The following is a 72,089-nucleotide window of genomic DNA, read 5'->3' as shown; positions in this document are numbered from 1 at the left end:
AATTGTGTTGCTGAAGTGTGGACATATAGGGTAAATACGCAAAATAAATCAAATAGATAGGGAACGTACATAACAATTCATGTTAATCTAGATATGTTAGGCACTGAGTTCAATTTCTAGATATGTTAGGCACTGAGTACATAACAAGTCATATAAGCAAGAGTATTTCGTTTAGGTCATGTTTTATGTGAACTATTTGAAGATATATGTTCATATTTTTTTTTTCTTAATATGGTTCTTATTTGTTATCGTATATATTTTTTTTGTAGACATGGATTCTAGTTGGATAGATTTACCAAAAGGCCATCCCGCTTATTATAATGGTTGCATGAAATTCTTAGAGCTTGCTAAAGAGACTCTTGTTGAAGGAAAAACTCGATGCCCATGTAATAATTGCAAGTTAAACAAATGGTTTAAGTTGGAAAAAGTAGGAGGCCATATTTTATTGTACGGTTTTTATAAGAACTACAAAAATTGGATTTTTCATTGTAGTCATCAAGTGGGTAACAACTTAGGGCTCCATAGTGATCAAGCAAAGGGAGTTAGGTCGAGATGATATTGATGGGTTACTAAATGCAGCTTTTGGGGTTGGTAGTCCACAATCCACTAACGAACCCCCGTTATTAAATGAGTTAGATTCTGATGACGAAGATATAAATGAGATGCATGAAGAGGTAAATTTTCAATTCGAGGTAGATAATGAATATGTATCAATTAACACCGACGCAGAAGAGACAAAGTACAATAGACTCAAGGAAGCTTCTAAAGAGAGTCTATATGAGGGGTGTACTACTTTTTCAAAGCTATCGTTTCTATTGCACTTATTTCACCTTAAGTGTATGTTCCACTGGTCTACTGAGTCTTTTAATAAATTGCTTGAACTTCTATTAGACGCATTTCCTTATATTATGGAGTTCCCATCGTCCTATTACGAAAGCATGAAGATAATTAAAGATTTGGGTTTAGGTTATGAGAAAATCCATGCATGTCCAAATGATTGCATGTTATATTGGGGGATTTTGCAGACAAAAGTGAGTGTCATATTTGCCACACACCAAGATGGCAAAATGTGAAAGGCAAGCAAGGTGATACAAGTGAGAAAGGTAAAGAAACATGTATGAAGGGGGTGCCAGCTAAAGTAATGCGGTATTTTCCTCTCATCCCTAGACTAAAGAGGCTTTACATGTCATCTAATACTGCAAGAGACATGAGATGGCATTTTGACCGCAAGGACGATAAAATTATCACCCACCCGGCAGATGGAGAGGCTTGGAAAAAATTTGATGATAGATATGAGGAATTTGCTAAAGATCCTCGTAGTGTTAGATTGGGTCTAGCAAGTGATGGTTTTAATCCATATCGTCTTATGAACACTAATTACAGTACATGGCCAGTGATTCTGATTCCTTATAATTTGCCTCCTTGGCTTTGTATGAAGTCATCATCATTTATTTTGTCCTTGATTATTCCTGGAAAATATGGTCCCGGTATCGATATTGATGTTTATTTGCAACCACTAATGCATGAGTTAAAATTGTTGTGGGAAGGTGTAGATGCCTTTGATGTTTATAGTGGAAAAAACTTTAAACTACGAGCATCCTTACATTCCACTATAAATGACTTTCCTGCATATGCTATGTTGTCGGGTTGGAGTACAAAAGGTTATAAAGCTTGCCCTACTTGTGCCAATTCTACTTGTTCATATTATTTTGGTGGTAAAATTGTCTACCCCGGTTCTCGAAAATGGTTACCGATTGATCATCCTTACCGTTCTCAAGCTAATTTATTTGATGGGAAAGAGGAATATGGCCTTGCTCCGGTTCATGCTAGTGGGACAGAAATTTTGAAGCAGCAAGAAGAAGTTAATTATGTTTATGGGAAATCAAAAACGGTTCCTAAAAAAAGAGGGAGAGAAGAAGTTGAGGATGATGAAATTGATAATGATAATGATAAGGTTCTTTGGAAAAAGAAAAGTATATTATTTGACTTGGAATACTGGGAACATAATCTTCTTAGACACAATTTAGATGTTATGCACATTGAGAAGAATGTGTGTGATAATCTCTTAGGAACTCTTTTAGAAACCGACAAGAGTAGAGATGATAAGAAAGCTAGGGAGGCTCTGAAACAAATAAATATAAAATCTCATCTTTGGCTTCAAACGCATCCTAATCGTGTTAAAGAGTATATGCCTCCAGCTTCATACAACATGGATAAAGAAGAAAAAGAACGTTTTTTAAGAGTCTTGAAAAAGCTCAGAGTTCCTGATGGTTATGGATCAAATTTGCAAAGATGTGTGAACATGAAGGAGCGTAAACTTATTAATATGAAAAGCCACGACAATCATATCCTCATGCAAGAAATCCTTCCTGTTGCTTTAAGAGCATCAAATGCCACAAAAGTTATTGATTTGCTTGAGGAGTTGTCGTACTTTTTTAAGAAGATTTGTTCAACCACCATTGATAAAGGAGAGTTAGATACCATTCAGTCAAAGCTTGTCCTGACCCTTTGTAAGATGGAGAAAGAGTTCCTCCCAACATTTTTCACAATTATGGTTCATCTACTAATTCATTTAGTGGATGAGGTTAAACTCGGTGGACCTGTTCATTACAGGTGGATGTATCCTATTGAAAGGTCATTATTTCTAATTTCATATTTTCTTTTAATTTGTTAATTTTTTTATATAAAAATCCATCGTCAAATCTTCTCTTATCTCTTTCATACTCACGATCTTCATATATATTAAGGTACTTGGCCTTTTTGAAATCTCATGTTAGCAATAAAGCACAACCTGAAGGGTCTATAGCCGAAGGGTTCCTTTTATGGGAGACAATTACATTTTGCTCGAGATATTTAGAAAGTGTTGAGACCATGTTCAACAAACCGAAAAGAAATGATGACGGGGTTCCACACATCAATAACTATCTATACAACTCAGGATGTCGCGTAATTGGAAAGAGAGAAAATGTTCGTCTTGATGACAAAAGTTTAAAGCAAGCACATCGCTATGTTTTACTTCATTCAGATGAGATGAAACAAGTGTTTGAGTAAGTACCATTATTGGTTATCTAGTGAAAGTATTAATTATAACTTTAACAATATATTTTTTTTCAAATTCTTAAGTGATTTCCTCCAAGTAAAGCGGCAAGAGCATCGAGTGGGCGAAATTGCGGCGAATGAATATAATGAAAATCAATGGAGACTTAACGAATTCTCCGATTGGTTGCAAAACCAGGTTATATGCTTTAAAATTTCGGGTTGCCTTAATTATTTTATATATCAATCAAAGTTTAACTAAATATTTTACCTGGAATTATAGATCCATAACCTAGATGATAACACAGTAGAAGGAAAGCTGAGAAAAGCGTTGGCCGGTGGTTTAAGCAATCGCGGTAAAAGGATGAAAAGCGTTATCATTAATGGATATAAATTTGATACCGTGGATCGTGAACGATTTCGGAAGACACAAAATTCTGGAGTGATGGTTGAAGCCGAGGCCAAGAGTATTATGGAAAACTGAAAGAAATTTTCGAACTTGATTACTATGGTTCATTTAGGGTTGTAATGTTTCGTTGTGACTGGGTTGACATTCGTAGGGGTTTTAAAACATACCCAAGTGGCAGAGTTACTGTCAACTTCTCGAAGTTGATGCACACTGGTCGAAATTTGCATGATGATCCATTTGTTTTCTCTTCTCAAGCAAAACAAGTTTTTTATGTCGAGGATGAGATACAAAAAGGATGGTTGCACGTAATTAAGACTAAGCCCAGGGACTTGTTTGATATACCCGAGGATGACGAGATTCTAAATAGAAGGGTTTTGGGTTTTTAGAATTTTATCATTGTTCATTTGTGGATTTATGTTTTGATTTTGGATTCGAGTTATTAACTTTTATTTAATGGTACTACTTTGTCTATTCCACATTTATCTTTCTTATTATTCCTCTATTTGCATTTCCCTCTTGATTTCACTCTATATCTACTTAAAAATTATGTAAATGAATGTGATATGTTGTGGATTATTTTGATTGGGTGAAAGCTTTAAACTGTTCTTCGGATAAGTTGGTCGATGGAAATAGAAGTTTTCATATGATACTTTATATAATGAGTTTGTTTGAGTTTTTGACGTTGGCACCTTTGATCTTTTAAAGAACCTCTTCTTTTTCCTAGTAAAGCATATGTACATCAGTATAAACAAGTAATAATGCTTTAAATAGCAGTTTGAGATTGTTGTACTGTACAACTCTCTATCTCTTATACATGGCCTCAGATCTGAGTTTCTTAATGTAGGCCAATTGATCTGTTGGCCTTCAGTTTATTAGCTGGATTAAGGAGAGACCCTCTTCCCCTTGAGCATAGGTTTTAATTGATCTTTAAGTTACCATTATTATATGATATATTCCCATACTGTTGACCGAATTGTTTGGCTTCTATTATCGCTTTATTTTCGTTTCCCAGTTGGTGGTAGTTCATTACTTCAGACTTTAGAGACCATTGTGTTGATTATGCATTATAAAGATACTTTGTGGTGTTGGATTGGATATTTACATATGTCTTGTTCTCTGGATATCAAATTTCCCCAATCTAATCAGTTTCTTTTTCTTCCAACATTTCAGACACTGGTAAGGTTGATTTGGTAATGAATGTGGTTGAGCGTGTGAGTGGAGGTTTCTCGGCTGGTGGTGGAATTTCGAGTGGGTAAGAAAAGATGATGTGATAATGTTATATACAGTCTCCAAAATGATGGTTTTAAAGCTATGTATATGTTTATTCTGAGGCACTATGGTTGCATATGCATTTACAGGATAACAAGTGGCCCTTTGTCAGGTCTAATTGGAAGGTACTATTCTGTTGCTTAGAATTTTTATTCTTTTAATTGATAAAATACATATTTCCTCACATTTAGGCTTACATGCTATAATGATCCTAGAGTACTTCCTAATACTTTTTAATCTTATTCGATACTCTAAGAAAAGAAATTACGTATGCCCTGTACATAACCGAAAAAGTGCATAATTCATATGATAGAGAAAATAATTTGCTCTACTGTTTAAACTATTTAGAATTTCCAGTCTACTTTGGGGGATCCGAAACACTTTACACACCTTATTAGATGTAGTAATGTACCAATGTGTCTGTGTAGATGTCTACAACGTTATTTAAGTCTCTAAATATAGCATCGACACTATTCTTTTCACATGTGAAAATCACATTTCAAGTTTCATTAAGTTCACGTAAAGCCTTTGTGAAACTATTAAAGGTTCACCTAAAGCTGAAAGTGCAATTATTACTAACAAACTTGTAGTCGAATTAGTTTTCTGACATGGTGCTGGAGAAACAAAAACTGGATCTGCTGTGCTAAAATCTTTGGATTCCCTGTAGCTAATAGCTAATAATTTCAAGCTTCAAATTCAATGCATCATACAGGCCGATGCTAGCCTTATCTTTTCCTATCGTCATAATCTGAAGCTATAATCACATTTCCTGACTATGATATGCTTGTCGATAAGTCGAACAGATGGGTCAGATAGGATTCAGATCCAGTAAACTTCAAGTTCAGGTTATTACTCTTTGGGTGAATTGTTTTAGGTTGTCAAATTCATGCGCATGACCCAGATATTTCGCATTCAGATCAACCGGACCTGGTATTGCATCTTATTACATGCAGGAGAGTATACAGAAATAAGATGAAGACTTATATTAATCAGCAAAGCTACTCCTGACCTAACTAAATTACAAATTACAGTATTTGGACAGTAGAATCTGTCCCATACAGATGATATAATTCTATATTCAGAATGTTCATAATATATTAGAATATTCAATGGACATCTATTAGACCGTTTTGAGGGTTCATAACAGAAAGAATTCTCAAACTCTTTTCTTTTCTTTTTATTCGCTAACGCCTGTGTGTTTCATCACAGTCAAAATGACTAATATTATTTAATCAATAATGTAGATGTAAATTGTAATTTTGCTTCATTTTAAATATTATAGTAGTTTTCAGAAGGGCTTGATCATTATCGTTTTTTGTCTTGACAGTGATATATTATGACTTATCGAGGGAAGAGAACGAGGGACGTACATGCAGATGACCAGCCCAGTTCATTGTCTTCACAGTCACCAGGTGCTGCTGCTGCACACAACTCTCCTTCGACCGAAAATGCATCACAATCAAACAAAAAACAAATCCTTCAATCACAGCCATATGAGGTTCCTTCTAACGTTGAATTTGGACCATTTTGCCGCCAAGTCCACCACAACAAATCCTTCAATCACACCAAGTGCAACAACTAGCAAACCATTAGCTATATGGAAAAACCCTCCTTGTATCACATCAAAACCGCTCAAAATCCCTCCTGCTTCTTCTACTCATACCCCACCACTCAAGCCTTCTACTATCACATCCAAACCGCTCAAAATCCCTCCTCCTTCTTCTACTCATACCCCACCACTCAAGCCTTCTACTATCACATCCAAACCGCTCAAAATCCCTCCTCCTTCTTCTACTCATACCCCACCACTCAAGCCTTCTACTATCACATCCAAACCGCTCAAAATCCCTCCTCCTTCTTCTACTCATACCCACCACTCAAGCCTTCTACTATCACATCCAAACCGCTCAAAATCCCTCATCCTTCTTCTAGTCATATCCCACCACTCAACCCTTCTACTAATACATCCAAACCGCTCAAAATCCCTCCTCCTTCTTCTACTCATACCCCACCACTCAAGCCTTCTACTATCACATCAAAAACCGCTCAAAATCCCTCATCCTTCTTCTGGTCATATCCCACCACTCAACCCTTCTACTAATAAATCAAAACCGCTCAAAATCCCTCATCCTTCTTCTGGTCATATCCCACCACTCAACCCTTCTACCAATACATCAAAATCGCTCAAAATCCCACATCCTTCTTCTGGTCATATTCGAGCATCTCTCAACCCATCTACTAGTACCCCGCTCAAAATCCCTTCTAATTCCTTTGATCCTATCCCACCTAGTAGGTCGCCTTCTAGTCATAACTCCCCTACTATCTCACCTCTTAACCCATCAGAATCCCGTAAGCCAACAAAGCAAAAAGAGGGTGAAGAATCATTAATGAAGTCGAGACATCAAAATTCTGTACGGTCAACATCATATCCAGATTGGCCTTCAAATGTTCAATTTGATACGAAGGAAGAGGTTATGACAAAGGGTAATGTCTTTCCTTGATGGTCTACTAGGATTTTGACTTATATTGGTATCTATTATATCTATTTATGCTATTCTAATATGTTTTTATGCAACGTCATCCCATTATTTATCTCTATGCAGATGCTGAAGGTAACATCACATTGGTGAGTGGTCCTATTCCGACAATCAGTGTGTGGAGTAACAACGGCGTTAAATACTGTGTTGAATTCAACGAGTTTTACCAACCTCTTAGGAAAGGTGGAGATATCTTGGTCAGATTCATTGGTAGCATTGCAAAGGTAGAGACCTACTGTCCAGTTGGAGAAGTGAATTGGCATAACGTCGATAAGAAGCTGAAAGCTATGTTGGTAGAGGAGGTCAAAGTAAGTATATATTTGATTCTTCTTCTTACTCATTTTCGCGCATTTATGTGTGTTAGGTTGGGATTTGGCTGGATTTTATCATGTTTGTGTCATTGTGTGTTTGAGTATGATGGAATTCGTTGGTGTTTTTCTAATTCGTTGGTTTAGCTTATAGTAGCACCGTTGGTACCAATCACAGCATCTGCGTATAACAATGGGACCTGCACCAACTCATGTTATATTTGCACCAACTGTTAATTTTTGAATGAAAAAAATACATATAAGAGACAAGTTATATTTGCACCAACTGTTAATTTTTGAATGAAAGAATAACAGTGAGAAATTGTTGGAGGGATGAAATACGACCAGCATGTTATATCCTCGACTACTCTCTGTGTAAAACTCACATGGGCCCTCTTTTATTTCTCTCCATCTCTCTTTTCTCCTTGGCTCCTGTGCCTCCCCCCATGTTGCAAGTAAAATTAAACAGAGGGGAAGTAACTAACTGCAAAATGTTCCTCTTATCTGTGCTGCTCACAAAACCTCTTGGAAGAATGAAATGCTGACATTTCGCATTAGATGGACGAGCAACTTGACATTCACATCTTCACTATGAGGTCATTCGCATCAATTTCAGTCTATCTTAAACTTCAGCTGCACTAATTTCCATGTCCATGTAAGAACCAATGACCAGGATGAACACTTAGAGTACCAAATTTTGAAAGCAAATGAGTTAGCTCCAGGACAACATTATTCTTACAAACTACCTCCTCTGAACCAAGAATTACTACTAATGCTGACAAAACTTTGGGACTTTAAAGGGTACAAGCAACTGTAATCAATCATCATGCAGAACCTTTTTCTGTTTTTGGGATGATAAATCATAGAATATCTCATAAACTGAGAAATAGATCCATTTCAAAGCATAAGCTAGCTTAACAATACTATACAGATGTACGAGTTCGTCAAGGTACTATATGATTCTAGGTACCTATCTAACGCAGCAACTAGCTACAAGAATTGTTCTCTATCTTAAAGTTCTCTTTCACCCCTCCGATATGCAGATAATAACAGAACATGTTAAAGCAGCATGATCCTCATACCACATCCAACACATACATTCAGCATGGTTGCATAAACTTAAATGATTTAAATTCTAGAACCAGATTGCATTATGTAATAGTCTCTCTTGATTTTCACAAAGATATTTCTCTAACCAACTCCCTGAATTTCCGCACCCACTAGAGTGACAGTAACTAACCACCTGCCAGCTCACTCTACATTTCAGTATTCTTCCTCCTAGACCTCCTGGTGTAGGTGAACCTGATAGGTGGCCTGGCACGTGATGTAGCATTACCCCCTTCCCACACAGCAAGCTTCTCATTGATTCTTCTAGCCAGAGAGCCCTGTCGGTATGGTTGAAGCTTTAAGTACACATAATCTCCAACCTGAAACTCCAATTTGCGACGGTGTGTGTTCTCCTGAATCTAGACGTCCTAAAACCTATGAAAAAACAGATCCAAGCTAGGATATTCTGGTGTTTAGTTGCTCAGTTTATAAGCACAAACTCAGCACCTAGTTTACATCCAATTGAGTACAGTATGTCTTATTGTTGCAACAGAATAAAGACCTAAAAGCAAATTAAAACATGACAAATCAAGTAGTAGCATATAAAACAAAATAGAATTATATGATTAATGCCATCTGTTCTTCTTATACTTGCTACTATACTGTTTTAATATTTAATTGTTCTGACTTATCAATCATAAGCTCTTGCAAATCTTGAAATAACATACTTTGTGCGACTTGTATGATATATTAAGTTCGGGTATCCTGACAATGCCTTCATAATAGTTCTGTTGCTGCCTTCAGAATAACAGTATTTTTTAATTCTCTTTCTTTGGATATGCTTGTAAACGCCTAGGCTCACCCACGATACTATTTTCTTAAAGGAACGCTTTGTAATTCCTGATGGTCCTGAATACGAGAAACAAATCCTCAAGCGTGCTAACAGAAGTTGGAGGCATTTTAAACACGAGCTCAAGTCACATTACTACAAACCAGATGACAAGACTCTCGATGAGATGTGTAATTTGCAGCCACCATACGGAATTACTAGTAATCAATGGATAAAGTTGGTTAAGCACTGGCATTCAGAGCTAGGGAAAGTAAGTTACTTAATAATATTAATTTCTATGGAGTCATTAGTTTACAAATAGCATCATTCAAAAAAGCTGACAAGTGATGACATAATTAATTTTATCTTATGGTAATTGGTTTGATCATTTTTGTATGCTGTATGTACCATATCATTCCAATCAAGTCTATAAATAGCCAAAACGGTATAGCTTGTTTCATACTCAGCAGAACACACAATCTTCTATTCTTCTATAGATTATGACTAACTGTATGAATGATTGAATGTACACATGCATGCATATTACATACACTGAACTAGTGAAGCTAATGATTGACATTTGATAAATCTTTGTTCTGTATTTTTGATAAATATTTTTTTTCTTTAATATGAGTGCAGAAATTGTCAGAAGCTGGGAAAGATGCACGAGCTTCCCTAAATCAACTTCACAGATGTGGCTCCAAGAGCTTCGCAAACAAGCAAGCTGATTATGTATGATTCATGAATATTAACATAAATATATATATATATATATCTAGGAAAAATCTTTTTGGAATATATATATGTAACTAATCTTGTAGAAATTTTCTATGATTGTTTTTACATTTAAAAAATTATTAGGAGGATGAGCATGGAGAAAAAATGAGTTTATTAACTCTTTGGAAAAAAGCTCATATTGGAAAGGATGGAAGCTTTCTACCAGACACACTCACAGAAGAATTTATGGTATAAGTACAGATTAAAATAAAATAATAAGCGTGCTTCCGTTTATTGTAAACTAATACTTCTTATATTTTATATCTTAATATTTGTGTAGGATGATGCATATGCCAAGTTTGAATCATTGAAGCAAGCAAACCCTTCCAAGTCTGACTTAGAACTTGAAGATGAAGCTTTTGAGCACACCATGTATGATGGAGAGATTCCCAAACGTCCCGTAGGTTATGGACTTGGAGTTCGAAAGGGGGACATTTACGGGGTGCATGGTGTCCTGAAGAAGCAAGGGTGTGGAAGAGTTCGAAAGACGGCCGTGTTCATGGAGAATGATAAAGAAGAATTGTCCACTCTGAAGAAGGAAAATAGATTGTTGAACACCCAAGTCCAAGAGAACAAAGAAGAAGTGTCTGTTCTCAAGAAGGAAAATAGCTTGTTGAAAGCCAAAGTTCAAGAGAACAACTCTCTGCTCAAAACTCTTGTTGGACAATTTTCTCAACTAGTAGGTAAAGTTCGTAAAGGAGAGGCTTCAATGCACCTTTTAGATTGTGCACAAGCAGTCTTGGAAGTGACAAACCAAAAGGTACCTTCCTACTTTCAAACTTTATCTAAATTCCCCTTCCTTATGAATGAGCTAATGTACCAAGCAAGAAAGTTTCTGCCCAGAGTACAGCCCTAGTACTATAACCTTTATCTTTTTTATCAGATACATTATTTTCTTCTTTGACATCAACATTGATAAGTTGCTTGAGTTTTACATGATCATTCTTCTGATCTGAACCTTTCGAGGCGGTTGCACGCAGCATTTACTTTACTCTTGTTTATACTGAAGAGGATTGAGAATTATTGGCTGCAAATCTGTGAACACGCACCCATCTATCTGTTTTAATTTTATCTTTAGTTTGTAGTATTACATGACAGTATATTGAAACAAATATGTGGCTATCTAAGTGAGTTTTTTATTTTTCTGTTTTTGAAATGGATTTGAGTTAATTCCGTTTGCAGTCTCTCATTTCTCCTGCCACCAATTGGGATAATACACAAACTGGGAGTCAACAGCTTGGTTTTTTTTAGGGTGTCTAATGTTTATAATGATGGCCAGGGATGCTGACAGCTTAATGAAGTTTAGGACATGTGAATGGCCTTACTGATATGCTGGATGTCACTTGATCTAAACATGTTACTGTTTTTCCTAAGGGATGAAACAGTAGTTTGATGTTATTCTAGGAGGGTAATGTTTATGAAGTTGGAGAATTTTGATATGGAAATTGATTTTGCTAGCGCCTGTAGATGGAGACAGCTTATCTCATGAGACTTGAGTTCTTTTGTTGTCTTTGTTTCTTCTTTATTCTTCTCTAGAGCTATGCACTCTTATGTGATTCTTCTTTATTTAGTAATTAGAAAGTTTAAGACATGGAATGAGTAGAAATTCATATATAGTGATGCCTGAACATTAAATGAAACGAGAGTGGAGTGGTAAGAAACACGAATGATGGTGCTGGACTTTCCATGTGATGCTTTTAAGGTCATCTCATGGCGCTCTGCACACTTTGCCATAATCATCTCTCTACCTGGTCACTTTTCACAACCTTCATCTTTTTTATCAGCCAGATACATTATTTTCTTCTTTAATTTGACATCAATCATTACTATCGTACTGATTATATTGTCTTTTTTTTCTCCTTTTGAAGGTACTCGAAAATAATGAAGGTGCAAAAGATCAAGAACGGATGGCTTCAAAGTAGCTACTATCGTATCGTCATCTATTTTACTAGCGCGCTAGATCTTATTAGTTAGCTTATTTTCAAGGTTACTTCACTTTGGATATTTTTATTAATTAGCTAGACTTAACTACGACATACAATTTGCAATTATGTTTGTAGGGATTTTAGTTATCTTAGTATATTTACATTTATAATATATTGATCAAAGTATTTTTTTTTTACCTTATATATATATATATATATATATATCTTCAAGTTTATAATGTTTGTTATAATTTATTCTAGAGTAAATATACGTACATATATATGTGTGTGATAATATATATATATCTATATATATATATTTATATTATATATATATATATATATATATATATATATATATATATAATTCGGAAAAATAGCAAAAGGGACTACAAAAACGAAAATACATTTTATAGTCATCATGAAATTTTGCCAAATAATTAAATATTAAAATTTAAATCCAACTTCTCTTTTAACGACGCCAAAAAGCGTCCAGATTTAGAGGCAGCAAGGTGCTGCGAGTCAAGGGAACGGTGACGCTTTTACGCGACGAGACAATTGGGGACTATGTTAGGCGTCGAGAATGGCGACGCTTTTACGTGTCGTAAAATACCTACTCAATTGACGCGACGCTTTTAGAAAGCGTCGCAAGCAAATTTAGCGACGCTTTTTGGCGTCGCCAAATGGGTTAAAAAGCGTCGCGATAACACTCCTTTTGTAGTAGTGAATCTTGATTATTTTTGAAAGATAATCTCCAAAATATGATCGTGTTCATAATAAAGGAGATCCTTTTCCTAAACAATACTAGTTATTTTGTAGTTCACAAATAAATAACTAGTTTGGATATTATTATCTTTCAAACATAAGTATTTTTTAGGAAAGGGATCTCCTTCATTATGAACACGATCATAGTCTAGAGATTATCTTTCAAAAATAACATTAACTAAGTAACACACAAAGACAATAAAAATTGCACTTAATTAATAAATTAAGATGTCCACCATTCCAATCTTTGATTATTTCTAAATCATATCATATTTAAAAACATAGGGAATGTGTATTTGCTTACACAAGTGCATTATTCCACCCATAACATTTATTTATAAGAGCGTTCGAATTTTGGTTAAGCAAAGCACCATAAATCTTACAAGGGCCAGATTCTTGAATAGTCCACCAACAAAATTGGTCGCAATCATTTAAATCTCTTTTCGGCTTAAAAATATCAAACCAATGCAATTGAGCAGAATTTGGCCAATTAAACCCACAAAAGAAAAGTGTTGTACTCCATAAGTTGATATCAAATTCGAACTCGTACACTCCACCGTTGATAATATGCTGGACTTGAAGATCTTTATCTTTGGATTTGCAATGAAGTGTGAGCGGTAAATTTCCACTTAACTTATTAGTAATTCTCACTGTGGTGGTTGAATAACACGGAGATATTATCAACAGTAAAATTGCAAGGAAGAGCATGAGATGGCTTTCATGGCTATGCATGGTTTGGTTCATATTGTGGTTGGTAATAATCGCAAGATGATGAAAGCAATTTTTGAGATCTGGATAGGTTATGAGGTGAAGATTTCATTTGACAATAAAACTTTATTTATAACCTTGATCACTGTGAGCACATTTATTATCCTATAAGGAAAAATATCACCACACAATGTAATAACTGTGTACAAATGAATTTAGTCTTTATTTTTGAAAGATAATCTCCAAATTATAATCGTGTTCACAATGAAGGAGATCCCTTTCCTAAAATATAGTTATTTTGTACTCCCTTCGTCCCAAAATATAGTTCTCATTTCTCTTTTTTCAGGGTAATTTATGCAAGTAGAATCTAAGAGGGATGTTAAAAATTTTGTTTATTTAAATAAATGTTGTATGGGAAAAGATAATTTTAGCAGAGAGAATGAGAATAATTGGTAAAAGAGCAAATAACTATATGGTTGAATAAACAAAGGAAAAAATAAAATTTAAGAAGCAAATAAATGATGGGACACGGTTTTTCTAGACAAATTACGGAAAAATGTATAACTAAATATAAAAATCGGAACTATATTATGGGACACCCAAAATGGATATGGGAACTATGTTTTGGGACAGAGGGAGTACTTTCTCCGTTTTTATTTAGATGCTACACTTTTAATTTTGATAGTATTTACTATTCATTATGTGATCTTGTTCAATTTATTATTCCTTAAGTATAAGAGAAAATGTAGTCAAGTTGGATCTTATTTGACTTGCTTTGATACAAGTATTCAAAATATCTTTCTTTTTTTTTGCAATTTTTAGTTAATTTTTGAAAGGAATGTAATTGTTTAATTATGCATAATCGAAGATAGTAAGATTCAAAGTAATGCATTGGATACAAGTAATATTTAAGTTTCAAGTTGAGGTGGTGGAGCAGTGGCATCGCTTTTCACCTCATATCTTTCATTAGGGGTGAAAGTTATTCGGATAAAATTCATAAAGTCCCATCCAATTTAGTAATTTGGATCGGATTCGAACTATGTTCAGATTGGATTCAGATTGAATTTTTTTGAAAAATTGGATTTTGGGATCGGATTTGATTCGGAGTAATTGGATCCAAAAATTCAATATAACCAAATAGTAATATGCCTCGTATTATGTATCTGGATTGGATTTAAGTGGTTAACTGAATTTTTTTATAAAAAAAGTCTAGTCCATACCTCAATAGGCGTAGCACTTCAACCTTTCCCCTAAAACCCTACCAGCACTTAATTCTTCATTTCCTAAATCTACTTGGTTGCTCTTGTGCTTAATTTATTTCATCGAAAAATTAAGTTTTAAAAATCAGATTTTCGGATCGGATCCTAGAGTATAAAAATTCGGATTGAAATGAATCGGATTCAAACTCTAATAGGTTTGGCTTCGGATTGAAAAATTAAAAACCAAATTTTGTTTGGATCATTAAATTAGACCCTAATTCAAACTGTACACCGAATTTTCACCCCTTATTCCTCATGTCTAAGGATCAAATTTCATGAAATTCATTTGAAGATTTTCCCTTCCGCTTAAATAAGACCCCTTCCTCTTACCTTAAAAATAATTAATATTTAAGTCTAGTGGGGTTGCAAAATTCATTTTAGAAGCATTAGACCGTTTCCAACGGAGGCTCATGGAGAGTTAAAAAAGTTTCTTTATAGGGGTTATCAAAATTGAGAATGATTCTTTTTTTTCTACGGGGATAATGGTTCTTAACTTACTTACATTTGATAACTTGTTTTCTGGTCGATAAAGCAGTCTTTTTTAGTAAAATTAGTACGGTAGTACCCATACGGCCATACCCCCATGTACGGTGTACCCTCGAAAATGGTATGTATCGAACCCCAAGACAAGATTTTTACCACTTGAATTTGCCAAGCTTGGTTCACATTTGAGAACTTGACTAATAGGTCGGTTATAGCCTACTTTGACCATTCTATAAAATTAAATGTTTTCATGTTAATTGTTCGGTTATAACTCACGTTGACAGTCTATTAAATTAAATTGTTTTCATGTTAATTATTCGATTATAGCTTATGTTGACCATTCCATAAAATTAAGTTATTTTCATATTTATTGCTATTGGATCAATTCAATTTATGATTTGTAATAGATTCTTTTGTATTTAAATATATTGTAATTTGGAAAAATGAAAATGACTTAGGTATGTTGTCCCAACTTATTAGCACTTATTTTGAAGCTATAGCTCACATTGACATTCAATGAAATTAAATTTGTTTTCATGTTAATTGTTCGGTTATAGCTTATGTTGACCATTCTATAAAATTAAAATTATTTTCATATTAATTGTTATTGGTGTTATTTATGACCTCAGTTATCATAAAATTAAATTGCAAGATGAAATTAAATTGTTTTAAATGGAACACCAATCGTTGCCCATAATGGTCTTTTGTGCTACGAGTCCGTATCCGTTGCACATTTATGCGGACTGTTAGGCAACGAGTTTCTTAAGTCGTTGCCCATACTTGACTGACTTTTGGCAACTACTTATTTTTCGTAGCCAATATTACTGAACTTTGTGCAACAATTACTGTTTTTTGTCGCCCATTATATCTTGTAGTCTTACATGACATGATGTCTTAGGCAACACCAGTTTCGTCGCCCAAAATACTTTAGGCTACGAATTGTTGTACATATTTTTCAATCGAACGCTAAATAAAAATGACCATGTACGAACTCTATTTTGTTGCCCAAATTGGTATGGACTACGAATTATTGTTATCGTGTAATCTATAAGCTTTTTCCCTGTTCATATAAATTAGATGAGCCTATTAAAAACAAAAGTATGAGATAATAGAAGATGTATTCGTGGAATAACAAATTGTATATAATCGAAGTACAACAAAATAATCTTCAAATTTGACATTCAATGTAACTTATAATTCAAAGTAAATCTTAAAAAAAACTAATTAGCAATACCCATAATCTATGAAGAAATTCACATAATCTAAGCCTTATCATAGCTCCCCTCTGCTAATTCCGGAAAATAGTCACGGCCTATTGTTACTGATAAAATAAAAAATGTTATAATAAGTCATGAACCATTGTTCCTGATAAAATAAAACAATTATGATACATCTGTAAAAGGAAAATGTAGAATACCATAATGAGCTGAAGTATATACTCTAAAGCATGATAATTTTTTTTTTCAAATTACTTGCTTCTTCAGTGCTAAATCATGATGCAATGATATTAGACCAAACCCAAAATGGCAAGACTTGAGAGTGTTTCTACTGTACAAGATATATAGCAATAACACCCAGCTATATTGAGTGAGTGACAGGGGGTGATCAAGACAGATAGGAATACATTTAGGAAGAGCAACCAGAAAAGAATGCAGATTTCCCTATCTTTTCATTATTTTATGGCCCCTCTCTATAATGATTCACTAAAGAATTCAATGAAGAATACACATATTTAACCAATTATACAAAGAATGTGTCAATTGTCCTCATGTTTGTAATTCCTGACAGGCTTCCCCTGAAAACTTGTTTTCACTTCTAATCCTCATCGAAGGTCATCAATGCCAGTGTAAAAACTAATCTAGATATTTTGTCTTTAATTAGCTTGAAACTAAATAAGAAGATGATTTAAACAATGAAAATTTTCGACATTAATAATACCAAGTATAATAATGAATAAGCTAAAAAACTTATACCTCATGTCTTCAAACATTTTCAGCATATCTTCTCTCATTTTCTTTTCACATTCAATAGCTTCTTTGTTCAATTTAGAAAATTAAGCTCTAAGCTCTTCATTGGATGCCTTGCACTCTTCATTAGATGCTTTAAGCTCTTCATTAGATGCTTTTAGCTGTTCATTTGATGCTCTAAATTCCTCGTTTGATGCAGCAAGAGTGTCAACTTGGGCAGATAATCGTTCATTGTTCTCTCCAGTTCTACCTTTTTTTGGTGGTCGAGCTCCAGGACCAAGTCCTCTCACATACCCAGATTTACATTTTAAAGCTTTAATGTAAGCATCTTTCACATTGAGATTATCCTCACCATGCTCCTGAATTTGAGTTTCATGAAGTTTTTTCAGTTCTTCATAATGTTTTTCAGCAATCGGTTCCCAACAAGTAGTCCCATCCTTATTTTTATGCCTAGCACATGAAATTTACCAAAGAAATGTAAACTAGAAGCATATCAAAACTCTATAAACTATAAACCATGCTTTGATCACAAATACATCACTTTGATATATTGAGTTAAAAGTAATGCATAAAAACAATGTTATACTTATCAAATCATGTTTACCTTAATCCTTAATTCATGTAACTGATATAATATATAACTTTGAGTTACTGAATGGCATACTTACCTAATCATGTTTACCTTAATCCTTAATTCATGTAACTGATAAGTGGATGTAGGCAGTGGGTACCCATTTTTTATAATTTGCACTTGATTATTTTCCTTTTACAGATCTATTATAGCCATATGTAATTTTTTTGTTTCCTAGTAGTGCTCTGGTTCATGAGATCTTAGACTAAAACTCTGTTCTTCAACATTATGTAAACACATATATAACTAAGATTCCTCTCCAGTGACCTTTTAACTGCAAGATCATGTGAGGAGGGATACTTGGTTGATGTTATATAATTCTAATCTATCCTAGATTTGCATGGCATGTCCAGGTCTTTCAGTCCAGTGACTAGGTATTATTACCATGAAAGGGTGACAGTAGGTGGGGAGAATATACAGAGCCTAAATGTACTTTGGAAACCTATCTATCTATCTTAAGATAAAGTCCAAGTATTGAGACCACCTCATACTAAAGTCTCAAGTGAGACCACTTCATCCTAACATACTATGTATCTGTTGTAAGAGAGAGTCTCATGCCATACTTTTCCCTACCATAGATGTCTAAGGTCAAGTTGTCTGTCACAACTTACAACTCACAAGAAAATTGTCCTATATCTAAAATTAAATTTCAATCCTTTCTAATATAAAGTCCCCATGTTATCATTAACCCAAGGCTAGTTCAAGATGTATATTATCGATAACCTGACTTCTAAGACTCAAAAACCATGTCCAGAAAATCGCAAGCCACCAGCATATGTAATCTAACTCCCAGCAAAAACTCAAAGTTTATCCCAACTTCAAAATATGTACCTTTCCCATGTATGACCACAAAAATAAGTGCAATAATTTCACATCCAGTAACCTCAAAACAATTCAATAAAAGTTTATAATGAGTAATATTTTAGTAAATGTATCTGTGTATAATATTTCTTTAACCATGAGTTATCTTTATCTAAACATCACACATCAATAATTGTGACAAATTATGACAAAATGTGACAGAATTGATATATATAAGAGGAAAAGTATCATGAACCAAAAGGAAACTTAAGTACGCATAAAATCTACACGTTAAAATACCTTCAGCAATTTCAGAACTGGAATAAAGTCATTATATATAGATATAGACTCTGCACGAGGTGCAAGCCACAGAAGAGCCTCGATCAGTCAGTTAAACCTTTTTATGGATAGGAGGTAAAAGGAAAAATGTTTGAAACAAAAGGTTGTCACCTGCTCAACAAGGAGGGACTTACTTTTTGGTCTATTCAAATAATCTAACATAGAGAGGTTCTTGCTCCACTTGAACGGCTTCGGATGATCCTTCAAGATCTTGTGTCGGAACAACGGGTGGCTCATTCATCTACCTATAATATAACAAATGATTATATATATATCAAAAAGAACATATGGTACATAATATAATAAAGAAAGCGAAAATTAAAGACAACAAAAATTACCGACCATGTCATACATTATTCTTGATGTGGATCTTGAACCATTGGCTGATGTTTCAGTCAACTTTAGCTTGTTCTCCGTATTAATTTTGATAATACGCTACAAGTGCATGTGGAAGTAATCAATTGGTGAAAAGTTTCAGTAAATGAGAAACAATCTTAGTAAATATTTAACCTCTTGTTTTTCAGTACTCCAATGATTGTCAATCAACCAATCCCATTGGTCTTCATCAATAGTTAAGGATCTGTTGCGTCTTGCTTGTGACTTTGTGTAGCCTCTATAAAATTTTTCCTTCAGCCTAAATCTCCAATGTCGATATAACGATGAACATTGAAAGCTCAATGCATCAACAATACCCTCTCCACCAACCTTTTCAGGTAAATTATACTTTCCCTGACACCATAAATGATATACGAATTAAATTCCAGCAAGCATCATTCTATGTTACAAGAGGAATCTTGTTAGAAGTGTAAATAATTCATCAATGACTTACCAAGATCTTGTCATATAACCTTTGCTTCTTATCTGGGTCCATTTTAGCCCAATTCCTATCAAATAATTTCATTCATTACAAAGCTTAGAGATGTGTTTTACGCATAAAGAACACTATAAATAACAAAATAGAGTAATTAAACATAGACATACTTAGTATTTAGGGGACAAAACTCCTTTACCCACTTGCTACAATCACATAAAAATTCATCTGCCTTTTCACCGATCACATGTCGAACCTCATCCATGAAACTGACTGTGACTTTTTCTTCTGAATTTCTTGGCCTTTTAGAGTAATATTTCATTCCCCTAGTAGGCCCACGCCTCTTACGATCAGGATATTTTTGTCGAAGCTCATCTTGATCAAGTCTTCGTTGCTCACGGTAAGTAAGCTTTGGTGGTTCATCATTAGGTTGAGTTTGTTCCGATGATGTCGGGACAATTGCCATTTTCCTATAAATAAAAATAAGTCAGCGATAGCTAATATGTAAGCCCAGGAATATCATTAGCGATAGCTAATATCATTAGCGATAGTATCATTTTATCTTTGCTAATATGTAAGCCAGGTCACACCCCTAAAGCTCTACTGAAGAGGATATGGTCAATATTGCATACAACATATCAGAACAGGAGCAATAAAAGGAAGAAAACAGAACCGGCAGAGCTGTAAAGTGCATCTGAAAGGAAAAGAGGATGGAATATAAACGCAAGTCCTTATATGTTAAGGAATTCATAGCTGAATTTGAGAACTTAGCTACATTAAGCAATTTGCAAGAAGGTTAGAGGCTTAGAGCTTAAAATTGCACATTTTTATTCTGGTTTGAATACTGAACGGAAAAGGTGGAGGGGTGGAGCTGCTGCCATACTGTTTTTTTGATGAGGTATGTCTCCAAGTGATATTTGGAGTTTGTTTAAATTGAAAGGGATAGTTGCATAGCCAGCAGCACAAGCAATACGTCCCCAGTTCGGATCTCGACCATACACAGCAGCCTTAAAGCATAAATATAACAACCAAGGTAAGGTGAAGCTTGATGGAACAAAAACATATACTTCTTCCGTTTCTTAATACTTGCAATTGTTTGACTTTTGCACTATTCATCTATTAACTTTGACTATAACTTTTTCATAGTATATATAAGATAAAAATGCTATTAACTAAGATGATGTTGGATTAGTCTCAATGTGCATTTTCAAATACAAATTTTTTATAATTTTTACTAATTGACAATTACAGCTATTAATGGTTAAAGATGTGCATTGGCAAGTGTAAAAGCCACATGGTAAGCACCTGTCCAGTCCCTCATGAGGACTATGGTTAAACTAGAACAAAGTAGAAACAGTGAGAAAGATGTTTCTCTTACAGCTTTCAGCACTTGCAAAATGAACATGTTCAAATTAACAGAGAAAAGCGGAGTCTTAAACAAGCTGATAATGAGGATCCCACTTTATCTCATTCAGATTTCTAGAAAGGAAATTATTCGCAAGTATGTCCTCTGAAAATTTAAGTAAGCTCGATTTAAGGATGGCAACTTGGCAAGGTATACAATTGGATGTGGTCAGCTGTTCCCAAGCATTTATAACTCTTTGTACCAAGTCTTCGTTCTGTTCTAAAGATGAACAATGATAATTCTAAGGTTAAGGCCTTTAAAGTTCAGCTACATTCTACATCCAGTCACCAAAATGAGGATTGATAAAGTCATAAGTTCCATGAGAAACTGAAAAGAAGGTAACTGCTTAGATAACGACTCTTAAAGAAGATAAGGATGGACAGCTCTCTTGTATCAGGTACAGAAACACTAATTGCAGTAACTACAATTTGGAGCTCCTTGTGGATCAAAATCACTAGTATCAAAACTGCTGATGGGACTTCTGTAAAGGGGTGGGGGCTTTCCTAGGATAAACTGATAATGACCCTTCACTCTGTACAGTAGTAATAACAAATTATACTTTTCTTCTGGGACATCCAAACGATCAGCTTCTGCTGAATCAACCAAGGACTCAAAGAATGTTCTGTTTCAGTACGAGTCTTCTAAAGAGATTCAGGTACAGAATGATAGCAAAGCAACAGCCACTCTCGAAATTGAGACAAACTTCTCAAGAGATGCCAGGGCAATTCGAGAGAGAGCTCTCAAGAAAGGTAGTAAAAACACTGAAAGAACTAGGGACTTGTCATAGTATCAAACTATCTTTACCTAACCGAGAGGTAGTAATGAGACAGTGAAGGAAAATTGTAGAAAATAACATACTATGAATACGCATACCTACAAACATTTATCTAGGACATTTCGTAGTATATAACTATAGACAAACTCAAAATTGTCACCTGAATTTATTCTCTTATACCAATAATGTAAAAATAATTCACTATCATCAAAATAGTAAATTGGTAATAATAAAGTACACTTAAAGGTTACTTTAAAAATTTAAAAGTAAAGGTGAAAACATAATTTTTAGAGTGTATCTCAATACAATATACCATTACTCAATTGCTAGTAGATGAATTAGTAGAACTATCACTTTGAGACCCCTCGTCTTCAAAAGAATTGTAAAAATCATGCAAGATAGGTTCATCTTCCGTGTCCGAAAAATCATCCTCACTTTTTTCGATCTCTTCATCATCTTCATCCTCCTCATGTTCATTATCCACTTCATTCAACAAATCTTCTTCGACATGAGCCTCAACCAAGGTATGTTCAACATCATTTCTCACTATTGGAATATCCTCATCTTGAACATCTTCGTAGTTGGTTACAGATTGTGACACATGTTCCCATAATGATTCAATTTCTTAGGTTTCTTCGTCATTAGGGAAATCAAAGAAGTCCCTTGGATTTGCCTTAATAACAAATCTCCATTGTGGTTCATTATGACATGGTACATAGAAGACTTGCTCAATTTGAGAGGCTAATGCAAATGACTCATTGGTTTTTAACCTCTGAGTTACATTAATAAGCACTGCTCCTAAATTACCCTTTTTAATCCCTTTTCCTTCGTCGAACACATTAAACCACTTACACTTAAACAGAACGATAATGGGACTAGTTCGATTCTTAAGAGCATCATACTCTAGCACAATAACCTTCTCTAAAACCCCATAGAAATCCTTTTGCCCACTTTCCTCGTCCCCTTTCACAACTACGCCACTATTTTGTGTTTTTCGATTTCTTTGCCGCTTTTTGGTGTGAAATCTAAACCCATTAATGACGTATCCATCAAAAGTGACAACACCTTTCATCGGTCCTCGTGCTAAACACAACATTTCTTCAGTAACTCTGGGATCCTCTTCTTTCCATAGATTTGTAATCTACATATCATTATTAGTTAACCACGGAAACAAAATAAAGATACAAAAAATAAACTAATGTGTTCACTTACTCTATCTTCAAACCACTTGCAAAGGTCAATCCTTTGAGAAATTGGTGCATGCTCATATTCACTAGACATAAGAATGTAAGCAACTAATTAGTTCTATTAATGGAAAAAAAAATCATTATGCATGACAAATATCACACTTACGTCAAGAAAGGTTTTGCTTCATCACAATTAAACATGATGTAAAGTTGAGCTTCTCATCTCTCCTTAGCAGTCATTTCTGTTAGACTTGCCTTCCCTAAAGGCTTGCCTATTTTAGAGAAGACAGACAAGTTACAGGATTGAGGATGGTCAATGTCATCATTTCGATCTGGACGATTGTGTAACGTCTCAATCTTAGACATATATCTCGAGCAAAATGTCAGACATTCCATTTCAATGTACCCGTTAGCAATTGAAGCTTCTGGGTGAGCTTTGTTCCGCACAAATGATTTGAACGTTCGCATTGCCCTAAAAGAGATATATTAGTAAAACACACTACATGTATACAATCCTATGATAACCATAACTACTAACAACTGACCTTTCAAAGCGATACATCCAACGATAATGTATAGGACCTGCCATTCTAGCTTCAGTCCCAAGTGAATCGGGAGATGTATCATTACATCAAAGAAGGCAGGAATGAATACACGCTCCAGCTTACATAAGGTGATTGCTATATTCATTTCCATCTTCTCTAGTTCTGCTACCTTTAAGGTTTTAGAACACAGTTGCTTGAAAAAAAGACTGAGCTCTTGTAAAGGCGTTAGAACATTTTCATCTAAAACACCTTGGAAGGCAGGTGCTAGTAAGTCTTGCATGAAAACGTGAAAATCATGAGTTTTCATTCCCATTACCTTCCCATCTTGCAAGGAGACACACCTTGAAATATTTGATGAATAAGCATCTGGAAAAGCTAATTTGGATAGAAATGTGACTATTTTTCTCCTTTCAGTCAAAGTCAAGTTGTAAGGTGCTGGTGGGACTTGCCATTTATCATTCCCAATGACTTTGGACGTAGCTTATCATGCATTTTCATGTCTATTAAGTCTAGTCGGGCATTTAAAGAGTCCTTATTCTTTCCCGGTAAATCAAGCATTGTGCCTAATATACTTTCACACACATTCTTTTCCACATGCATCACATCCAAGTTGTGTCGAACCAAGAGATGTCTCCAATAAGGTAATTGGAAAAAGACACTACGTTTTTTCCATTGATGCACAATATATCTTTCACCTCTCTTGCGTTTTCCCTTAGAAGCTTTTCCAAACTCCACATTTGAGTATCCATTTAATTGCTCCAAAACATCAAACCCCATTAGAGGAACTGGAGGAGGACCCCTTTGTACCTTACCACCAAAGGAGCTCCTATTAAGCCTCCATTTGTGATCGATTGGTAGCCACCTTCGATGTTCTGTATAGCAATATTTGTGTCCACGCTTCAAATAATGAGATTTTGTGTCTAAATGACAATTAGGGCATGCAAGGGCCCCTTTGGTACTCCAACCAGACAAATTAGCATAAGCTGGAAAGTCATTAATGGTCCATAACAACATCGCTCGCATATTAAAAGTCTCTTTCGCATAGGCATCAAACGTTTTTACCCCAAACTCCCACAGTTCATTAAGTTCATCTACTAGAGGTTGCAAAAATACATCTATATCATCTCCTGGAGATTTAGGGCCAGGAATTAATAAAGATAATATCATATTATCACTCTTCATACACATCCAAGGGGGTAGATTGTACGACACCAACATCACTGGCCAAATACTATATCTACTACTCATGTTAGCTCCAGGATTAAACCCATCACTAGCTAAACCCAATCGTACATTACGTGCATCTTTAGCAAAGTCTGGAAATGTTTTGTCCAAAGACTTCCATGCTTCTGAATCTGCGGGTGTCTCATTATCCATCATCCTTCTTATCATCTTTATGCCATCGCATATGTCTTGCTAACTTGGAAGATATAAACATCCTTTGTAGTCGTGGAATTAAGGGGAAATGACGCAAGATCAGTTGAGGAACTCGAGTTGTCTTTTGGACATCCTCGCCATCTGAATACTCATCACCACCTTGCACGACTTTCTCCTTCCATCTAGGAGCTACACATTTAGGACATTTTTCTTCATTCGCAAATTCTTTTCGAAACAAAATACAATGGTTAACACAAGCATCAATCTTTACATAATCTAACCCAGTGCTTTTGTGTATTTTTTTGCTTCATAAGCATTTGCAGGAAAATTCTTGTCATAGTTAAAAGCCCTATGCAAGGTCTTCAATAACATTGAAAAAGATTTATCACTCCATTTATTGCTAACTTTATTGTGTAGCAATGAGATAATAAACTCTAATCTTTTGAATGTGGTACACCCCGGATACAACTCGGCCTCCATGTCTTCTACTAATGTCATTAACTCCTTAGGATATTCATGATTGTCTGACTTTCAATTGTTTCCATTATCATCGAGCACAGAAGAAGTAGTTGAATTCCATGCATTTGTTGCTTCAAAAATTAATGGAGCCATGTCGTCAAAGGGCTATTTCATTTTCCTCGTTGTCTGAAACCACCTCTATGTTTCGCCTTCAAGCTCAACTGATTCCCTGTGACTCACCCATGGATTGTAACCATTATCGATACCATGTACTAGTAAGTGAATTTGCATTGTTTTTCGATTTTGGGCAAAAAGCAATCTACATTTCACACAGGGACATTTCAGTGATGTTTCATCACTTTTTTCTTTGAAAGCAAACTCTAGAAACTCATCGACCCCTGCTTTATACTCCGGTTTTGCCTATCCTTTATCCCACTATGATTTCATCCAACTTCGATTGGTATTCATTCTTTCAATCAAGTAAGAAAAAATCCTTAAGAAAGAAAAACAAAAGATATCTCTCATTCAGTTAGAAAAAAAATTATCTCCAAACTTACTAGCTTAGTAATTGAATGCAAAAAAAAAATGTTTTGGCACTATCGAGCAATAGTGTCAATTTAAAAGATTAGTTTTGGCAGTAGGGGGTGGTGGCAAGTGGGGGAGTGTGGGGTGGTGGCAGCAAGGGGTGGTGTCTGCAGAGGGGTAGTGCAGCAAGGGGGGTGTTTGCAGGGGGTGGTTGCAGCAAGGAGGGGTCTGCAAGGGGGTGGTCGCAGTAGGGGGAGTCTCTGTAGGGGGTAGTGGCAGTAGGGAGAGTGTCTGCAGGTGGGTGGTGGCAGCAAGGGGGGTGTCTACAGAGGGGTAGTGCAGACAACTAAATTAAAAAAAATCACAACAAGGACAACGACATCTATGAAGGATGAGCACTTCAAAAAGTAAAACATTCAATTCGAAAACTAATAATTTTCTAGGTGTATCTTCATCTAGCTATTGCAGAATTTGAGATAATAATCATTCTTATTTATCTTCCTTTACTTACAGAGCCTACATGTCAAGCTATTTCATCAAAAATCTAGCTATCAAACTAGTTAATTCACATTACTTCTCAGTTCTCACATAACATCATCCATACAAGTATTGTTACATTCACTGTCTGGTATCTTCTCGAAACCAAATCTGATCTAATATATATAAGAAGCAGCAAAAATAAAGCATGATATAATTAATACTTTTTGAATTGATCAGATGATTCTCTTCAATATTTATAGCCATAAAAATCTGACCAACAGTAATAAAAGTAGAATTTCAACTTGTTAGTGGTAAAGAGAAAGAGAAAAAAGAGTATTGTGATAGAAATAAAGTTTGATTTGAACTTAAATTTGGACAATAACACTTAAAAAGAAAATCTTCATCAACCCAATAACAAGTATGAAATTCATTACGGGACCTAGCAGGGAGTATAATCTAATAAAATAGTTCACTTTCAAAAGTACAAGATTTTGTCTAAGGCAGAAAAGTTGCCTTTATGGGCTTCACAAGGTTGTGTAATGCACTAGCCCTCAAACACTCTAATAGTCTACAGAAATAGTAATGGTGAAGCACTAAATCCTAGCACCCAAAAAAATGATATCAACGAGTCTATATACTATAATATCCCCCTTTATAACTATTGTGAATAGCCATCCCTGTACATGATTATTAATAAAATTCAAAATTGGTAACAATACAGTAAATCAAACAGCAAATTTGAAACAGAAAAATACGATGATGAAGAAGAGAGAAAGAGAAAGAAAGTAGAAGACTTACAAATTTCGTACCAATATTGAGAAACAAATAATCTAAGTAATTCAATAAACATTGACAAATTCATAAAAATAATTCAAGGTAAAGAACTGTTTTGCTTGACAAGAAGAGGAGTTGATTCGTGACTTAGGATAAAACAACAAAAGATACCAACCTTGCCGCAGAAATCACTGCTAGCCTCACCGTTGATCTCCGGCAGCCACCCACATCACCACCTGCGAAATTTTAAAAGGTTAGTGCAGAGCATAAGAGGGTAACAACTAACCATAAACCGAAATTTCGATCATAATTAAAGAATTCATCAAAGAAGATGATGAGAAACGTCAATTTGATTCAATAAAAAAATTAATTGGCCATCACAATTGAAGTCGTCACCTGAGAGACGTCCAATATCTCGTCGGAAATCACAAATCACCGGAAAATCTGAAGAAGATGCCACCGCTGAACCACCGTGAACCGAAGAGAGTGTGAGTTGAGAGTTGTGAGCAGTTAAGTCTCTGGGGTGAGGGGAAGGAACGTGTTTTTGTGGGAAAATTTTGGAGCCAGTTTATTTTTTAGCGTTTTTCTATTTGGTTTGGGCAACGAATTTTTAATTTGAATTGGGCCATCACTAAACAAGGGCAACGTAATATGTAATTTTGTCGCCTTATTAAGGTAATGGGCAACGCAAATTTATTTCGTCGCCCTAATATGTATTTTGGCAACAAAAAACATTTTTGTCGCACAATAGTGCTCCCTAGGGCAACAAATTCAACTCGTCGCCCTTGTTGTCAACTATGGGCCACGATATTCAGTTTTGTTGCTCTTGAGTTTCAAATTCGTCGCCCAAAACCTATTTTCTTGTAGTGTACAAAACTACGAAAACGAAACTAAAGAAGCAAAATAACTTCAAAGAAAAAAAAATCATGCAAACTCGAAAGAAAGATCGTCAAGAGGATCAAACTGCTGAAAATGCAAAACCTAAATAAGTAAAAAAAGCTTCAATTACACTGTTAGATATCTCGAAGTTCATTTGCATGCGATTATTATCGAATTACAGTTATGAAATCTGTTGAGAAATGCTATTATTTTTTAAAATTTCTATTTAATGGTTGTACACACCATAAGCAACAACTGACCAAAAAAAAGAAATAAAATAAAATGAGTATGAAAGTATATTATACAATTAATAAAGACTCATTTGACTGTACAAAATGAATACCATACTACAAATATGAATACACAAAATACATACTCCTTTGACTATATAAAATGAGTATGCATAAATGCAATTGTAAATCCATCAAATGCATACTCATTTTACTGTACAAAATGAGTATTCTACACTGCAAATATGAATACACAAAATGTATACTCATTTGACTGTACAAAACGAGTATGCAGAAATGCAATTGTAAATCCATCAAAAATTCAATCGTATTGGTTGGTGATAGAGGGCGGGAAATTTCTCTCTCTAGCTTTTCTCTCATCTTTGAGCTGCCATGGCTAGGAAAACTAGAGCAAGAGTAAATTCAAAATCCTCTCAATCCGGTGATAAGGTGATGGAATTGAAGGTGCCTTCATCTTCACAGGCGAAGAAAACACGTACGATGGATGAAATCTTGGGGGTTCAGGCGTTGGATTTTGAGAGTTCGGATGATGATGAGGTTGCGAATCTGGGCCAAAATTTGTCTCCAAAATCATCGTTACGAGAATTGCAACAACAATCTGAGGTTCGACTGAACTTTTCGGAATGGATGACGGTGATCAAATCAAAGCATAAGGATAAGGTGCTTTCAACCCCTGTTTTACAGATGGAGTCAGTTAATCAAAATCTACATTTGAATGAGAAGAATAAGGTGATTGATGAGTATAATGTGGTAGGAAATGCTGATAGAATTGAGATAATCAATAGAAACCTGACTGAAAATGTAGATTCTGGAAATTATGTGAAAATTACGAATGATGACATACAAGATGAAGTTGATTTTTGGAAATCATCAATAGTATGCTATGTCTTGGGCGCGAATCCACCAATTTATGTTATGGAAGGCTTTATTAGGCGGATTTGGAAGAATCTTGGTGTGGATAAGGTGGTCAGTATCAAGAAAGGGGTGGTGATTGTGCGATTCACATCTATGGAGAGCAGAGATATTGTGCTGAATGGTGGATTCCAATTCTTTGATAAAAAACCACTAATCATAAAAGCGTGGTCTCCTGATTTGGATTTGTCCAAGGAGGTGATCCATAAGGTGCCGATGTGGATTCAATTGCACAAACTAGACCTGAAATATTGGGGTGAAAAGAGCTTAGCCAAGATTGCAGGGCAAGTTGGTAAGGTCTTACGGACTGATCAGGCGACCTCAAAGAGAGAGAGATTACAATTCGCTCGAGTGATGATTGAAGCAGAGGTTGACCAAGGTTTTCCAGATCAGATCAGGTTCCTAAATGAGAAGGAGGTGCTGACATCCATTGATGTGATATACGAATGGAAACCTGAAAAATGTGGGAAGTGTGATCAATATGGGCATTTGAGTGATAATTGTAAGAAGAAGGAGGTAACTAGGGTGTGGCAAAGGAAGGCAAATGTTGAAGTGCCACTGCAAACACAGCATACTGAGAAGAACATTAGGGAGTTCAAGGAGGTGGCTGGTCCTTCTAAAGTTAGGACTCAGCAAGCTAGTCCGGTACATATACAAAACTCATTTCAGGCTTTGATTAAAGAGGTACATGTGGGGGATGTCGCTTGTCAATTTGGTGGCAATGAAGGTGGGAGGGTGGAAGGCCCTCCAGAGGGCAATGAGTAAGCTTATCTACTGGAATGTAAGGGGGTTAAACAGTCTAGCTAAGCAACGAGTAGTTAAGGATTTCATAGCTACTCACCAAGCTGGTCTGGTTACCCTCTTAGAAACTAAGGTAAAGGTGAACAAGATGGGTGACCTTTACCTTAGAGTTTGTCCGGGTTGGTGCTTTACGAGTAATTCTCAATTCCATAAGGGTGGGAGAATCAATCTGATGTGGAATCCAAATTTTTTTAATGTGAATATAGTTTGCTGCACAAGTCAACTCATACACTGCTATATTGAGCCAAAGGTGGGGAGAGCCTTTTATGGATCCTTTGTGTATGCTTTTAATGAGCATGACAATAGAATGGAGTTATGGAGGGATCTGATAAACCTTCAGAAAGTAAGTGAAGCATGTGTGTGGATGGGTGACTTTAACAATGTGCTGAATATGAATGAGAGGATTGGGGCCCCTGTGAGAAATTCTGAAATTCTGGAATTTAGGAAATGTGTGGAGCAATGCAAGATGGAAGATATGAAGGCTACAGGGTGTTTCTATACCTGGAACAATAAGCAAGAGGCTGAAAGTAGAGTATACTCTAAAATAGACAGAGTTATGTGCAATGAGGATTGGGTGGAGGCTTACCCACATACTGAAGCATTGTTTCACCCTGAGGGTGACTTTGACCATTGCCCTGTAATCATGACTTCTTATCCTACTATGAATATGGGAAAGAAGCCATTTAGATATTTTGCTATTTGGAGGACAGCTGATAATTTTGAAGCACTGGTGAATGAGAGCTGGAATAGTCCACTTAATGGCACTCCTATGTTTAGAGTTGTTCATAAGCTGAAGAGATTGAAGGAGGTGTTGAAGAAATTTAATAAGGATGGGTTCCATGACCTGCAAGCAAAGGCTGAACAGAAAAGACAATTGCTACAACAATGTCAGGAACAGGTGCATAAACTACCTGGTAATATGGCATTGAGAAGACAAGAGGCAGCAGCTGCAATTGAATCTAAAAATGCTCAGCAAGTTTACATGCAATTTCTGCAACAGAAGGCTAAAGGTGATTGGTTGAGGGATGGAGACCTTAACACTAAAGTCTTTCATAGAAGCATAAGGAAAGACAGTTACAGAATGCTATATTTAGTATTCATAATGAAGATGGAGTTTGGGTGGATGACCCACAGGAGGTGAATGGTGCATTTCTTCAATATTACCAGGGGTTACTTGGAGCTAGAGTTGAGAGCAGGAAGTCAGTAAAGAGAAGGGTGGTTCAGTGTGGGCCTTTGGTGAGTCAAGAACATTGTGATTTGCTATTAAGGCCTGTGAATGGTGAGGAAGTTAAACAGGCTGTGTGGTCTATACATGGGGATAAGGCACCTGGCCCTGATGGTTTTGGAAGCCAGTTCTACAAGGACTGTTGGCACATAGTTGGAAGGGACATTATTGATGCAGTGGTGGACTTCTTTCATAATGGAAGATTATTTTTTTTTTTGGTAAAATGTAAGCTTTTATTACCAAATTGCCCAATACAGCACCATCAGAACATACAGCAAACAACCAAATACAGTCTCACCCTAAACAAATGATAGCCAATAGAGGAAGCTATCAACAGAAAAACCTTAATCTAGATACAATCAACTGATAATTGCTCTAGCCATATTCTATCAGTGTTAGACCATTTTTCATTAATACAGTACTTCAATTTATTACAAATAATCTTCTTGATGTCCTTGATAACTGTCTCAGGTCTTCTCACAGCCTCGTTCCCATAATGGAAGATTATTAAAAGAGATAAACTCAACCTCTATCACTTTGATCCCTAAAGTCAAGTGTCCTAGTAATGTGGGAGATTACAGACCAATATCATGTTGCAATGTGATTTACAAATGTATCACAAAGGTGCTGTGTAACAGACTGAGGAAGTTCTCCCTGATATCATCATGGACACACAAGGAGCTTTTGTTCACAGTAGGAATATCATGCACAACATCATGATATGTCAAGATATGGTGCATCAGTATGGTAAAAGGAAGAGTAGACCCAGCTGTATGATGAAAATAGATATGAGAAAGGCATATGACACTATTGAGTGGAGGTTTTTGAGAGAGATGCTGGAAAATTTGGGGTTCCCTGATAGATTCATTGGCTACATCATGACATGTGTGGAGACACCTAAGTTTTCCTTGCTGATTAATGGGACTATGCCTGGATATTTTCCTTCCAAAAGAGGGTTGAGACAAGGTTGTAATATCCTAAAAATCTTAAACGTACTTAAGTGAATAATTAACATAATAATATATTTAGAACATATTTTATTTTTTTTATTCGTTCCACTAATCAAGCAACGTACGATAAGATGATTATAGAATTTTTTTTAACATAAAAATTTACCAACTTAAATTATGACGATAATTTATAATTTACGATTTTATGAGCTAATCAAGAAGGCTAATGTAGTTGTTAATTCACTTAAAGTACAAAATGTCAACATTTCACCCAAAATTTCACTAAGTCACGTTTATAAGTGATAGTGTGGAAATAATTCTGACTTTTGGTTTGCAAAATAAAAAGGAAAAAGAGAAAACAAAACTATGGTCAATCCCCCCATTAATGGTACCTTCTTCCTCACACTACCATGTCCATTTGGCACCCATGCCTTCACTTTCTTCATCTTTTTCAGTCAAAATCTGTCACCAATCCTCACCATAGCTTTTCCAAGTTAACAAAATCAGATTATTTACTTCACCTTCTACCTCCCAACCACTGAATTTAGACCCCCAAATTCACTATAAATAGCTATGGAGATTCAACATCAAGAACACACCAACAATAACCTCCATCATCTCTTCTCTCACTATAATCAGAATTTTCAGTCAATACTTGCCGGAAAGTTGTAACTAAAAGAAATCCAAAAAGAAACCCCCAAATTTGTTCTCTTTCTCTCCTCTGTTTCGACCCCAACATCCGACCACCGTCGGCCACCGCGCGCGCCACCTGCGCCGCGCCCAGTCCCGCCCCCACCTCGTCGTCACTCGCCGGTCATCAGCCCGCCGCCGGAGCTCCGCCGCACCAGCACCCTCACGTTCTCTCTCTCTCCTCGCGCTGTCTCTCTCGCCCCCCCCCCTTCTTCTTCGCGTGCTGCAGCACCGATCTTGTCACCGACGACCCACGCGCGCCCGCCGCCGGATATCGACGCTGCTGCTCGACGCTGTTCACCGGAGCCGGCGTCCCACCTCAGCCACGATTTAGTTCTCCCTGCTCCTAGTAGCAGAGGTGGTGCTCTTCTCCTTTTAATTTCTGATTTCCTTAGTTTACTAATGCAAGCCCAAGATATAACCTTTAACCTTTACTATTTTTGTTTGGGCCTAGAATCTTGAACTCATAAGTAAGCTTAATTTTTAATCTGAATTTTACTATGGGCTATAAACTTGTTGCATGTACAATAGTTAGGCTCAAATCTGACCTCTTTATAGTATTAGCTAAGCTACTTATTATTAAATGGGCTAATTGAGTTAAACTAAAGCTGATTTAGTATTTTATTAAGTCATGTTAGTTTAATTATTAAGTTGAGCATAATATTGGGCTTATAATCTGAATTTACTTAGTTAAATCATTTAAGTTAATCTTGTCGCTTTAATATACTGAGCTTTAGTGGACTGATTTAGTTAATTTTACTAAACCACCTAACTTATTTACTAAAATCTATTATTGGGTTATAATTCATGATTTCTAAACTAGTTGAGTTGTTTAAAACTAATTAAAAATAATTCATTAAGCTTGCTGTTATAATTGAGTTTAAGTTCTGAGTACTTCACTAATACTTAAGTTCACTTGTAATAATTAGTTACTTGACTTGTTAGTTTTAAAGGACTAAATAATATTAAAATAATGTTAATGGCCCTATTATATTTTAATTAATTGTTAACTATGAACTAGAATAATGATACGTTTTCGAAAGGTTAGATAATATGTAGAAATATAACTTTAACGTTTCGTTAATTTCTAAAAATATAGCTAAAGGAGTTATTTCACCTAATTAGTTGATTAAAGAGTCACATTGATTAAAAAGTTATTAACTATTAAGAAATAATGACCTTTAAGGAGACCTTAACGATGTTATAATAACCGTTATGACCTTAACGAGCGCTAACTAATATTTAAGCTTAAAAGCTAAATAACGAAACGTTCATTAATAAAATTATTCTTGAATAGATTAAGGAAGATAAAGGATATTACAAGCCTCCCCCGGTTATCATGGTTGGTAAGCAGGAATTCAGGTAACGTCTACTGCTAACACCCACAATCCCTTTCGAATGATGTTTTACGGTATTTCGCACTATGTTGTTGATGTATGTATTGTGGGATATGAAAGGTTTTATGAATATGATGATTTTCGATGATATGAAATGATTTTGATGTTTATGAAAATATGAGTATGATGCCACTATGATTTTAATGATGTTTCATGATTATGATTACAATAATGTAATGTAATTATGATATGTAAAAAGAGACAAAACATGATAAAGTACAGTGAAAGATGGTTCTTGGCAGTATGATACCGGCACCGCAAGTGTCACCTATGTTGTGACCGCCTGATGGTTTAAATGATACGGGCACCGCAAGTGTCACCTATGATGTGACCGCCTGACTGTTTTATACGGGCACCGCAAGTGTCACCTTGTGTGACCCGCCTGACTGTTTTATGATAGGGACCGCAAGTTCACCTATGATGTGACCGCCTGACGGTTTAAATGATACGGGCACCGCAAGTGTCACCTATGATGTGACCACCTGATGGTTATGTAGTGGGAGACGTCCCCTATGTTATGATGTACTAGCCAAGTTACCAAAGTAAAAGATATATGATGAACATGATAAAGAAGATAATGTAACATGTATGATAGTTTGTGAAATGGTTTTACTTATTCTCTTCTCCCTGTTTATAAATAAAATGATGTGAAATGAATTTACGATGTTAGAGTAGTATGTTACTGAGCCTCGGCTCACGACGTTTTGTTTTATGTTTTAGGTATGGAAGAACAGTTGTGGATCACTATTATACTACGTTATGGAGATTATGTATGATTCATGAGGTTTTAGATATTTGTATATGGATAAACAAGTATTATCTTGCGATGAGTAATTGTATAGTGAATTTTCAATTTTGGCTATTATTTTATTTGTGGGCCATAACCCACATGATTAGGTTATGCTTCCGCTGACGATTAAGGTTATGTAATTTGTCGGGGCGTTACAGAGTGGTATCAGAGCCGAAACCTAGCCGGAAGTGCGGAGTAATAGACTTTGCACCGCCTAGGAGTGGTCCTTTGGGAAATTAGATATTGAGGAAAACTCGAGGTTAGTAAATGACCATTTGGGTTGATATAAGATGAGATATAAGACAATGGATGAAAAATATGAGGTTTACTTCCATGAATGAGTTATTAGGAGTTGAGGATTATTTGGGTTATTAGAATCTTAAAGAAGTGAGGATTTGAACTTATGATCTTTTGAGGTATTATTTGAAGATTAGTACAACCTAAAGCTTTGGGATTACTAGAGTGTAAGATGTTAAATGGAAAATTTTGCGATTTTAAACTTGGCATGAATTATCTGCAAAGATTGATGTTGAATAACTTGAGGATAAAATGATGGTTACATGAGTCATAGGGACAAGGTGAACGATCTTTTGAGGTATGAGTAGTAATATTTGATGCTCGAGGTAATACACGAAATAATATTTAGATATGCTATGATGAGTAGGGTATATTATTTGTGGGATGATAAAAAGGCTAAGCTATATGAAATCCTGATGGTTATAAGTTGAGATTGAATTTTACTTTATAGGAGTTCATATGACGATTTTGGAGATTCGAAAATTTTGAAGGGATTTAGAAATTCTACTCGAGGAATTAGAAACAATTACCATTACTTCAGTTATTAAGGATTTTAGTTTTAATTTGAAGCACTTCTAATGTGATGCGAACCACTTTTTGGGATGTTATGGGATTGTAGTGAAAAAAAATTATGACTAAGTAATTAAGAGTTAGACAAATCGATGTCTTGAAGGAATGGAATTTGCTACTTTGGAGATGTAATAGCCATAAGCATTGATGTCGAGACAAAATTAATGTGCATAAGTGCTTGACTTTCTATTTTTACCAAGATTTGGGACAAAATTTCTAATAGTTTGAAATGTTGGTTTTCTTCTTCGATATGTTATGAGATGATCTAGAAATGAATTCAAGTGATCGAATTACCAATAAAAGAGGATAATGGAAAATATGGAGGAAATTGAAAATGAGAAGTAAATATTATTTGGATCGGTGAAGCCTTGAATAATTAAGATCTTGAGTATTGATGTTAGCTAGGTAAGGAAGTTGGTAAGGAGTATGTTATGACATTGTCAAATGTAAGTGCTTAACGTTGAGGCTATGATAATGATATTGATTTGGTATGATGATTGAAAATTTGGGAATGCACAAATATTGGGTTTAGGGATCTTTAGTGAATGCCTTATTAGATGATACAGACATGAACCAAAATGTGATGTTTACGAAGGCTTATAAGCTTTATTGTGGAATTGATAAGAGAATGTATATTATATACCAAGCAGGATGAGAATCGTCAATGATAATGAGTAAGAAAAAATGAGTTGATATATTAAGGGGCATGATTAACATTCGAGTTTAAGTTTTCTAAGATAAAATGGCGGGCGTAGTATGAAATTGTGTCATGGATATTTAAATTCATAAGGATTCAACATATATTATGGAAGTAAAGTTGTACTGAGAAGTTTGAGGTTAGATTCAGGAACACTATGATCTTCATATCGTAATGTAAAGGTTTTAGATAGATTTTAATGGGATGGCTAAAAATTAGGTATAGATGAACCAAGCCATTTGAGCGTTTGCGGTTTTGCGTGTACAATATGAATTTGATTATGAAAAGATGTGGTGCATGTGATCAGACACGAGCCTTTGCAGCAAAGGAAGGATTTGACTTATGAAGAGAAAGCGATTGAAATTCTTGATCGTAGGGAAAAGCGACTTAGAAGCAAAGTAATTCCTATAGTTAAGATTTTATGGGCTAATCACACGTCATCTGAAGCCACTTGGGAAGTAGAGGATCAGATGAGAACAAAATACCCTCACTTGTTGGAATAGATGACTTTGATGTGTTTAATTATGTGCTTCTGAAATCTTATGTATGAATGTTCAAAGTTATGAATGCATGATTTTATCCTTTTGACAATGCTATGTAAGTTTCGAGGACGAAACTTTTTCTAAGGGGGTAAGGATGTAATATCCTAAAAATCTTAAACGTACTTAAGTGAATAATTAACATAATAATATATTTAGAACATATTTTATTTTTTTTATTCGTTCCACTAATCAAGCAACAACGATAAGATGATTATAGAATTTTTTAACATAAAAATTTACCAACTTAAATTATGACGATAATTTATAATTTACGATTTTATGAGCTAATCAAGAAGGCTAATGTAGTTGTTAATTCACTTAAAGTACAAAATGTCAACATTTCACCCAAAATTTCACTAAGTCACGTTTATAAGTGATAGTGTGGAAATAATTCTGACTTTTGGTTTGCAAAATAAAAAGGAAAAAGAGAAAACAAAACTATGGTCAATCCCCCCCATTAATGGTACCTTCTTCCTCACACTACCATGTCCATTTGGCACCCATGCCTTCACTTTCTTCTTCTTTTTCAGTCAAAATCTGTCACTAATCCTCACCATAGCTTTTCAAGTTAACAAAATCAGATTATTTACTTCACCTTCTACCTCCCAACCACTGATTTTAACTCCCAAATTCACTATAAATAGCCATGGAGATTCAACATCAAGAACACACCAACAATAACCTCCATCATCTCTTCTCTCACTATAATCAGAATTTTCAGTCAATACTTGCCGGAAAGTTGTAACTAAAAGAAATCCAAAAAGAAACCCCCAAATTTGTTCTCTTTCTCTCCTCTGTTTCGACCCCCCACAACCGACCACCGTCGGCCACCGCGCGCGCCACCTGCGCCGCGCCCAGTCCCGCCCCCACCTCGTCGTCACTAGCCGGTCATCAGCCCGCCGCCGGAGCTCCGCCGCACCAGCACCCTCACGTTCTCTCTCTCTCCTCGCGCTGTCTCTCTCGCCCCCCCCCCTTCTTCTTCGCGTGCTGCAGCACCGATCTTGTCACCGACGACCCACGCGCGCCCGCCGCCGGATATCGACGCTGCTGCTCGACGCTGTTCACCGGAGCCGGCGTCCCACCTCAGCCACGATTTAGTTCTCCCTGCTCCTAGTAGCAGAGGTGATGCTCTTCTCCTTTTAATTTCTGATTTCCTTAGTTTACTAATGCAAGCCCAAGATATAACCTTTAACCTTTACTATTTTTGTTTGGGCCTAGAATCTTGAACTCATAAGTAAGCTTAATTTTTAATCTGAATTTTACTATGGGCTATAAACTTGTTGCATGTACAATAGTTAGGCTCAAATCTGACCTCTTTATAGTATTAGCTAAGCTACTTATTATTAAATGGGCTAATTGAGTTAAACTAAAGCTGATTTAGTATTTTATTAAGTTATGTTAGTTTAATTATTAAGTTGAGAATATTGGGCTTATAATCTGAATTTACTTAGTTAAATCATTTAAGTTAATCTTGTCGCTTTAATATACTGAGCTTTAGTGGACTGATTTAGTTAATTTTACTAAACCACCTAACTTATTTACTAAAATCTATTATTGGGTTATAATTCATGATTTCTAAACTAGTTGAGTTGTTTAAAACTAATTAAAAATAATTCATTAAGCTTGCTGTTATAATTGAGTTTAAGTTCTGAGTACTTCACTAATACTTAAGTTCACTTGTAATAATTAGTTACTTGACTTGTTAGTTTTAAAGGACTAAATAATATTAAAATAATGTTAATGGCCCTATTATAGTTTAATTAAGTTGTTAACTATGAACTAGAATAATGATACGTTTTCGAAAGGTTAGATAATATGTAGAAATATAACTTTAACGTTTCGTTAATTTCTAAAAATATAGCTAAAGGAGTTATTTCACCTAATTAGTTGATTAAAGAGTCACATTGATTAAAAAGTTATTAACTATTAAGAAATAATGACCTTTAAGGAGACCTTAACGATGTTATAATAACCGCTATGACCTTAACGAGCGCTAACTAATATTTAAGCTTAAAAGCTAAATAACGAAACGTTCATTAATAAAATTATTCTTGAATAGATTAAGGAAGATAAAGGATATTACAAGCCTCCCCCGGTTATCATGGTTGGTAAGCAGGAATTCAGGTAACGTCTACTGCTAACACCCACAATCCCTTTCGAATGATGTTTTACGGTATTTCGCACTATGTTGTTGATGTATGTATTGTGGGATATGAAAGGTTTTATGAATATGATGATTTTCGATGATATGAAATGATTTTGATGTTTATGAAAATATGAGTATGATGCCACTATGATTTTAATGATGTTTCATGATTATGATTACAATAATGTAATGTAATTATGATATGTAAAAAGAGACAAAACATGATAAAGTACAGTGAAAGATGGTTCTTGGCAGTATGATACGGGCACCGCAAGTGTCACCTATGTTGTGACCGCCTGATGGTTTAAATGATACGGGCACCGCAAGTGTCACCTATGATGTGACCGCCTGACTGTTTTATACAGGCACCGCAAGTGTCACCTATGTTGTGACCGCCTGACGGTTTTATGATATGGGCACCGCAAGTATCACCTATGATGTGACCGCCTGACGGTTTAAATGATACGGGCACCGCAAGTGTCACCTATGATGTGACCGCCTGATGGTTATGTAGTGGGAGACGTCCCCTATGTTATGATGTACTAGCCAAGTTACCAAAGTAAAAGATATATGATGAAGAACATGATAAAGATGATAATGTAACATGTTATGATATGTTTGTGAAATGGTTTTACTTATTCTCTTCTACCTGTTTATAAATAAAATGATGTGAAATGAATTTACGATGTTAGAGTAGTATGTTACTGAGCCTCGGCTCACGACGTTTTGTTTTATGTTTTAGGTATGGAAGAACAATTGTGGATCACTATTATACTACGTTTTGGAGATCATGTATGATTCATGGGGTTTTAAGATACTTTGTATAATGAATAAACAAGTATTATCTTGCGATGAGTAATTGTATAGTGAATTTTCAATTTTAGGCTATTATTTTTATTTGTGGGCCATAACCCACATGATTAGGTTATGCTTCCGCTGACGATTAAGGTTATGTAATTTTGTCGGGGCGTTACAAAGGTGATCCCTTATCCCCACTCCTCTTTGTAGTATGCATGGAGTACTTATCTAGAATTATGAAGAAGATAAGTGAAAAGGAGGATTTTGGGTTCCATCCTCAGTGTAAAGCAATGAAAATCACCCATTTATGCTTTGCTGATGATATTCTCTTATGCTGTAAAGGGGAATTCACAGCAATCCACCTTGTGCTTAGAGGCTTTAAACTTTTCTCTGAAACATCAGGCCTACAAGCAAATGTTAACAAGTCAGCTATGTACTTCAGTGGGATGCAGGAGGAAGATATACAAAGGGCCTTAAACAGATCAGGCTTCAAAAGAGAATTATTACCTTTCAGGTACCTGGGGGTGCAAATTTGCAATAAAAGAATATCAGTAGCTGAGTGTGAGAACCTCATTGAGAAAATGGTGGCAAGAATAAGAACTTGGAGTTCTCGAAATATTTCTTTTGCAGGAAGGACACAGCTCATTAATTCAGTCCTAATAAGCTTGCATTCTTACTGGGCTCAGGTTATGATTTTACCTAAAAAGGTGCTACAAGATGTTAGTAACATTTGTAGAGCCTTTTTGTGGACAGGATGTCACTTTAGTATGAAGGCAGGGTATGTGAAATGGGAGAGTGTGTGCACCCCTAAAAGTGCAGGAGGGCTTGGTGTAAGGAATGTGCATCTTTGGAATATAGCTGCTATGGGGAAGTATGTTTGGGCTGTTGAGAAGAAAATTGATAATCTGTGGGTCAAGTGGGCTCACACTATACACATTAAACAGCAGCTATGGTGGGAGTATAAGCCAAGAAGCAATAGTAGCTGGTATTGGAGGCAGGTGTGCTGTGTAAAAGAGTACCTGAAAAGGCACTATACTCAGGCTCAGTTTCAACTGATGTCACAATACTCAATTACTGAGGTATATGCAAAGCTCACTGGTGAGTTTGAAAAGAAACAATGGAGCACTGTTGTATGGGGAACAATGGGAATACCAAGACATCAATTTTGTAGTTGGCTAGCAATTCAAGGAAAGCTAATGACAAGAGAGAAATTACAAAGTTGGGGGTGTGTGACAGTAATAAGTGTCTGATATGTGATGATCATATAGAGGATCATAGACATTTATTCTTTGACTGTGAGTATAGTAGCAGATGCCTCAATGAAATTAAACAATGGTGTGGAATTACAACAAGAAGTCAGGACTGGCAGCAAATCACACACTGGTTGGTTAGTAGAAGAAGAGATTCAAAATACAGGAGAATGGTCCAAGCAGCTGCATTAGAGGCTGTGATATATTGTATATGGCAGGCTAGAAATCAAGCTTTATGGGAAGGACGAAAAATCCCTTGTATAGCTCTTACTGTAAAGAAAATTAAATGTGATGTAAAGCATAGATGTATCACAGTCATGCCTAAGAAGATTAGTCAAATTGACAGGAGATGGATTGAAGCTTTGTAATAGTTTCAGGACCTTGGTTATGCAAGGTCGCTGTTAGGATGTTTTGGTGTTTTGTTTGATATGAACTGCTTACTTACTTATCAAAAAAAAAATCCATCAAATGCATAATCATTTTATTGTACAAAATGAGTATTCCACACTGCAAATATGAATACACAAAATGTATACTCATTTGATTGTACAAAACGAGTATGCAGAAATGCAATTGTAAATCCATCAAATGCATAATCATTTTATTGTACAAAAAGAATATTCCACACTGCCAATATGAATACACAAAATGTATACTCGTTTGACTGTACAAAACGAGTATGCAGAAATGCAACTATAAATCCATCAAATGCATACTCATTTTACTGTACAAAAATGAGTAAATAGAAACGCAAATGCAAGTCCATCAAATGAAAAATGCATACTCCTTTCACTGTACAAAATGAGTACAAATCTGATACATGCTCATTTGACTGTATCCTTGTAGGAAACTGACAAATGAGTATGAATCATTCAAGTGACTATGCATCTTACTATAAAATCAAAAAAGCAAAAACGAAATGTAAACATATATATATATATATATATATATATATATATATATATATATATATATATATATATATATATAATTATATATAGAGAGAGAGAGAGAGAGAGAGAGAGAGAGAGAGAGAGAGAGAGAGAGAGAGAGAGAGAGAGAGAGGGCAAGATCACATGAGAAATGAGAATGAATCTCAACCACACGATTGGTTTAGAGTTACAATACTTATTCATTAGAGTTATATTCCTCTAAAAATTTTGAATTCAAAAAAAAAAATTCTTTTTTTTGAATTTTTTCAAATATTTTGTTTTTGGAGTTACATCACTTTTTCATTAGAGTTACATCACTTATTCATAAGAGTTATAGCGTGTAAAATTCATTCTCATTTCTCATATAAGTATGCATTCTCATATGAACTCACTTATATATATATATATCATACATCAAAAAATCAATGTACTCATTTCAAAAAATCACATTCAATTCCGAAACTGTTGAAAGTAAAATCAAAACTAAAAAAAAAAACCAAACATCAAAAAGAGCAAAAACTAGATCGAAATAGAATTATGTTGAAAACTAAAGAGCATTTATCCAAAATTCAAAAAAAAAAATGAAAAACGATGAATTAATGAAGGCAGATCCAATAATCACAAACAAATATGCATTGATTACTTGGTTTGGGAGAAATCACGAGCTCCAAAGTGCTCATGGCGGCAGCCGCCAAAATGAGTTCACAGCTCAATCTTCCTCCAACGAACTCATAAATGCCTTATTCTCAATCTCAAATGGAGAAATACCATTCTTATCCCCACTACTTAAAAAAATTGCAAAAATGCCACCGGTAGTACACAGAGCTGTGTACTCCAAGATGCATATAATAACTTGCGTCAATTCTTACCCCTTATAAAGTGAGATCTTCAAATCTCATGCACTTACAAGGAATTTTCATCTTGTATTAAGAAAAATTGAACGTTCAAGTATTTTTGGATGCATTATTGTCATTCATTTTATTATTGGAGTGGTAATTAGTTAAAGTTTATACAACGTTGAGAAAAGCTCCTTTGATAATTGGTTGGATTCGCACCGATGTTGCATTACATGACTCTAACTCAAACTTACACTCTTACAGTTGGACTTTCAATCCGTCTTTACATCTAAATTTAATTTACCTCATCCTCCTACTTGGACGTGACTTATTTCCTCGAACATTTGTCTTTACCTCGCATGTAACCTAAAATTCAACCGTTTCTTCATATTATTCAGTACAAGTCACAAGTTAAAAGTTAAAACTATAGCTAAACTTCAATTCAAATTCTACCAAAAAAGTCTCGACTAACTTCATATTGAGCTATAACTAAATTAAATATGAATACTTCGCCCTACAAAATATTGAGCATATATGTGTACCTATACTTATGGTTAACATCTACTCTCCCATTTGGTAAATAAATAATAAAGTTAATTGTGTACTACTCTATCCGTCCCATAGTATAGTGCTTGTTTCTTTTTTACACGGTCTCCAAGACGTAAATTTGACCTTTAATATCTTCAATTCCGTATTGATAAAAATATAAAAAGTTGATATTATGAAACTACACATTGAGACGAATCCAACAAGATCCTACATGAATATGTTTTTTTTCATATACAAATGAGAATATTCGGTCAAAAATTTTAAAGTTTGACCCACCAAAAATAAAGTATGCACTATATTATGGGACGGAGGGAGTAGTAAGGCTATGTTCAATTCACCTTATTTTTGCTTATTTCAGATCTAATCAGATCAGATTAGAAAAAATAAGTTCAGATCAAATCAAATCAAATTAGATCATGCTTATATTTAAAAATCATTATTATTATTAAATATCTTTCATTACATATTAGTAAAAATTATAATAAATGAATATTAATAAAGTACTCACTGAGACGAATCAAACAAGACCCCACATGACTATATCTTTTCTTATATATATTGAGAAAAATCTAAAAGATAAGATCTTGTAAATCAGATCAGATCAGATAAAAAAAATAAGTTCAGATCAGATCAAATAAGTTCAGCCCTCAGAATATTTCAAGTGAACTAAACATAGCCTAAGATTAATAAAAGTTAATTATAATTTCTATGTTAAAATGATTGAAACAAGTAGATGCACTATACTTTTGTGAAGTGTAATATTATGCAAACTTAAAAGAAGCAATCCGTCTTGCATGGACCCGATTCACACTAACTATAGTGTGGACCAGGCCCAGGCACGTGATCGGATAAGAAGTAATCACTTTTAATTACCAAAACTAGATACACTATATCAAAAATAGATACACTATATGATACATAGGTACACTATATCAAAAATAGATACACCATATCATAACTACGTACACTATATCATACAGAGGTACACTATATCATAACTAGGTACACTATATCCTATAGGAACACTATATCATAACTAGGTACACTATATCCTATAGGAAAATATTTACTTAAACGCATTACAGAAACATACACTATATCAAAAATAGATACACTATATCAAAAATAGATATACTATATTATACATAGGTACACTCTATCATTTTAACATACACTATATCATTTTAACATACACTATATCATATCAATATACACTATCCTAAACTCAAGTGATATGGATCGGGTGCATACTAATTAGTGTGCATCGGGTTCATATTAACTTTTTTATAAAAGAAAAGGGAGCGGCGTTCGAGGATTTCTACTTACTTTTCATCTTATACTGAGTGTAAAACTAAATTTTTTAGTGAGATGTCAAATTACAGTTGAACAGCATTCAAAACCTTACCTCTTATTCTCCCACAAAAACCGCATTGCAAATGAATTATTTGATCTTCGTATGAAAAAGACAACTAACATGTTGGATTATGCTCTAAAATTAGTCAAATAGTTTTCCTAATAGTTAGGATTAGTTGCTAATAATCAGTTAGTGGGTTAACAAGTAGTGGACTAGATAATAGTCTAGTTAGTGGGATAGCAAGTAAGTAGTGGGCTACATAGTGGACACGTTATTAGTAGTGCTTTGTATGCCTATTTAAAAGGTTGTTTTATTTAGTTTTTTATGTATGAAAAATATATAAAAATGTACTCTTTCTAATTTCTCTCCAAGTTTCTCTTTTTTCTCCTCTCAAAAACTTCTACATGGTATCAAGAGCATCAGGTTAGATCCAAAAAAAAAAGTAGAGAGAAATGAAGAAAAAAAAAGGGAGAGAACGAGCGTTAACAAAAAAAATAAAAAAAAAAAACAGTTGGAGAAAATTTATGAGCGTTTTATGTGTTTAACCATGGCAAGTAATGGTTATACTTAGATGTGTGGACGAGTTCCCTTTTAGCCCATAAAAATGGATTTGAATCCTATGAAAAAGAGGGCATCAAAAGCATCAAAAAAAAATTGTTGAGGTGAAGATCGAGTAATCTTTACGAGTGTGTGGAAGTCGTAGTCAACACAGAGACGGTTTCCGAACTTAAAGTAGTGGACTTAGTCAATTTGCAAGTCAACGTCAAAATGAGTTTATGGAGAGAAGTGCTCCATTGAGTGAAGGTTGGTGATAATGTGCATCAACAAATTAAAATATGGTGTTGGTGATAATGTGTATCACCAAAAGATGGTGTTGGTGAGAAGTGCATCAACAAATATTTGGTGATGAGAAGTGCATCATATTAGGAAGAGAAGTGCTTCCATGTTAATGGAGAGAAGTGCTCCACGAAGATAAAAAATGAAGGTCCATCATGTGGGAAGAATTACCAAGAATCAAGATTGTGACATAATGTTTAATGTTGGCTCCTACAAAATTTGGAGCAAGGGGGTGTGTTGGATTATGCTCTAAAATTAGACAAATAGTTTTCCTAATAGTTAGGATTAGTTGCTAATAATCAGTTAGTGAGTTAACAAGTAGTGGTCTAGATAATAGTCTAGTTAGTGGGATAGCAAGCAAGATGCGGGCTACATAGTGGACATGTTATTTTTTTTGAGGGGAACATAGTGGACATGTTATTAGTAGTGCTCTATATGCCTATTTAAAAAAATTGTTTTTTTTAATTTTTATGTATAAAATATATATAAAAATGTAGTCTTTCTAATTTCTCTCCAAGATTCTCTTTTTTCTCCTTTCAAAAACTTCTAGATAACAAGGCCAAATGGTGTTATAATAGTTTATAATTGAAGTATTAACGTTGCACTACTGCAATGATACGAATCTTGATACAGCACACTAGCAAATATTATATAAAATATTCACGTGATTAGTCTATATTAAAAGACAAGAAAAGGTTTCACAATAATAAATCATGTTACTTCAAGGTAATTTCATATAACATAAAAAACACTTCAATAAATCATGTGATTCATGTATCACCTTATATTTTCTTTTAGTAAAAGATATTGAGCAACAAAGTTCTATATAACCAGAGCTCCCTAATATTATGGTCACATCTATCTGCTTACAAACTTGATCTTCGACCAAATTTCTAAGCCAAAAAAAAAAAGAAAGAGACATGGGTAGTTGTAATAGCGATGAGAAAGAAGCTAAGATACATGTAGTCTGCATACCTTATCCAGCACAAGGCCATATACGGCCTATGCTAAAATTAGCCAAACTTCTCCACTCTAAAGGCTTCCATATCACTTTTGTCAACACTGAATACAATCACCGTCGTCTCCTCCGTGCAAGGGGGCCTAACTTCCTCGACGCAGTCTCGTCCTTTCGATTCGAGGCGATTCCCGATGGTCTCCCAACATCCGATGCCGATGCTACCCAAGACATCCCCACCCTATGCCACGCCGTTATGAATTACTTCCTTGAACCCTTCAAGCAGCTCCTTGTTAAACTTAATGATCCTTCCTCGGGTTTGCCTCGAGTCACGTTGATCTTATCTGATTGTGTTATGCCTTTCACACTTGATGCTGCGCAACAACTTGGAGGTATTCCGTTGGTGTGGCTATGGACTGCTAGTGCTTGTGGTTTTCTTGGATATTCTCAGTACCGTCCTCTTCTTGACAAGGGGATTGTGCCCTTTAAAGGTACTACCTTAGTCCTTAACATATTCTCCTAGCAACTTTTTTGTTATGCTTTTTCTTTTTGGGGTACTCTACTAGTGAATTAAGCGATTAAACACAACAACAAAGAGAATGAAACAAAAAAAATGCAAACTAGCAATTTCATCGATGCAAAACGAAGGGTATTAGCTCTTTTAAGCAAGAAATATGCAACTATCAATTTAACTACGATTCCGCTCTTTTGTGTTGAGAAAAACTGAACTTCACATAATTAAACAAAATTAAACTGAACGGAATTAAACTGAACTAAATTGAAATTAATTGAATTGAGTTGAACTGAAATTAACTGAACTGAACTCAAATAAACAGAAAATAAGTCCAAAAGAATAGAGCTAGACCTATGAAGTTGATCAAGAAAAAAAATTGTGAACTTTGATAGGGAAATAATGTAGATTTTCCTCCTTGTTTCATTTTGACTTTACTCTAACCATATAATGATATATACAACTGTTATTATGTGAGAAATTTTGGACGTTACTAATGATTTTTACTACTCATTAGTCAAGGTTGTGTATTGATAAATTTAAAAGCTAGAATAGAATAACAGGATAGCAAAACTAAAACCAACAAAATCAATTAAATAACAATTTTCTATTTACTTGAAATTTTAAGGAAATGAATTGATTCGTGCGGATTAAAATTGTTCTCATGACTAAACCTTTTAATTTTGATGGAGCAAACAACTATCTAGTCCACCCGAAAAATATTTATAATAAGAAAAATTAAACGGAATGCAGAGTCTGCAACGGCACCTCTTTGCAGCCTGCAGGCGTGCTGGTTTACTGGCCACTGCTCTACGCTTCGGGTATTCTTGTCACAATCTCGAAAAAGTCTTAATTACAACTCTAACATATGATACTAAAAATAAGCATTTTTTACTCGAGGATCATTTTCTAGTATAGAGTCAAGCCTTTGTAGTATCAATAAGACCTTGTTTGGTTATATATATTAAGTCATACTTTTTAGGAAGTTATTTTTTTCATGTATTTGAAATTCCTAGCAAGTGTAAAATTGTGTTTGGTTGATAATGGGAAGTTGAATTTCCTATGGGAAGCTCTACTTACCTAGGGGGACCTAGCCCACCTAGGTAAGTAACTTCCTCCATTTTGGAGGAAGTAGAACTTCCTAGGAAGTGCAAATTCCCATAATTTTGCCAACCAAACAACTCCATATACTTCTACTTCCTAGGAATTTGCACTTCCCATGATTTGTTTTGTCAACCAAACAAGGTCTAATTCTTTAATACTTATTTCAAAGTTATGAGGAACAGCATGTTGTCTATTAAAAAATTGTTGTCTAATACTCCTACACCCTAGAATTTGGAATCGGATCAGAGTTGAGATTGAGAAGGCTGTACTTTTCTGACAAAGTTAACAATAATATCTGGTGCAAGTGGCAGATTTATTTAAGGATTTTTTGGTAAAAACACCCTTATGTTTGGTGATTTTTAGAACAATCCCCCTTATGTTTTTTCTTTTGAAATGCACCCCAAACGTTTTATAAAAATTTTGGTTGCACCCCCAAAACCTAACGTCCGTCAAATTCAGACGTTTGTGGGGCCCATCTAAGCTATTATAACAACCACTTTATCCCCAAATCAGGACATTCCCTCTCTCACAATGGTAATTTTCCAACACCCCCAAATTGAAGCTGATAATCCAAATTTTCGAACGGAAAATTGCAATTCCACTCTCAATTGACAATTCTTGACTTCCTTCAAATCAAGTAAGTGTTACATTCATTTCTAGGCATTAAATTTTGGGTAATTTTGCGATTCTAGGGTTTATTTGCTACAATTAATTTGGGTTAATTGTTCAATTAGGGTTATAGCAACCAAATGCAACTGTCGAATTCCTGCTAAGATTTTGAGGTCATGGATGCATGACAATCCTGGGAGGAGTTTCTATGCCTGCGAATTCTCAGATGTTCATACTGGAAGAGAAGGGTGTGGATTCTTTGGATGAATTGACAAGAACCATGAGGAGTGGCAGAAGGTGGTCATTAATGAATTGGTGCTGGAGAAGAGGTTGTTGACACATGAAGTAACGTTTTAAAAGAGTGAAATAGCAAGGATTCAAGACACTAAGCCAAAGGTTGAAAATTTCTGACTGAAGCAAGTGAGAGAGATGAATTCAAAGAAGAGGGAATTGAATGAGAGAGATGAAGAGGTTAGTTGAAGGGTTCTATTACCCAAGGATACAAATGTCATTTCACGCAACATTTAGGAGGAAAAATGGAAAAAAGGGCCCCACAAACGTCTGAATTTGACGGAAGTTAGGTTTTGGGGGTGCAACCAAAATTTTTATAAAACGTTTGGGGGTGCATTTCAAAAGAAAAAACATAAGGGGGATTGTTCTAAAAATCACCAAACATAAGGGTGTTTTTACCAAAAAATCCTTTATTTAATTACAAACTTTGACATCAAAGCTAAAGAGAGGACTATTATGTGGAAACGGAAGTATTGATTACGGATGATCAATAAACAATTACACCCTTTGACGTCAAAGATAATGGTCGAATATTATGTGGGGGATTCAAGTACTGATTAGGTAGACGAAGATCATTTTAACTAAAACCTTTTGGAACTTTGTGACGATAATTCCGGATCTGAAAAACTATTTTAGTTAATATTTTGAAGGAAAAAACAAGCTAGCATTTAAACAAGGAGAAAGAGCATGAGATAGGGCGCCACCTCCATGAGTACTATTTTAGTTAACTTTATTTTAGGAAGTTTTTTTATATTTTTGATGATATTCATCTTATTTTAAACAAGAAAAATTAATAATAGAACAATTGATTAATAGTGTTCTTAATGCGTAATTTGCTAAATTCTTGAAGTTCATGTTGTTATTTATTCGCTTTTTATGCTATTAGAATTGTTGGTGTTGACTATACATTTGATATAAGATTATGGTTATTATGTGGTTATATTGGCAAAAGATATGTATATAGAAGTGAGTTCATATTAGACCTGTTCAATGGGTCGGGTCCCCTAAAAAAGACCCTTGACCCGACCCTTATTACAGGGTTATGACCCGACCCAATTAAAATAGGGTCGGGTCGTATAGGGTCTGACCCTAATAAGATATTGGTGGGTCGGGTCGGGTCATAAAAGGGTCACTTGAAGTTTAGTTAGGGTCTAACCTAGACATACTCATTTTATCTAAAAACACTAATTTCTCTTTCTGCTATCTTATCTCTACTCTCTTCTCTCTCCTCTCTAAGATAAAGGGCTCAAAAGGAGTAACACCCCTGTTTTGTTCTCCTTAGTTTTGATGACCCAACAAGAATCAGGGTCAGAAACTAGAAAGACGGATTGTTTAGCGGTCGAGATTATGGGTTTCTTCAGAGTTGAAGAGTTTGATTGGAGGAGAGAGAAAATGAATAGCAGGTTGTTTAGGAGGAACAGAGGAACGCCAAGAAGAACAAACAGAGCGTTAATGGCAGGTTTCTGAAGAAGTGTTAGTGAGGTTGAAGATGAGTTCTACGAGTTCTGAAGGAAGTTCAGACCAATCTGCCGCCATTGATGGAAATATTGAAGGTTCGTTGAGGATAAAAGAATGAAGTTGGAGAGGAGAGAGAAGGTATAGTATGATTGTAGGAAGGAAGTTAAAAGATGGGATATTTGGGTGAGTATTTAAGCATATAACTTTTGATGTGTTCTCATCAAATAAAAAGAAAAAAGTTTGATGTAAATGAGTAAGCATTTGAAGAGAAATTTCAGTTGGATTGATATTTGATAAGTTTGACTTTCTTAAGCTAGTTGATAAACTCTTTCATATGTCATATTTCGCAAGGACAAGAGAAATCAAAGCTAGTTGTTTTTTCTAACTCTGCTCATTTGATTTTATTTTTTAAAAAATAGGGTCAGGGTCGGGTCGGGTCAGTCTAGCCCCTGACCCGATCCGACCCGTCAGTAATGACTTTAAACCCGATCCGATCCACATACAACATGACCCGACCCGACCCAACCCGAACCCGCCCGTTGAACAGGTCTAGTTCATATGAGAATGCATACTTATATGAGAAATGAGAATGAATTTTTATATGATGCTGTCAGCATCAAATTTCATTCTAACAATACCAATATGACCATAGTCCAAGAATACACACAGATGTGTATCTCAACGACATGATAAATACGAAAAATCATATGAAAATAAAGGGAGTCGTTCCTTTGCATTATAAAGTGAATTTATCTGTGTTCTTTTATTAATGTGCTACACTCACATGTATTGTGAGTTTTACGTTTGTTGAAGTTATTAGTTACTTGCCACCTCAGCTAGTTAGTTAGGTTGTTATAAGTCTTATAACTAACTTGTATAATAGCTCAGCTAATCTAATCAGTTGTATATAAGCTGATTTAGTTTTGTACTAAAGTAGTTGATTTCATCCTTCTACAATTAGAGCAATAATAATTCTCTCTTCCTCTCTTTCTCTCTCTACTTTCTTTCTAAACATTTCTCTATTCTTAGTTTGATTTTCGCAAATCATGAACATTGATGCATGAATTTCTTCATGGAATCAGAGCAAGGGAAGCTCGTCACTGCAGATTGTTGCAAATTCTAATTCATCTCATTCTTTGATTACAAAAAAAAAAAAATTAGTAAGTTTCATCAATTTTTTGCGTGAAATTTAAAGTTTTGATCTAAAATTTCAGATTCTTTGAATTCTTGATTCGATTCTTCTTGAATGATTGTTGATTTATTGATTAGATTCATATGATTTTGCCTAAACGATTGAATTTGTTGTTCTTGTACGCAATTGTTCTTGTCCGAATTTGAACTTTTGCTACAAATTCTACTTAAATTCATCCACTTTTTGTTTCTTCATCCTCTATCAAAATGTCAGAACAATCGTCTTCTTCCAATATTCCTCTTACACAAAATCCTTCAAGTGTCTACTTCACTCATCCTTATGAAAATCCAGCAAATTCACTCGCTTCTGTGAAATTCAATGCTCAAAATTTTTTCTGAATGGAAAAGAGGCATTATTATTGCTTTATCTCGCAAAAATAAGTTGTCATTCATTGATGGATCACTTCCTAAACCTTCTTCCACAACTGATCCTGCCTATGCTTCTTGGGAGAGGTGTAATGCTATGGTTACATCATACATTTTACATTCTCTTGACACTACAATTGCTAGAAGTGTCATCTACTTTACTAGTGCTAGAGAAATATGGAAGGATTTAGAAGAAAGATATTCTTTAACCTCTGGAGCACAATTACTCTCCATACAACAGATATTACATGAGTTATCTCAAGGCAACACTATTGTTGTTGAGTTTTTCACTGAAATTAAAAGCCTTATGGGATCAACTCAGTGGTATCAATCCAGTTCCTATGTGTACATGTACTGGTTGCACATGTAACATTACTCAAAAAATTATTCAACAACAGCAAGAAGAAAGGTTAAATCCAGTTATTAATGAAGCTAGACAGCATATATGCAAATGTGAGGACAAACATTTTGATGATGCAGCCTTTGCCAAATGTTTCTATGGCATACAGGTTGTTAATCCAAGAAGAGAAACAAAGGAGTATTGTTTCTTCTGGAGAAAATCATGCTATGGCATTTGTGTATGAGGATAGGAAGTTTGATTCCAAAGTTGATGTCTATAAACCTCCTGGTTCTTGGAATAGGAATCAAAGCTTTAATAGAGGAGGATATAATGGTGTATGAAGAAATTTCTACTGCGAGCATTGTAAAATGAATGATCACACTATAGACAGATTTTACAAGATTCATGGCTATCCTTTTGCTTTTGAAGGAGGAAAAGGAAAAAGATAAATGATGATGAGATGAATTAGTATTGCACAACAAGTGAGCCTCCACACTTACTGCTGAACGATACCATAAGCGTGTGCAACTTGTTCAAGATTCTTCTAACAATAACAACAATAGCAACATCACATCCAATTCTACACCACAAAATGCACAGAATCTTGTGCATTATACTCCTACCTCAGCATATGTAGCAGGAACTTGCTTATTGTCTTCTTTTAATTTAAAATGGATAATAGACTGTAGCAGATGGGAAACAAGCTATAGTTCAGCACATTGGAACTGTGAAATTTCAAAATGGTGTGTAGAGCTTAAAAATGTGCTTCATGTACCTGGTTTTACTTTCAATCTGATTAGTACACATAGATTATGCCAAGATCTTGATTGTGCTATTGTGTTCACACATGATGAATGCTTAATTCAGGGTCCCTCTCAGAGCAATTCCCTGGTTCTTGGTAAGCTAGATTTAGGTATGTAGGCTTCCACTGATGACTATGTGGTTCTATAGAAGCCTATTTCATCTGATACAACTTGCATTGCTGATAATGAGGTCATGAAGCTATGACATCTTAGATTGGGTCATGTGCCTTTTAATAAAATTCATCATGTTGTTGATAACATGCCTTGTACTGACTCATATGAGTATTTCTGCCAGATTTGTCCTCAAGCTAAACGGCTTAAGAAATCTTTTCCTCAAAGCACTATTAAAACACCTAATTGTTTTGAAATGCTTCATATTGATACTTGGAGTCCCTATAAAGTTTGTACTCATGACAGATATAATCGGTTTCTAACAATTATAGATGATTTTTCAAGGCACGCATGGATATTTCTCACGAAACATAAATCAGATGTTGTCAGATCCTTCGACATTTTATCGTCTTTCTTCAAACTGAATTTCATGCTTGTATTAAATGCATTAGATCAGATAATGCAAGGAATTCTGTGAAGGAGCCATATTGTCTATCTATCACAAGCATGGTATACATCGTTAGAAGTCATGTTCCGATACTCTACAATAAAATGGTGTTGTGGAGAGGAAACATAGACATTTCTTGGAAACATCAAGATCATTATTGTTTCAATCTCATGTGCCTGCCAATCTTTGGGGAGAATAATGTTTGCTTACAGCAGCCCATTTGATCAATAGATGCTACTAAGTCCAATTCAATTTAGCACTCTATATGAAGCTGTGCATGGTCATAAGCTTGATTTGAGCTACCTAAGGGTATTTGGATGTTTATGTTTTCCTTCAACATTGAACGTTCATAGAAGCAAGCTAAGTTTGATCCTATGGCTGTAACCTGTGTGTTCATAGGCTATCCTCCAGAGCAAAAGCCCTACAAAGTCATGGGTCTCACAACAAAGAGAATATTTATCACAAGAGATGTTCAATTCCATGAAAATCATCTCCCATTTCAATACTCTACCCCTCAAGCTTCTCCAATTTTTTTTTTACCTTCAAACACTTCTCATAATCCTAACTTCACCTATGATATACCAGAATCTTTCATCTTTGACACTCCCTCCACTCCACAAAATGATTCCACTTCACAAAATGATTCCACTACACAACCTGAACTTTCTTCTCCTCCCATTTCTTCACCACATTCTCCATCATCCACTCCCACCAATACTTCTGTAGTACAACCCACTAGACACTTTTACAAACCACGCACATAACCCAGGCCACCTGCTTGGTTACATGATTATGTTGCTTCTGCCAATATCTCTTCTCACTGGTGCAACTTGGTTCAATTTCAATACCTCCGTAATTCCCTTCAAACTCTCATTTCTCACACTTCCACTATAACTAAACCTGCTAGCTATCTAGAGGCCTCTCAGGATGCAGACTGGATTGAAGATAGCAATGGGCAAGGAAATTGTTGCTTTAGAATCTAACGATACATGGGAGCTTACTTTACTTCTACCTAGTAAAAAAGCATAGGTCGTAAATGGGTGTTTAAGGTGAAGCTTAAAGCTGATGGAAGCTTAGAAAGGTTAAAAGCAAGATTAGTTGCTAAAGGATACACACAACAATTTGGCATAGACTTTGAAGAGACATTCTCTCCAGTAATTAAATGTCTATAGTCAGGTGTATCTTAGCTTTTGCTACAAGCAAAGGTTGGAATTTGTTTCAATTATTCGACATAAACAATGTCGTTTTACATGGGGATTTAACAGAAGAAATTTATATGAAGATGCCAGAGGGAATTACAAACCCTCTGAAGCTTGTTTGTAAATTGAAAAAGTCATTTTACGGTTTAAACCAAGCTTCCAGATAATGGTTTGCCAAGCTCACTTATGAGTTGTTGCAACAAGGGTTTATACAATCAAAAAATGAATACTCTTTATTTTTCAAAAAGAGTACTACATCCACCTTAATTGTTGCTGTTTATGTTGATGACATCATTCTCACAGGAGATGATGTTCATGCTATTGAAGCTCTTAAATCATACCTTTATCAAGTCTTTAGTATTAAAGATTTGGGTCACCCACATTATTTCCTAGGCATGTAGATCCGTCATGCTCAACAAGGAATTATAATGACATAGAAGAAATTTACCAAAGAGCTACTAGCAAGCAGTTATTTAGATTTATCTAAACAAGCTACGACTCCTCTACCTGCGCACCTTAAGCTCATATCCACATCAGGGGCTTTCAATTCAGATCCGCCTCTATACAGAAGTCGCGTAGGGAAGTTGAACTTTCTCACTCACACTAGACCAGACCTGTCATATGCAGTTCAAACCTTGAGCCAATATATTCATCAACCAACGCTGCAACAGTATGACGCCTTGACACATTTTCTCAGGTATTTGGCTAGAATAATTGGTCAAGGAATTTTACTGATTGCTACCCCTCAGTTGACACTTAAAGCATACTTAGACTCAGATTGGGCTTCTCTCCCTGACACAAGAACGTCAGTCAAAGGTTATGTAATGTTACTTAATTGGGAATTTTCCCATCTCATGGAAGTCTAAGAAGCAGGCAATTGTTTCTAAATCAAGCTCTGAAGTTGAATATAGAGCTATGGCAGCTGCTGCAGTAGAAATTACTTGGTTAGTCAAGCTTTTGCAAGAGATTGGTGTTGATGACTTGTAACCAGTCAAGCTTTTATGTGATCACCAATCTGCTATACACATTGGTAAAAATTCAATCCTACATGAAAAAAGGGAACATATAGAGCTGGATTGCCATTTTACTCGAGACAAAAGTCATGGAAGGATTATTGGAGTTGTCCTACATTCCTACACAACATCAAATAGCTTATTTGTTTACAAAGGCTTTGTCTAAACCTCAACACATCAAGCTGAGTTCCAAACTAGGCATGATTGAGCATCCTCCCTAGTTAGAGGGGGACTATTGAAGTTATTAGTTACTTCCATCTCAGCTAGCTAGTTAGTTAGGTTGTTATAACTAACTTGTATGATAGCTCACCTAATCTAATCAGTTGTATTATATAAGCTGATTTAATTTTGTACTAAAGTAGTTGATTTCATTCTTCTACAATCAGACCAATAATAATTCTCTCTTCTCTTAGTTTTATTTTCGCAAATCATGAACATTGATTCATGAAATTCTTCAACGTTAATACATCATAACTTCAACAGAAGTTTCAATATGTTTGCAAAATTTTCTTAGACTACTCCCTCCTTACCAAAATATAGTTCTCGTGTTTTTTTTCACGGTAATTTATGCAAGTATGAATCTAAGAGGGATAATAAAGATTTTTGTTTATCTAAATAAATGTTGTATGGAAAAATATGATTTTAGGAGAGAGGATGAAGAATAATTGGTGAAAGAACATTAATTGTAACATTTTGGTTGAATAAACAAATGAAAAAACAAAATTCAAGAAGACGAGGCATGGTTTTTCTATACAAATTACAGAAAAATGTGAAACTAAATATGGAAATGGAAACTATATTTTGAGATACCCAAAATAAAAATGAGAACTATATTTTGGGACAGAGGGAGTACTAGATCATCTATATATTTCTACTTGTCACACACTCACATGTATACGGTTCCTCTTTTTTGTCGCACTCCTCAGTCCTCATCACAAGCTTCTTATATATCGTGTCTCTCTAGTTTCCAGTGTTGCATTTATTATTTTGGAACGGCAGAAATGTTGTTTCCGAGACTAATTATGCATATCTTTTTGAAGCAGATTCCAAATTCGCAACAGATGGCTCCTTAGGTATGGTGGTTGATTGGGTGCCTAGTATGAGAGGTATACAATTGAAATATATCCCAAGCTTTATCAGAACCACAGATAAAGATGATATTATGTTGAATTTCCTGATAGTTGCAACCGAGAGAGCTGCCCAATCTTCGGCGCCAATTATTTTCAACTCTTTCAATACATTTGAGCATGATGTTCTTGAAGACCTTTCAGAGATAATAGTTGGTCCAACTTACACTATTGGACCGATGCAATTGCAACTAAAGAATGTATCGGATGATGCCGGAGTCAAGTCCTTAGGATCAAATCTTTGGAAGGAGGATTCAGAATGCTTCAATTGGCTTGATTCCAAGAAGCCAAAATCTGTGGTGTATGTGAGTTTCGGGAGTATCACAACTATGACAAATGAAAATCTAATTGAATTTGCATGGGGGCTTGCTAATAGTAAGCATCCTTTCTTGTGGATACTTCGGCCAGATATTGTTAGCGGAGATTCTGCAGTCATACCACCTGAATTCTTAGCTGAAACGAAAGATCGAGGCCTAATAACGAGTTGGTGTGATCAAGAAACAGTGTTGGACCACACATCAATTGGTGCATTCTTAACGCATTGTGGGTGGAACTCGATACTAGATACTATATGCAGTGGGGTGCCCGTGATATGTTGGCCTTTCTTTGCAGAACAACAAACTAATTGTTGGTTTATTTCTGAAAAGTGGGGAATAGGGATGGAAATTGATAACAATGTTAGGAGGAGTGAGGTTGAGAAGCAAGTGAGAGAGCTTATGGAGGAAAAAAAGGGGGAAGAAATGACAAGGAAAGCAATGGAGTGGAAGATATTAGCGGAAGAAGCAGCAGCAACTCCGAGTGGTTCATCTTGCTCAAATTTTGATAATTTGGTCAACCAAGTAATTCTTCCTCTTAAAGCTTACAAGAAGTCATCACAAAATTAACCAAGCAATGCACCAATTTCATGTTGATCTTTGTTAATCGTATTGATTATTAGTTATGCTTTTGAGTTGATTGCCATGGTATTATTATTTCCGCAGATGTTGTATACTTGTATACAATAAGGTTTATGTTGTATATAACACGGTTTAGGCAATTTAAATCACATAAAGTCAGATTTATATAATGAGGTGTGGGGGCTTTATGTGATCTGAAATTACTAAAGCATGTTGCATACAACAAACCCATTATATATAGTTTGTGTGTGTTTTCCCGTTGATTATCGAGTTGTTGTCTGGAGGCATACTTGTGAATGTTATCAAGAGGTGTTTGGATTGTAATGATTGATCTTATAAAGTGAAGCTATTGTATGATGCAATCAGGGGCGGTTCTTGGACCATGCAGTATAGGCGACGGAATAGGACCCCAAAATACAAGGGCCCCAAAATATATATTTATATCAAATGTTTGATAGAAAAATAAAAGTAAATCATTTGGATTAGTGGTAAAGTTGTAAGGGAAGGGGAAGTGGAACGTGGGTTCAAATCTTGACAATAACCAAAATTTATTGTTTTAATTTTTTTGAATGTTTCCGACATAACTATCACGCGGGCCACAGTGTATTTATTAGGTAAATTTTACCTATTTTTTTCTTTAGTTGATTTAAGTCGGTCAATTTTCATATTCCCCAAACTCCATTAATGGTAATCTCTCCTCACAACTCTCTCTCCTCTTAACTATCTCTTTCTACTCATCTTTCCATCTAAGGAAAAGTATTTTCTATACTAATAATTAATTATCAAAATGATCACTTCTCTCAACTCTCTCTTTTTATTCAATCACTCCTTTTTTTTTTTTATATGTAAATATCTGTTTGTTTACAATTTCTTGATATGCTAAAAAATATCCTTCTGAACATGGAAAAAACTTTTTAAGTAGATGTATTTATAGTTTTAATAAGGTGTAATTAGACATTTTTCAATATCAAAGTAACTTTTTTAAATTGAGAATCATATATCTTTTATAAATTACAAAGGGCCCAATTATAAAGAGTGTATAGGGCTCCCGTTATGTTTGTCCCGCCCCTGGATGCAATATTTGATTAAACATATGGCTTATATTTTTTTATATACTTAGAGCTATATATAAACTATAGCCCATACTATTTTAGTTACTCATTTGAAGCCCTTACAAGTGACAAAATGAGTTAAAATTCAATATAGATACACCATGTCGTAGTTACTGAGAATAAAAACAGTAAATCGACTGGTGTTAGTAGTCGCCAATCGCCACAAGTTAGAATGCAAATATGGGGTTCAACACTTCATTTTTCCATTTAAAGTTTAAGGTTGTGTTTACAAGATCCTTTTCTTTGGTATCTATTTTTTTTGTAACTTTTTGATAGAATATAATATAATGTTTATACAATCAACATTTTAGGTGAAAGCTTATGACTTAGTTAACTAGTAGCTTATTACTTAGTTAACTAGTGAAGACACCACCATGTCTCCATCACACACAACAAGCAACAAAGAATACACTACAACATCAGCTAAAGCAGCTGGATGGAGTCAAAGGAAGGCGGGAAAGGGGCATGACCGGACCCAAAAGCACGAATGTGATCCTTAAGCGACCTCTTGTGCTTAAAATCGGAACCACAAAGGCAAAGCCAACGCTTGCCGCAGTTTTTCTCGTGTGTTCGCCAGTCGCCTTTGACGGCCAACGACTTGCCGCACTTGCGGCAACTAAAGGGCTTGTGACCGTGCTTTCGCTTGTAATGAGTTTGGAGAGTGCGGAAATCCTTCAATGGTTTAGCCTTAGGGTGGTTGATGTTGTTCTTACACCCTTCCTCGCAGCAATAGCATGGAACACTTAGTATGGCCCGTGGCTGTGCTCCTTTTAAAGAGTCCGGACCTTTTCGGTATTGTGAGCCGTGGCCCCACATGTGCATCTAAGGCCCATAAAATGAAACATTAGTTAATCAGTTTGAAAATTGAAGATACCTAATGAACTGTGCTCATGAGATTAAATCCAATATGATAAAAGACCTTCTTGCACTATAATTAATGGGTTTTGGCTTTATTTTGTAGATCATATACGTTTTTTTCCCGTTGATGAAAGGGCTTCCAAGTAGTCCATAGATACAAATACACAATTAAACAAATAACTAACCTCATTTGATCCAAAATCAAAGGAAGCATCAGAAGATTTCCCACCACAACATGAGTTAAGCCACCAAGAATTACAATCCTCTCAAAACCCCGAAAAAAGGAGTTTAGGAATTTATGAAAAACTAACAAGTTTTGTTTTAAATTTGAATAATTGAGAATAATTTTGTTATGTTACGTAGGATTCATATTGATATTTGGTTGTAGGGGATATCTCTGTTCAAATACATATCATATAATGTTAATGTAAAAAATTATGTCATGCGTGATAACAATACAACATTATACATCAATTAATAGAAATATTCACTCACATAAATCCAATGTCAATATACAATATCAGTCTTCTTTTAAGTAGATTTAGGTAATGCTTACGATGTGTTTATTAATGCTTAACAACGTATGTTTGTAATCTAAGGAAGTATTAACCTCAAACAAAACGTAAGAAAAGCAAGTCAGATGGGACTAGTTGATACAATGAACACTCAACAACTGATGAGAACTACTAGTGTTTGATCTTGCGCAATGAACGTGAGTTTATTTTCAGTTTCATATGGTAAGCATTGTGATAATATTCAACAAGAGCATGATCATAGACTAATGAGGGGCAGATAGTATGATGATGGAGGTGGCGACTACGAAATGTGGGTGATGTAAGATATAGGTTGTGGCATAAAATTGGGTTTTGAGAATAACAATGTCATTACCTTACTCATTTTTCTTCTTTCATGTTAGTAAATGGCAGCTTTAAATATGAATATCTTAAATAAATAAAAAATGCTTAGATTGTCTTGTAGGGCCGTATCATAACATTAGGGCAATCAATTTTTTTGGTGAATAGAATAAATGGAAGAGTTATGAATGGGGCTTTGTTGGAGAATAGGAGAAGAAGAAGAAGAAAAACACCAAATAGAAAGTAATCTCCTTAAATTTGTAATTAGATTGAGGTTTTCTTTTCTTTTTTTAGGTGGACAACTAATAGAATTATGCCCTTATATTTCGGGAGCCCTGCCCCATTACTCACCCTGCATATGGCCTTAGCCGCCTCTGTTGTCTTGATAGTTGAAGTACAATATGATAAGAAGCACAGAGTCATGGATCTGAAAATTATTGTTGGTTCGTCTTTCACTTTATATTTTTATCAAGTCTTTAAAATTAGAAATACACTTCAAACTCATGTAAGGCATAATGCCATATCATTTTAAATGGATGTTACACATGAAGAAATTTTGTGAACTATTACGCCTTGTAAATATAGTTATAGATTTTAAAAACTATTTAGTGAGTATACTTTTAAATTTTGATTTTCATTCCATTCCTATATTTTGAAGTATTTCTCACAACACTAGAAAGATAAGAAGGAAAGTAAATAGACTTACTAATGCAAGTCCTCTGCCCCCAGATGATGAATTTGTTATGGAGAAGTTTTGAAAATACTTATATATATGTGTACCAAATTTGAATGAAGTTCCCTAATAGTTCTCAAGTTTGAAGCCACAATCTCCAAGCAAATAACAAAATAATATAGTAGATGATGAGTAATCATTATCATACCAGTGAAGATATCCAATGTAGTAGAGAATCATGCAAGCTAATATGCACAAAAAATGCACCAAGAATCAAGGGAACATAGAATATTACCTGTAGGTTATTGTAACGATTGAAAGTTTTATTGCAAAGATGGCAAGAAAAATGAGTGAAGCCAACAAGAATTTGAACAGCACTTGGTATCCAATAATTGTTAGGCCTTTGAAGACGATGATCACCAACATTTTCATTTTCATTTTCATTTCCTTTCGTAACCATATTATTCTGATCAGGTAAACCAATGTGCAAGGTAAATGTAACGCCGCCATTATTATCTTCTTCTTCATTGTTGTCAAGCTTCTTTGCAGCCTTTAAATCTTTGGTAGTAAAAAAATTCTCGGCTTTGTTAGGGAAAAGATTGAGGGGCTCAATACTTCTATTATCATCGTCGTTACTAAAACTACCTAATGAAGTGCATGAGGATGCGGTAACTGCTTTCATGGTACGTACTATTTAGGAGTATGCTATAAGTCTATAGCATGAAGACTTTGATAGCTTGATAGACCCCCTACATACGTCCTTAATTTATATAATCCCTCTGTTAGTAGTTACTTATCACAATTCACAATATGGAGTTTGTCAAAACTAATATATCACTTTAGAAAAAGAGATTATGTCCCTGCTGTATACCATATATATTCATGTAGGGCCTGTTCTCTTCGGCAAAAAACAGCTGAACTGAACTGAACTGAACTGAATTGAACTGAACTGATCTGAATTGAACTGAACTGAATTGAACTGAACTGAACTGATCTGAACTGAACTGATCTGAACTGAACTGAACTGAATTGAACTGAACTGAACTGAAATGAATAGTGATATGTGAGAGTAAAAGTATTGTCAAGAGCTGAACTGAACTGAACTGAACTGAACTGGTCTGAACTGAACTGAACTGATCTGAACTGAACTGAATTGAACTGAACTGAACTGAATTGAACTGAACTGAACTGAATTGAACTGAACTGAACTGAACTGAACTGAAAATAAGCTGGGGAGAACAGGCCCGTAGTGTGAATTATCTAATCACACTAATTTTAAAAATAATCATCAATTTTTCACAATTTCAATTATGGTCAAAAGCCGCAAAGGTGTAGCACAGAGGCTGTATCAAAATCAAACTATGTAACTCATCCTAGATTAAGAAATACTCCTGTATTTTTTTATCTTTCCTATTTTGACTTTACACATTTGTCAATGGACTTATTCTACATTAAGTATCTTTCATTACATATTAGTAAAAATCATAATAATTGGATATTAATAAAATATTTATTGAGACGAATCAAACAAGATCACACATGATTATATTTTTTTTCTTATATATTGAGAAAAAACTAAAAGATTCTATTTAATTGTGAATAGTGTCAAGATTCTAAGTGAGAAAGATTTAAAAAAAACAGAGGGAGTATCTTGTAACAAAATTTTCCAAAAAAAAAAAGAAACACTACCTCTAAATTGAATATGAATACGGTACTAATAACCTTAAATGATCGTTAATCTCATTCATTACATAATACTAAAATCATGAAGATTCCTTTAAAAAAATCATAAAAATTGGTGTTTATTAATATGAATATAACAAGATTTTAGGAGACGATGTTTTTTCTAATACTTAATTATCAAATATTCAATATAAATATATATATATATATATATATATATATATATATATATATATATATATATATATATATATATATATACATATGTATACATACATACATACATACATACATACATACATACATACATACATACATACATACATACATACATACATACATACATACATACATACATACATACATACATACATACATACATACATACATACATACATACATACATACATACATACATACATACATACATACATACATACATACATATATATATATATATATATATATATATATATATATATATATATATATATATATATATATATATATATATATATATATATATATATATATATATATATAAAGTTGTTTAACTTCAATTCGCAACAAATAATAAATCTAACTTAAGAAAATGGAAGGAGTGTATATATGACTTTAAAATGTCCGCCATAATAATCATCATTCATCACCATCCTTAGCTATATGAAATAATAATGAGAAAACCAGCAGGATTAAATTTAATTAACTTTTTTTAGCTTAAACGTATCTTTACTTGAGTTTAGTCTACAACAAAAATGTCTTATAAGACGATTTTAATTTTTATTGGGAGTTGAATAGGTTTGAACTCATGACCTTATGATGAAAGAAGAGGTCTAAGTCAATTGTTTTTAAAAATTATTCTCACAGAAATGTTGTTTGCAAACAAAAAAAAAATATTATTAGGTAGTGACCTTGAAAAACTTTGGTGGACATATTTTCTGGTACGGTATGATGTTACATACATAAAGGATACCTTAATTTTTTTCTCGGTATCACCAAACTTTGGTAAAGATATTTTATCATTACTTTCCTAATGTTCTAATATAGTACAAAACGATAAATACAATACAAAGAGAGCGTAAAACTTTTGAGTTTGGGAATGAATTTTGTTATTTAATCATGTGTAACGGTAAAGTTACATTATTAGAAGACATTAAAGTATTAGGTAGGCAGCTGGAGTATGTATCTTGCTGAAGAAAACAACCTTTGGGAATTTTTATCTTTTATATCTTAATGTAGGATGGTACTTTTAATCTCTTCTGTGTGTTCTCATTTCCTGGTATTGGATTCGAAAACGAAGTGAAATAACTTTTGTGGCCCAGCGTTGCATAGTTATAGCAAATTTCCATAGCAGAAAGCTTGATTATGTGCAGCAATATAAAGGGATTTAGTGCACCATACCAAGTAAAAGTTGGTGAGAGAAAAGGAGAGCAGTCTAAATGTAAAAGAAGAAGAAGAAAGATTGCTGTTTTTTCATTTCCGACTTTAATATGTCTAATTTGACCTCTTGTTGGAGCTACCTTATTCATGTCTATCATAGAGTACTGAATTCAATTAGATGCATGAAGTAAATTCATTCCTTGATGAATCCACAAGCAACTGCAGCATATCATAACACACGCAAATGCAAATTAAAGTCCTATATGTTTTGGGTCACTGCAATGGTCCTGCAGCATTGTGGCCGACATATATTTTTCTGAAAACTGGAATTTGACTAAATGTTCAGTGCCGAAAATTTATGTATGCAGTCTAAATTATCCTTTGACTTATCATATGTTTGACTTTTTCATTGCATCATCTCGAAGTACAAAAAAGAAATTTTAGGAGTACATAATGTCTCTGCTAATAAAAATATAATGTGATTGGAATTAGCAAGTAGGTTTTTGCTAAATGGATGTGAGTATGATGAATACTAGGTTGAATCTCCAAATGGATCGTTAGCTACGAAAAAAAAACCCTAACTCAGGGTTTTAGGGTGAACCTTATCCGATACTTCACTTAGATAGTTGAGTAATAGAAAGCAAGAGAGTGGAGAGAATTGTCAAATATATGTGTTTATTAAGTCAGATGAAGTTATTTTTACTTTAGTGTCAAATGGAGTATATATAGTGTGAAGTAGGTAGGGGAGGGCTTGGGTCATCCCTAAGAGGCCTTTACCTCAACTTTCCTCCTCTTGGACGCAATGGTCATGAAGTTAAGTCACAATAGTCTGACCCTATGTTTGGACTCCAACAATTTACCCCTCCACTCATTATCCTATTTTTAGGGTAATGGGTTTTGATCTAGTTTTGGAATATATTGAAGTTGACCTTGGCTGACGGTTTTGTAGATGAACCACGACCAGCTCCGGATTGCTTGGTGTGAAATGATTCACGACCGCTTTTCTTCGGGTAGTAGTTATTGTTGTGATTGCATCCTAACGGTAATAATCGATGTTTTTGGGGAAGTGGAGCAGTTTCTCGATCGTGGCCCTCGACTCTCCTATCACGCACCACGAAAACCAGTTGTACTGAAAGCTATTGCTTTTGAATTTAAACATCAAAAGCTATTGCTTTTGAATTTCAACTTCAAAAGCTATTGCTTTTGAATTTCAACTTCAATTCGCTAGACGGATTATGTCACCACCTCCTTTGCCTATAAATAGGTCAGTCAACATTTTCAAGAAATATTACACCTATTTCCTTCTTTCTTCTCTTTTCTCGAATTCTCGAATTCTTCTGCCACTCATTTGTGAGCCCTAATTGTCGATTCTCTTTTCACATTAGCGGATCTACACAACTCTCTTCTTTAAGAATCTAGGTTGTTCGTCGACTCCATGTTTGGTGAAGAGTTGTGTAGACTGACTGGGATCCCAACCTAGATCTACTTAAAATACCGTGTAAAGTAGATCACAAGGGTCACTTGATCAACAACAACATCCATTTGCAGCTCGAGGATTTGTACGAGATTTCGTCGGAGAGGGGGTATTGTAGAGGTGATCATTTCGGCCAGGCCCGTTTTTGGGCCGGATTTTGGGCAGAATTTTTCGGGCCGCCCCGCTCGTATTTTTTTGGCTTTGGGCAAGCCAAAAACGACTTTTTAATCTATTTTTTGGCCCGACCCTTTTTAGCCCGCAAAAGCCCGCTAATTTAGGCCCGAAATAGCGGGATTTGGACACAAAAATTCGGCCCGATTTTAGGCCCGTCCCGACCAATGGGCAAAAATTTTTGGCCGCGAGACCCAGCCCATGATCACCTCTAGGGTATTGGTGTGACATGCCTACCTCGACATACTCACCTCCCTTTTCCCTCCAGGTTAGATAGCCGTCTTTTTTGTTCACTTCCAATATCGTCTGCATTTCCCTCTTCATGTTTTTCTCCAGCAGGTCCTTATGCACTATGGTGCAAGCTTGGCCCTGATCTAGAGTACTTGCACAAGTGTCCATAAGATTATGGGTTTCATATGGGTCTGCGAATTTCTAGGGTATCCCTTGTCTTTTCGTTCATTCAAATCATACTCCAAATTCAAACCCACCGGGTCCACCGACTGAAAAGGGTGGAATACCTTTGAGAATGGGACCGATCCTACCACTTCTTTTCCCTCGATTCCCTTTAAGAAGACCTGGAGAGAAAGATTTGTGTGGGTGAGGGTGCCCAACCATCGTTGTGGGTCATCCTTATCGATTTCAAGCTTTGTTGACTCTTCATCAACCCACTCCACTTGCTTACAAGACTGGGGATCTAACTTCCCATGAAGCTCTAACGTGGGAGCATTTCAATATAGACAAGTCGTCTAACCCCCAAGAAGAGTCCCACTCAAAAGGTGTAAAATCTCATTTTGACTACATGGTCTAAGAGAAAGTTTTGCCTGATTTCGGGATGAGCCATGTTTACTCAAAAGGTATATCGCTATCCTTCTTTTCCATTTTAAACTCTCGCTTCTCTTTGTATCTTGTTCTTTTCGAACAAACAAATTACTTGATATTTGAATAATTCGTCTGTAATTGAGGGTTTGGAACACATCTCTCGCCAACTGGTGCTGTTAGAGTTAGGGATATCTCCTAACAGACTCTTTGCGCGTTCCGTTCATATACAGATTATTCCCTTATAAAGATGGATTATCCAAAATAATTCATCATTCCTCATAATCTGGCAAGCAGACTCGTTGATTTTGGTCATCTCCCCGCTACCTTTGATGTTGAGGCGGCGGGATTTCCTCTCCTTGGGCAGATGTTATAGACTGGGTCCTCTCTCACTGCACAACTACTTTAAGAGGGAGGAGCTTGAGTAGACATCAACAACATCTTGTTGACCAAAGGAGGGCATCAGTGAAAAACGTATAAACGGTTGAGGCTGCACTGGAGAAAACCTTGGCCAACAAACCGTAGGTACAAACCAAGTTGTTGGAGCTCGAGAGACTCGCTAGGTTTCCCACCCCTACCGAGAACAAAAATATAGGGGAAATAGTGGACCCTTTAAATGAGGAAGTTTCTCCAAAGAGTTTTCCCAAGAGATCAAACATTGATTTCTCTGAAGCCAATGCCAAAGCCATGAGTTCAATGCTAGAGTGTACTTGGTAGGCTAAGGATCATCCCACTAGGAAAAAAGAGGCTCCACTTCACAATCCCACCAAATACAAAAAGATCAAACGCAACAATTAGAATCAACAACCACTAGTGGAAAAAAACGTTATATGTCACAACTTTACTGTTGCGGTCCTTAAGAGAACCGAATTAGTACATAGCCGAAATTTTGGGTGGGAAATCTAGGACACTAACTACTCCGGTCCTTAAGAGAATCGAATCATTTAATAAATAACTAATCCAATTTTCTATTAACTGCTCCGGTTCTCATAACCAGAGCTAGCGGTTAATGTTGCCTAATTTCATTTTGTCAAACCCGTGTTTTCCCTGTCGCACCAATTCTCATTTTTCCCTCTGATTCCTTAGTTCGAATTCCCTCTAGGGCGAATTGGGTTCAACCACCACCGCACCTACCGCCCACCTCCTTCCACCGCCAACCACCCATTCCACGCTGCTATTGTTCCTCCGAATTTTCTCCACCCCAGCGTCAAAGGAGAGCACCACCACCACTTCTCAATCACCACCTTTCCTTCTCCACCGTCGCACCTCCACCCTCCCTAAACACCTACATTCCTCCTCCAAAAACCCACCGCCACTGCTTGCTCTCCATAGCTCAACCAAAGGCTACGTTGGTGCTACCTTTCCATATCTCCATCATGACTCCATTCACTACCACTTTAGCACCACCTCTTCAACCCCATTTGCGTCGATCCTCATTCCCCTACACCACCACATTCCTTCTCCACCTCCTCCTAGGTTATCTAATTAAATTAAAGCTCGTAACTTTTATTGAATCTCATATTTGAAGCTTCAAGTTTATAATTAATTGTAGTTTTAAGAATAATAATTGTTAGCGAAATTAGGTTGTATAATAGTTAAAAGATTTAAAGTTGAATGATTTGACTTACTTTGATTTTAGTTTAAGTAGTTAGTTTGATTATTAAGTTAAAAAAAACTAGGGCTTTGTTGTGGTTGTTATTTTCGTTTTTGTTTTTTTAGGTGGTGGTGGTTGTTGTTGTTGATCAATTAGTTAGGCTTGAAATTTAAACTTTGTTTTGATTATTGGTTTACCTATTTAGTTTAGTTTACCTTATTTTAGTTTTGTTTGATTTACTAATTTATACTAATGTTAACTTTAAACTTTGTTGTTGATTATTGAAGCTAGTGACAGAGTATTGAGCTCAATGTTCCTATTTACAACCTTGATATTGGTATGTTATCACTCAGATTTAAAATTATTTCATAGTAAATTGTTTTATATGTACAAGTATGTATATATTTATGATAGAATTAAGATTATATGTAAAAATAATTTGTTGTGTAAAAACCTATGTACGCATCATAATATCATATGCCTAGACAGTACACCCATTCGAGGCTTACTCATTGGGGAAAAGTCTTGAATAGTCTCCGGTTTGGGACTGTTCTTAGATGTTTAATCTCACTTAGGTGGTGAATGTATGTCTTTATTTCAATTACTCTAGAGGAAAATCTTGGCTCGTCGTTTCCCTACTGTTGTTCTTTGGGTACATATGTAGATATAAGTAACTATATATCTACATCATGTACTTGGAGAATTATAGGGACATGTTGCCGGAGTTTTCGTAGAATCGGAAAGAAGGCATGTATTCACTAGTGAGATTAGACATCTAAGAATGGGTTAGTTTGAGTGATAATGACCCTTGGAAAGCATACCTAAGTTCATTCAATATCGTGTACAAACTCTAATGATCATGTAATGATGTTCGTCATTGACATGGGGTACTTGTTGCTTGTGTTTAATTAGAGGTTTGGTTGAAATGAATAGTGCATGGATGTATGGTAGTCCTAACACGTGTGAATTCGTGGATGGGGTCTTTGAATTTTGTAATGCTGCATTAATATCAGACTGCAACGGGAATTACGGGTTTTTATTATCCTTTTGTTGATTGTGGTAATAATGTGAGCATAGTTAGTAGCATTGGGTCGCTTAGAGAGCATGTCTTTCGTCACAGGTTTAGGCAAGGCTACCATGTATGGATTTCGCACTGTGGGGAGGGTATATATGATGGTAGGAATGCCATTTTTAACAATGTGCATGAAGGAGGTGAGTTTGATGTCATTGAAAATGATAGGAAAATCGAGGATGAATACAAGGATATTGAAGTAGAGGATGATGATGATGAAGTAGATCATATCGAGGAGATGATTGAGGGGGTGGATGATCAGTATGGCACATAGCCTCGTATTTTTTAGTGCATGGCTGAGGCATCTCGAAAAATGTTGTATCCCGGTTGTACAAGCTAGGTACACCAAGATGACAATCGTGATAACACTATTTAATATCAAGACGAAAGCCGGTATAAGTGACTCTAGTTTCACTTTCTTGTTCCAATAAGCATTTGGTGATATGTTGTCGGACGACCATGAACTACCCAAGTCGAACTACTATGCCAAGGAACTGATGTGTCCCTTCGGTTTGGAGTACAAGAGGATACATGCTTGTCCAAATGATTGTGTAACATATTAAAATGTATAAAAATATGAATGAGTGTCCTCGATGTGGGAAGTCGCATTACAGCCGTGCAAGGGTTAGTGATAAGAAAGGGCCTCTGGCAAAAGTGATGTGGTGTCTATTGATTATACCACGATTTAAGCGCATGTTTTCAATTAAAAAAGATTCTAAGAACTTTATGTGGCATGCGAATGAAGGAAAAAGGACGATTTTCTCAGACATCCAGCTAATTCTCCTGAGTTGAAAGGTATCAATCAGCTCCATAAGAGCTTTGGTGTCGAGTACAAAAATTTTAGGCTTGGCCTATGCACGAATGGGATGATCCCATTTGGCACTCTTAGTTCTTAACATAGTACGTGGCAGGTTCTTCTAATTATATACAACTTGCTTTCTTGGTTGTGCATGAAACGCAAGTTTATCATGTTGATTCTTATTCCAGGGCCGAAACAGCCTGAAAACGACATAGATGTTTACCTCCAATCACTTGTTGATGATTTGAGAAAAATGTGGGATGAAGGAGCATTTGTGCATGACGCTCATGCTGATGAGGTATTCACATTGCGTGACATGCTTTTATGCACTCTTAATGACTATCCTGCTTATGGAAAATTATCCGGGTACAAGAACAAAGGGAAGAAAGCATGCCTGATTTGCATCGACGACACGAAATATAAATATCTTTCTACTTATAACAAATATGTTTATATGCGGACTCGAAGGTTCCTTCGACACGACATCATTATCGTAATAAGAAGACGGCATTCGATGGAAAAGTTGAGGAAGGGGTTGCATACACACACGCACACACACTAGTAGAATAAATGCTAATTGTTGCGGTTTTACCTATACGCAGCAATATAACACGCAAAAAGAAAAAAAAATAGAGAATAACAATATTGCTGCGATTCCCGCCCAAAATCGCAGCAATATGGTTTCAACAGAAATTTTTCGAAAAATTTTGACTATTTTGACCAAATATATTGCTGTGGTTTCTGGCAAAAAACCGCAGCAATATATTAAAATATTATTAAAAATAACATTTTGATATATTGATGCGGTTATTGATGAAAACCGCGGCAATATTTAAAAAAAATTGTATAAAACGCAAGCCCGTTAGGGTTGTTTTGTTTCTTCACATCTCCCACTCACACGCCGTTTCACATTCTCCTCTTACCTCTCTCCTCTCACCTTCAGCCCTCTCTCTTCTCACCTTACCTTCACCTTCAGTCCGACCTCTCTCCCACCGTCGTTTGCTGCTGTCTCCTCTCACCTTCATCTTCGACGAATACCACCGTCGTTCG

At 35.3% G+C, this 72,089-nt stretch overlaps 3 protein-coding genes and 1 long non-coding RNA gene across 4 annotated transcripts; 3 read left to right on the top strand and 1 right to left on the bottom strand.

Moving 5' to 3' along the window:
* Positions 1–7,183: 7,183 nt before the first annotated feature.
* On the top strand, positions 7,184–11,955 carry LOC130591023 (uncharacterized). Its single transcript, XM_057393829.1, has 6 exons — positions 7,184–7,559; positions 9,491–9,706; positions 10,075–10,167; positions 10,297–10,401; positions 10,493–10,972; positions 11,492–11,955. Exons 1-6 carry the CDS (start codon positions 7,284–7,286, stop codon positions 11,498–11,500), a joined length of 1,179 nt encoding a protein of 392 aa, XP_057249812.1. The 5' UTR covers positions 7,184–7,283; the 3' UTR covers positions 11,501–11,955.
* Positions 11,956–46,919: 34,964 nt separating this feature from the next.
* LOC104892116 (7-deoxyloganetin glucosyltransferase) lies at positions 46,920–58,877 on the top strand. Its single transcript, XM_010677951.4, has 2 exons — positions 46,920–47,577; positions 57,574–58,877. The coding sequence occupies exons 1-2, from the start codon at positions 47,052–47,054 to the stop codon at positions 58,539–58,541; spliced, it is 1,494 nt and encodes a 497-aa protein (XP_010676253.2). The 5' UTR covers positions 46,920–47,051; the 3' UTR covers positions 58,542–58,877.
* LOC125496597 (uncharacterized) lies at positions 47,584–51,444 on the top strand. Its single transcript, XR_007273093.2, has 2 exons — positions 47,584–49,338; positions 49,436–51,444. It is a non-coding gene; the product is annotated as an uncharacterized LOC125496597 (long non-coding RNA).
* A 1,211-nt stretch (positions 58,878–60,088) lies between the features above and the next one.
* On the bottom strand, positions 60,089–62,732 carry LOC104892123 (protein TRANSPARENT TESTA 1). The gene is made up of 2 exons (XM_010677957.3): positions 62,346–62,732; positions 60,089–60,487 (listed from the first exon to the last, which is right to left on the bottom strand). The coding sequence occupies exons 1-2, from the start codon at positions 62,730–62,732 to the stop codon at positions 60,089–60,091; spliced, it is 786 nt and encodes a 261-aa protein (XP_010676259.2).
* Positions 62,733–72,089: the final 9,357 nt, after the last annotated feature.

This window comes from Beta vulgaris, chromosome 1, assembly GCF_026745355.1.
Source record: "Beta vulgaris subsp. vulgaris cultivar EL10 chromosome 1, EL10.2, whole genome shotgun sequence".
Taxonomy (NCBI): domain Eukaryota; kingdom Viridiplantae; phylum Streptophyta; class Magnoliopsida; order Caryophyllales; family Amaranthaceae; genus Beta; species Beta vulgaris.
Note: the sequence above shows the minus strand (reverse complement) of the source record. Positions and strands in the feature narration are given on the sequence as shown.

Excerpts from the sequence above, each read along its gene's own strand:
- LOC130591023 (XM_057393829.1), top strand. The coding sequence starts at position 7,284 with ATGCAACGTCATCCCATTATTTATCTCTATGCAGATGCTGAAGGTAAC. Across the intron at positions 10,168-10,296 it reads CAAACAAGCAAGCTGATTAT|GAGGATGAGCATGGAGAAAA; the intron begins GTATGATTCATG and ends AAAAATTATTAG. Across the intron at positions 10,402-10,492 it reads CACTCACAGAAGAATTTATG|GATGATGCATATGCCAAGTT; the intron begins GTATAAGTACAG and ends ATATTTGTGTAG.
- LOC104892116 (XM_010677951.4), top strand. The coding sequence starts at position 47,052 with ATGGGTAGTTGTAATAGCGATGAGAAAGAAGCTAAGATACATGTAGTC. Across the intron at positions 47,578-57,573 it reads GGGGATTGTGCCCTTTAAAG|ATTCCAAATTCGCAACAGAT; the intron begins GTACTACCTTAG and ends TTTTTGAAGCAG.
- LOC104892123 (XM_010677957.3), bottom strand. The coding sequence starts at position 62,732 with ATGAAAGCAGTTACCGCATCCTCATGCACTTCATTAGGTAGTTTTAGT. Across the intron at positions 60,488-62,345 it reads ATCGTTACAATAACCTACAG|ATGCACATGTGGGGCCACGG; the intron begins GTAATATTCTAT and ends TATGGGCCTTAG.